Source organism: Phragmites australis, chromosome 14, assembly GCF_958298935.1.
Source record: "Phragmites australis chromosome 14, lpPhrAust1.1, whole genome shotgun sequence".
NCBI lineage: Eukaryota > Viridiplantae > Streptophyta > Magnoliopsida > Poales > Poaceae > Phragmites > Phragmites australis.
This window is the reverse complement of record NC_084934.1, coordinates 20,146,067-20,218,155: the sequence shown is the minus strand read 5'-3', so window position 1 is coordinate 20,218,155 and position 72,089 is coordinate 20,146,067. Positions and strand designations below refer to the sequence as shown.

Below are 72,089 nucleotides of genomic sequence, written 5' to 3'. Positions count from 1 at the left end.
GGGATTGAGCCTTCTTGGCGAGGTCAACCGCGCAACACGGTTGATAACCAACGGAGCTGTGGTGTAGTGATTGCAAGGGAGACGATCTGTTCGGGTCGAAGCCTTTGGATCATCAACGTCGAGTTCTCCACCCACCGACTTATCGCTACCTATCGGAAGATCAGGCCAACATTACTCATCACCAAGGATCTTAATCGTCTGGTACGCATATTGGGCGACGACCATGAACTAAGCCATCACCTGCCGCCCCAGGATCATGTTATAGGTGATCTCGAAGTCTGCTACATCAAACAGGAACTTTTTGGTTCTAAAGTGATGGGCAATTTGACCCGCCTCAAGGGCTTAGACGAGGAGCCCGAGGTAATTCCAAAGAAGGGGTAGACGGTTTCAATGCGCCTTTGGATTTGTAGGGTGTCCAGTGCATCAGCGAAGAGGAGGTTGATGGAGCTCCCTCCGTCGACTAGCACACGACCCAATCGGATGTTCTGCACGGTGGGTTCGACCACAATAGGGTAGCAACCAGATCGCTTGACACTCGTGGGGTGGTTGACCTGACTTAAGGTAAGGGGCACTTCTGATCACTTCAGGCATGGGCTTGGGTCCGGCGTCGTCGCCCACGCCTCCTAGACCACCGACTTGTATTCCTTGTTCAAGGAGTATGTTGTGGTGCCGTCGAAGATGTGGTGGACCATGTAATCGGCTTGCTGGTACCCTAGTGCTGACTGGTTGGAGTTAGCCCCATCCTCACTCGGTTGGCCCTTGGACCACGTGACCCTTATTGATGATGCCACGCTCAACCAGGTTGGGCATCGGTGCTAGCGCGTTACACTCGGTCAGGTCGTGGGCATTGGTGCGGTGGATCAGGCAATAGCCAAGGCCCTTCTTTCCCTCCTTTTTCTCAAAGCGTCGGTATGGTTCTCCGGTTTGCTCAACCACCATGGCATCAAACGGTCCTTCCTTGCATTTGTTCTTCCTCTTCTCCTTCCGGTCGACCCCTTCAGAGGGGGCGGGCAGGTCGGAGGTCAGCAGCGACCTGGCATATCTTTGACGCTCTTGGGCCTCAGCGGCCTGTGTGCACTTGTCAGCGAGCTTGAAGAGCTTGGTAGTGCTTCGAATTACCTTGGTGGCTAGCTTCTTGACCATCTTTTGGTCTCTGACCCCTCTCTTGAAGGCGATGACCATGAATTCACCCATGATCCTTGGAATGGTGTTTTGATGTTCGGTGAAGCATCGGATGAAGTCTCATAATGACTCACCTTATCGCTGCCTGACCTGGTACAAGTTGTCCTCGATCCCGGGTCTAGCATAGGTCCTCTAAAAGTTGGCAACAAATTGGTCGCACAGATCCTTCCAGGAGTGAACCGACTCGCGAGGAAGGTTCATAAGCCAGGACCATACTGAACTGATCAAGGCGGTCGGGAAGTAGCTGGTCATGACTTTCTCGTGGCCCCCCGCGGCCTGCACCATGGTGATTTAGATTTACAGGAACTCCTCGAGGTTGGTCGAGCCATCATATTTTTCGGCTAGGACCGGCTGGAACATGTTCGATCAACTCACCTCTCGCAGCCAGGCTGATAGGGTGTTGCACCCCGTCCCATAATGGGGAGTCACCCGCTAATGGGCGACAACACGTGCTCATGGAGAGAGGTGACGGTCACACGGTCCAGGAGATGGGATGGAGGAATCTAACATTTCCCTGTGTGGGGAGAGGCGAGTGGTAGTGTTGTTTGCCCTTTTTCGGCTCTCACGTGCGTGGTCCTCCTACACTCGGGTGCCCACTTGGCTCTTAATAAAGCCACGAAGGTCGCATTGGCACAGGGAGTCGTGCATGTTAGAGGGTTGGCTATCTCGACGCGGAGGGGGTCTCCGAGTGCTCCCCATTGCCGAGGGAGGACGGGATCTTTCCTACCGTGGAGCCTGCCATGATTCTTGGCGATCGTGACCCTCACTAATCCAGGCGATGGATGTGGTGTTTGCCGTTGTAGTTTGGTGTTGGACGGTCTCAACCAGGAGGGCGAGGTCACGCAACCATGATGCCACTGGTGAACCCTCTAGTATTGCTACCGGCAAGAAGCATTTGCACGGTCTACAGATTCTATGCAGGCGTCATGGCCCCATAGTCGAGCTGCGGAGCGTGGAGTGGTGACATATCACGAGGGGGGGGGGGAGGGAGCCTCTGGCATTTGTGTGGTGTGACGGCCTTGGTGACAATGCCGCCAAAGGCCGCGTTCTCTACGACAACTCCTCCATGAGACGCTGTGGTGGTTGGGGCTATGTCGAAGCGTTCTTGTGTTCGGCTCTAGTCTGGTTCCCCTCTGGACGCGTGGCCTGGGGATTATCGCCGACACTCGGAAGATGGGAGCCTCCGCTGCCCCCCCCCCCCCCCCCGGTTGCATGAACTGTCATGCAAACCTCTTGTTGAGCCTCGGAGCCTTCTGACTCCGGTTCGGTGTCCCATTCCTAGAGCATACCGGACTCTTCTGGGTCATACCTCATGACAAAAATTGCACGGCGACCGGGGTCCTCAGAGTGGGATTCAACGATTGCCGTGGACCCGGACATGGGTAGCCCAATATGATCTCTAACACCTACCAAAACGTAGAAACACACCACCTACCTGACAAACCAACTATCGAGGATTAATCCCAGACAATGATTCGGGGGTGTACCGATCGAAGGGCATGTGAATAACACTGAAGGTGTGCGTTCATCGATGTGTGTGTGTGTGTTGAACTCAAGAACACCGAGCTTATTCAGGTTCAAGCTTCCCTAAAGATAACATCGCTACGTCCTGTGTATTTTATTATAAGTGCTTGTGAATCGGTTACCCATCCTTATTTACAAACTGGATCCTCATCTCTTTATATACCAGAGAGAGAGAGAGAACTTACAAGTGAGCACCGATTAGTAGACTCATGCCTAGCTAGATATTCAACTCTTGGATCACATCCTGGAGAACCGGGTGAGTCCAACTTGCCTTGAGAGCTCTGAGTGCATGTCCCAACCGTGGAACACCTCCACACCTACCTTCACTAGTCGCCCGGCCCATCCCATCACTGTGCGCCGTAAGATTGTCTACCAAACCATTCTATCCCTGCGCCCTGCGAGTCAGTTTGCAAAACCGTCCACTTGCCTGGTTGTTCTGCAGACCCTGTCTCATCAACCATGCGGTGTTGCACCGACTCGCAAGGCCCCATCCATAGCATTAAATGCTACGGGATAGGGCAGTGTCCAACCGCACCATCCATGACTTTTTTCACAGGATGGGGTGTCTAGTGAAGGAAAATACTTGAGTAGATAGCAATAAATGGGATTAGATGGGTTAGGTAAGGACCGACCCCATGACCAGCAAGGGCTGGTCGTGGAATCTCATAATATCACAAGGAAGCTAGTCACACAAGCCTTACGCTGGTCATGCGAGCTTAGACCTGGTCGCGCGATGGACCAAGGTTCAGAAAATATCCCCTATCGGTCGGCATACCCCTAGTTAGGCCCATTAGCTAGGATGTCACCTTACTCAATACTCTGACACGAGTGTAATAGAACTGGTCACACTTTCAAGAATTGCACCCAAGGTTAAGCAGGTGGCAACGATGATGAAGCAGGTCCATTTGGCATGGGTTCCGATGAGAGACGTCCCCAACCTCATCGTTCAACTTCTTCGTCCATGCATTATGGAGTTCTGTGGCCGATTGTGGTCATGTTATATTGAGTAATTTGTAACAAACATTGCTATGTGTAATTCATGTTGTTGGACTTATTTTCATGTGGTAATGTTTAACTATGTAACAAGCTGTGTTGATGTTGTAATATTGTGCTGTTTGAAGTTCCTGTTACAACGTATACTTGTTATCGACTTGCTATTATATTCGGTTCAGTTTAATTATTTACTACTGTTACATCTTACCAGGGTGCCATGAATTTTTGGAGGACTCACCCCATTAGAGTTCCACACTGGCATGAGTGCCTGTTGTGCTTATGTGGTGAACAAGCGTGAATGTTGACATATTTCAAGGTGGATACATTTGGTAGGAGGTTCTTAGTGTGTCCCGAACTTGATCTCGATTTCAAAGTATAGTGCACTTTCCCACTCTTCCGCACCTATCAAATCCATATTGCGAATTACACTCATAACATAACCTCTACTTGTTAAACCGCCTTGCCGCTTGAAGGAATGGATCGATGTAGTTATGCCCCTATTTAATGGGAGATGGATTAGAGAGGTAGAAACAAAAAGGGAGTACGAGATCAGGATGGAGGAAGTACAGCAAAGGCAGCGGCACTTCGTGCGTAGCAACAAGAATGTTGGCAGCGAGAATAGGAACTTAAGCGGTAGGCTGAGGACCTTCAAGAGTGAGAGGAAGAATGCTGCCTCCGTGAAGACATTTTAAGGAAGCAGAAGGCCGAGCTTTAGAGGCGTGAGGAACTACTTCAGAGGCGTCAAGCTCTCCTGCATCATCAAGAAGAGGAGGAGCGCGGAGGGGCACGTGGTAGAAGGGGGGAAATCCCCGGTCCACGTAATAGAACCCATGTTTTATCACTTGCGCTATAAAATTTACATCCATGTGCCGCGAACTTTGCATTCATTTTAGAGGTATAACTTTACGAATCAAATTGCTAGCATCCAAATAATCCGCAACAATTCTAAACCCTAACACTAAAATCCATCCTTATTTCATTTAAAGAAAAAACAGGAACTTGTCGCTCGTTCAGTGGGTGACAAGACATGTCGCCCTTCAAACAGTCAACATGTAGCACGGCCTATCCACGCTAGCAGCCCATGTCGACTTGTCGCTCTTCCAATAGGCGACATGATCCTAGATTTGCAATTTTTCAAAACAACATCATATATTTACAAATATTTGATTTAAAAATATAAAATAAAAATCTCGCGATGCACGTTGATTGGGATTGTGCATCGCGTGCGCGACATAAGTGCATGAGGCTCACATGCAAGACACGGCTAACCCAGGCAGGACCGTGCGAGTCGATAGTGTTGGTTGTGGCTTGTAAAGTGCTGGGCCGCGATGTGTTGGGCACTTGGGGTCTCTTGGGTAGCATACCCTCATGCTTGGGTGGCCTACACAAGAAAAAGTATCTGTTTATGTGTACATCTATGATTGGAAGTATGAAATTAATTAATCACACAAGAACAGTTGGGTAGGTTTTCTTCGCTATCGAATTTGCCCGATGGCAGGATGCGGAGTAGTGGCAATAGAGGATTTGGGGGTTTCATGTGGAAAAGAATGGATTTGACGGGGTTTCCTAGGGAGAGGGAAGAAACTGATCGGCTCGCTTGATCGTGGGCGCGCTTCGAGCAGATGTCCAAGTTGAGCCGGGTGGGAGGGTGCGCGGAGTTGGTTGGGCTGAGCAGGTCGGGTTATGCACGTCATGTTTAGTTGGACGGGCTCGGCTATAGAATAGGCTACTTTATAGCTATATATATATATATATGTATATATGTATATATGTATATGTATATGTATATAGCTATAAAGTAGTCGTAGCTTAATTAGTCTAAATTTTGCACTTTCAAATTTAGTGTCTTATTTTGCACGTCCTCTCTAGAGTATGTCTCATGTCACTGCTGGTTCCTATAGTTTTATTAGTTCTATTGGTCATCTGTGGTTATAAATTGATAGTGATAAAATATCACTATTGGTGATAGAGCTAAACCGACACTGATAGTCTATCATTGATTGGGGTTTCTATAATAGTGCAGAGTAACAACACATGTGGTGGCTACCTCCTTGACTGTGACAAAGTGATCATTTTTATAGATGCACTCTAGGACTGGCGAGAGCACAAGGACGCTGACCAGGGAGCGCCGCCACCGCCGCTGGGAGATGTTTGAGCGAGCAGTTCTTGCTTAGCAGTTCCAGCATATTCGGCGGGCGGTAGCAATCCTGTTGCATGGCCATGCCTATCCATAGTTCAAAACTAGCATGACGCTCTGGCCATGAGCACTTCGATTGCGTGACAGAGTTTTTGACGTGCCGATCATGAGCACTTCGACTACAACGAACACAACACATGGATACTATAGAAAATGGGTGACAAAATATCATCCAACGACACAAACATTTGCGAGACCAATCAGCGCAACGAGGGAGGGATGAGGACGTGCTCTACCAGAACAGCAACCCCCCAATCAATGAACAGTCGGAGCAACCACATCAGCTCGTCGTTCGACAGCCTGGATGGCCCCTTGTCGGCAAGCCCGTCGGATTGCTGATCCTCTCCTGGAATGCTACGAGCTTGAAAGGACAATAATATCTATAGGTGAATAGGTGTTTTCTAAAGTTTGTTCTTTTTTAAATTTGATCTAAACTTATAAAAAAAATAAACTAATAAATTTTTTATAAGTGAAAAATTTAAATATGTTAAGCTCAACTAGTACATAATCATTTTAAATAAATATTACAATCTTAGAATGTGATAAAGATTATTCAAATATACCAAGATATGTAACAAAAATCTAAATTGGAAATTCTAAAATTACTATTCTTAGGATGTGATAAAGATTATTCAAATATACCAAGATATGTAACAAAAATCTAAATTGGAAATTCTAAAATTACTATTCATCAGTGTTCTTATACGGTTCATCGGATGTTATGATTTTACTGATCATCGAAACTTTCGATCAGTGCAAAATACAAGATTTAAATATTACGAAATTAACTCAATGCATATATAAATAAGCATACAAGCATTGATATCAAAGTAATGTACAAGAGTAAGGAAATACGGAGATAAATCGTTTGTTACCGAAGTCTGGATATCCACCGATATCCTATGTATCTGTTGAGAAAGCTCGATCACACTTGAGATGAGTCTTTTTCAAACCTTTTTCTCACGAGGTTGTACATATGCACTCCTCACCACAACTATGGCAAACTCTTCCTCCATTTCGGAGATGATGAGTTTCACAACTACTTCTGGGTCTCTTCATAATCTTCACTTAAGGAGATCGCTGGTACCACCACCGAGCCGTATAGAAGACGGTGGTCTTCAAAAGTAACCAACTCCTGAACTCGCACATGATCAACACCAAATGCTCAAACACATGCAACTAATGCGACACGTGCGAGTAACCCAAGCTCCACACACTCACTCTATCCTCACTAAGCCACAAAGACTTGATTTTCACAAATTCTTAGTAGAGAGAGGAGGAAAGTACTCAAAGGTGGAACACCAAGTTCTAACATCTCTCATAAGTACCACAAAGGCAGCAAAACCACTTCCAAAGCTTTTCCCTCAGAGGCAAATGGGTATTTATTTTCCACTCAGAAAAACTAGCCGTTGGACTCAGATTGCACGGATCGGACCTTCTAATCCCACAATCGGTACTTCCAATCCCAAGTATCCCAACAGTCAAATCCAGACAAAACTCACTCTTGAACCTGGTAAAAACCACACATCGGAACTTTCGATTAAAAACATTCGGACCTGAGAGCACCAGATTTCAAAAAATCAGACTTTCTGACTGACATTAGAACTTTCGATACCCGAATTGAAACTTCCAATTAAAAATCCATTCGAACCCAAGAACACCAATTTTATGAAAATTGGACTTTCCGATAGATCGGAACTTCCGATCAGCACAGCCGACACACAGAAAAATGATGATAACTTTTAATCCCGATATCCGATTTAAGAGATTTTAGACTCTATGGAAAGCTTATTCAAAGGGCTTTCATCCCTACTGAATTCATGATCTCAATCATATTGGATCAAAACTAGGAACACTCTGAAAGCCAATTCAGACACTTTCACCTATTGTACAAAGCTTAATCCCCAAGATTAAACTAGGTACCTCATGGAACATGCCAAACACCACTAAGACTTAGCAACAACCACTTTTCACCACTAAGGCTAACAACTCAAAGGGTTAAATCTAAAACACCTTTTAAATAACTCAAACTCCAAAGATGAACTCTCAACACTAACCCATCCCGCACTAAGCACATGGTTTGAGCACTTGACATAACAATTGAGCAGCACTTTCGATAGCTCCTCTTGATAGTATGACTATCGATCCTATAACCCGGTCTCTCACCAAACTCCTTGAGACTGACAAAACTAGAAAACTCATTCTAGTTATATCTTTCCCTTGAGCAATCCTATTGGACTTGACGAACACATCATTCAGGCCTTTAAGCTTCTCATAATTCTTCAAGGCTCGTCATCTTCTCTTGATGACGATGATCATCCTCATTTCTATTTTGATCCTCTCTTAATCTTCTGGAAGCTTGATGAAGTTCACTTGATTGCTTCCCATACACAAAGCATGAAAGACTTTGCTTTTCACATCATTTTTATTTGGTTCGCTATAAATGCATGAACTGTAAGCATGAATCATATAAGTTGTCTACTAAGTTTGTCTTGATCTTGCTCTTTCAACTTAGCGTATTGAATATGTCAATTCAACTCACGCTTTCTGATGGAACCTAATCCCAACTCACTCCCAAGCACAACGCACATGAGTTAGTCCATAAAATTAAATTGACAATTTTATACCTTAAGTCCCTTAATCTCTACAAGTGACTTGGCATTCACTCTTTATTGTTAATCTTTTTGAGCTTCTCCTTCATCTTATGAGCATCACTTAGAGCTCATTAATCTTGATGTATCTATCTTGATCACATGTCATTCCTCAATAAATCCATACTCAATCTTACATGCATCATCTATAGAACATCCTACTAATAATTTTCAACACAATTATTAGTCCATAGGTAAGAGCTAGATAAACCTTTATACCTCTTCCTCACTAAGGCCACTTGCTCCGTCGCAACGATCTTTGTCTTTGTCGCAATAATCAACATCGTTGTCGTCATCGAGTGCAGCAAGGCTGATGCTATTGGCATTGTCGTCGTGTTCCTCATAAGCCCTCTGAGACCGTCTTAATAGTTCAACGACCATCTCTTTCTGCTTGAAGATGGTGCCAAGGGTCTTCTTTTTCTTCTTCTTCGTCTGCAGTTGGTGTTGTTTCGAAGCACACACACAAGAACTCAAACCACTCATTGAGGCCGACTACAGGTGTGACCTCCCTCGGTTGAACCTTCTTCAGCCGAATCTCAACGAGGGAGGAGTCCACCCGGGGCATGAGCACAAAGTTCCTCTTGCTCATGTCCGTGAGTAGCCTCATGTCGGCGACCATGTGCACATTTTCCGCTAGGCGATTGTACTCGGCTATGAGCCACCATGCGAACTCCTTCTGCTCTAGCAGCGCCGCCGTCCAGAATCGATGGGGGTGGAATAGCTTGGCAATTAGAGGCGAGGAGATCCCGTATGGGATGTTGGCCACGCAGACGTCGAACTTCAGGAACTTGATCTTTATGGCACCACCCTTGATAACCTGGCAATAGAAGAAGAAAGAAAATTTGACATTTGATCAGCTAGGTTTTCTTTTTTGCAGCATTATTCGATCACTTGGGTGGTAGCAGGCCCGGCCCTGGGGGGGGGGGGGGCGAGCGGGGCAGCCGCCCCGGGCCCCCAAATCCCAGGGGCCCCTATTACTCCATTAGGGTTTTTTTAATCTGTATTCTTGATTTTTTCCCTTAGCCACTCGCCTTGCCTTGCCGCTGCACGCCTGCCGCTGCCGCCTGCGACGTGCCCGCACTGAGCCACTCCGCTGAAGCACACGCGGCGCATGCGCCCACGCTGACTCACCGAGTCGCTGTCGGCCTGTCGCCCACGCCCACGCACGCGCGGACGCGTCGACCGCCCGACAGCGCTGCGAGCCGCCTGCGACTGCGAGTTGCGATTGTGACGCTGACGGGCAGCAGAGCAGCGTGTGCTCTCATCGATCGACATTGGACCGGCCTTGCTGACGGCTGAGGCTGACCGCTGACGCATCACGCACAGCCCCGAGCCACCGACCGACCCCAGACGCTGAGACGCAGATGCCCAGACCGAGAATGCCAGACGCCAATTGCCACTGTACAAATTACAATCACATCATCCAGTTTCTGTTTCGAGATGGATTTGTTTTAGGTGTTTGTAAATTGTGAATCCGATAGTCCGTTTGTCCGTGATCAATTCTCAAAGTATGCATATCAATTGTTAATTTGTTTTAATTTTCACAGGGAAGACGCCGAGACGGTGGCTTGTCTAGTCGTCTTAGTCGACGAATTGGTGACTGGGGACAACGGTGAGACGGCAACTTGGCCTAATCATTGAGATAATAACTCGTCTTAATCGTCTAGTTGGTGATCCTTGTAGTATTTCAACCACTAATGTATTTTCTTTTTTAATTTTCAGCATGTTCTTGAATTATTTCTTCTAGAAAGTATGCATCTGGCAGCGAAAAAGGAGAAAAAGGAAACGATTAGATGAGTTGGTGGAATCACAAAAAGGTGCCATTGACAAATTTTTTAAGAGTAATAAGAGCAGTTCAAAGAACCCGGATGAGTTGGCGATAGCTGTTATGGAAGAACAACCTAATGAGAATTCAGAAGACCAATGCTCTACAGAAGAAAATATTGATACCAATGGGGATGATAACAATGTGAGTGATCATGAGCATATATTTAATTCATCTGCTAGTGTTGATGAACAACCATTTTTTTTCTATGGATATCTATGATCCTCGAAATTGGGGTAATCTTGATAATAAATCTAGGGACGTATTAGTTGAGAAGGGACCTATAAGAGAAGAAAATCTTAAATTCCCTTTAGATGGTAACTCAATGCATTTTTCGTATGCTCATTATTCTAGAACAATGAGCAATGGAGAGGTACATGACACAAAATGGTTTGTTTATTCTAAGCATGTTGACAAAGTATTTTGCTTCTGTTGTAAGATTTTCAAATCTAACAATAGCAAGAGTTCATTAGGAGATAATAGATTTAGAGATTGGAGGCATCTCAATGAAAGGCTCAAAGAACATGAAACTAGTGTCGAGCATATTACTAGCATGAGGTCTTGGAATGAATTAAGTACTAGATTGAGCAAAAATGAGACAATTGATAAAGATTTGCAACAGGAAATCACATAGGAGAAAGAACGGTTGAAGTAAGTTTTGTTTCGAATAGTTGCCATTGTTAAATATCTTGGTAAACGAAATTTGGCTTTTAGAGGATCTAGTGAGCAGCTTTACAATGATAACAATGGTAATTTCTTAGCTTGTGTTGAGATGATTGCAGAATTTGATTTGGTAATGCAAGACCACCTTAGGCGCATTCAAAACAATGAAATTCATTATCATTATCTCAGTCACAAAATTCAGAATGAGTTGATTTCTCTTTTGGCTTCCAATGTTACAAATACTATCTTAAAGATTGTCAAAGAGGCCAAATATTTCTTCATTATCCTTAACTGTACCCCTGATGTGAGTCATGAAGAACAAATGACTTTGATAGTTCGATGTGTTAATATGTCTAAGATGAAAACAAAAATTGAGGAGTACTTTCTTGGGTTTTTGAAGGTGGATGACACATCTGGTTTGGGGCTTTTTAATGTATTGCTTGAGTCTATGAAGTCATTTGATCTTAATATTGCTGATATAAGGGGTCAAGGTTATGACAACGGTTCAAATATAAAAGGAAAACACCAGGGGGTAAAAAAAGGTTGCTTGATATCAATCCAAGAGCTTTGTATATGCCATGTGCTTGCCACAGTTTTAATCTCACTCTTTGTGACATGGCAAAATTATGTGTTAAAGATATTTCATTTTTCGGTATTGTGCAACGAATATATGTATTATTTTCTGGTTCTACCAAAAGATGGAAAGTATTATTTGACCATGTTCCAAGTTTGACTGTGAAATCATTGAGCAATACCCGTTGGGATGAGTCGAATCAACAGTGTTAAAGCAATTAGATATCAAGCTTCTTATCTAAGGTCAGCTTTGTCTGAGTTACATCAAGCTTGTGATACCGAACCCAAGGACAAGAGTGATGCAAAAAATTTATTCGATGTTCTTGGTAGCTTTGAGTTTATACTTGGCATGGTTATTTAGTATGATATTTTATTTCCTGTAAATACTGTGAGCAAGAAGTTGCAATCATCATCCATATGCATCGACTCTGCCTTGCACCAAATTGAAGGTATGGTTCAATACTTTGACAAGTACAGAAATGAAGGGTATGCATCTAGTTTGAACATTGCCAAAAACCTTGCATCTGAAATGGGTGTTGAGCCATCGTTTCCAGTAAAACGTCGGGCTCTTAGGAAAAAATAATTTGATAAAATTGATTGCAATGAAGAAATACTGCAAGCCGAGAAGGCATTTGAAGTTAATACTTTTTGGTCATGGTTGATATGGCAACAACTTTATTGAAAAATAGATTTGAAGAACTCCAAGTGTTTCGAGGTATATTCGGGTTTTTACTGAGTTCAAACGCCTTGAAGTCACTGAATAATATTGAACTAATAGATTGTTGCACTAAATTTGCAAAAACTTTCTATTTGCATGGTTCATCTGATGTAGAGTTAAATGATCTAATATCTGAATTAAAGGTTATGCAATTGACTTTGCTGGATAGAACAATGTCTGCTACAGAGGTTTTTGAATTTGTTAGAGAAGTGGACTGCTATCCTAATGTTTCTATTGCTTATCGAATCTTATTTACTGTACCTGTGACTGTGGCATCGGCTGAAAAAAGCTTTTCAAAGTTGAAGTTATTGAAGAACTATTTGAGGTCAGTAATGTCTTAAGAAAGGCTAACTGGTTTGGCGACCTTATGTATTGAGAAAAATTTACTAGATGAGATTGATATTGATACCATCATTAGTGACTTCGCTTCTGTAAATGTTAGAAGAAATTTTTTCGGATGATCTCCACAGGTAAAGTTACAATCATATGCAATTTTACTTTGTAAGCTTAGCTACATTCATTGTGTCTAACATGTATAATCATATTCTTATATTTGTTTTAGATTTATGATAAGCTGGCTTCTGTTTTCAAATTGGGTGATGGAGTCGTGATTGCTAATCTTGGTGCTGATAAATACAGAGATTTGATTGAGAAATATGTCTTTATTTACCCTATCATACGGTCATATGTCTCGTATACATCTTATTTTTTCTGTTTATGTTATTGTGTACTGGGGCATACTATTTTTTTTATATGATACATACAACTGCTATTTGTTTGATATAAAAAATAACACTATTGCTTTGAGCCAATGTGATACGTAAATATTTCAAAATTTATATTTAATAGGATCTTATTTTTAATTTTGCTATGAGCCATCAAAATATCAGGATCGACCCTGGATGGCAGGCGGGAGATGGCTCATGATCTTGTGCACGAGGCTGAGGTTGCCGGCACGGGTGGTGATGGCTTGGACCATGCACGGATCGATCTTGATGATGGTGACGCTGGCGGCTAGGAAGGCTAGAAGGCGGTGGTGTGGTTGCCTATGCGGGGGCCGTCCTCGAGGACGACGTCTCCCAAGCGGATCGTGGCATTGCGGATGATCTTGTCAATGAGGCACTAGTTGGTGAGAAGGTGATGCCCCTACGTCTTGTGAAGCCAGAATGGCTCGTGCCACGGGTCTGATGCCGCAGGCGGCGGGGAGGAGGAGCAAGAATTGTCATGGCGGGCGATGTGATGGGTCAGGAGAGTGGGGATGACTCGCTTCATGTCAGCCCTATTCGTTCAGTTCACCTTGAAGCCAATAGAACCGCCTGCACGGTCACACCTGTCCCTTGCAGGGTCGCACATGCCGGATCTGTGGCAGCCAACACAGAATAGGTTTTGATTTGTATATGATAATTTTTTTCTATCCATATCTCTTGTAGATGTCGGATCTGTGGTTGCCAAAATAGAATTGGTTTCAATTTGTATATGATGTGTTTACTATACATATCTCTAGTAGATTGATCTTATTACTACAAAATCTATTTAGTAAAACATTCTTATACGGACGGATTTATAAAGCCGTCTGTACAAAGGGTACCACAGACGGCTCTAAACTAAAACCGTTTGAGAAAATGTCAACGAGCAGTTACAATAAAACGGGACGCTACAGTACAAATAGTTACAAACTACAACCGTCTGTACTAATAGAACAGATAGTTCAAGTTTAGAACTGTCTTTAATGCTCCTTTTTATATAAATGGTTCCAAATTAAAACCGTCTGTACTATTGACAATAGTAGTACAGACCGTTTCAAATTAGATCCGTCTGTAAAAAAGAAACAGTACAGACGGTTCTAAACTTAGAACCGTCTGTACTACTTAGAACTGTAAATTTAGAACCGTCTGTACTAATATTGTCCTACTCGTTTTGAGTGTATATCTTATATAAATTATTTTCATAAAATAGTTAGCAATGAACGATGGGTGAGATGGTAAGAAAGATTCGTGTAAGGTTAGAGGTTGTGGGTTCGACTCCTAGAAACATACTCGTGGTATTTCACGTGAAAAAACGTCAAACTTGTGACCACTCCTACATAATAATATAGGGGCTGGTATAGGTAGAAAAAATATATATTTTTTTAGATTTTTTAGCTTAAAAAACTTAGTACAGACAGCTCTAATAACGAGCCGTCTGTACAAATTATTTATACAAACGGTTTCAATAATGAGCCGTTTGTACAAATCCTTTATACATATAGCTCCAATAACGAGTCGTCTATAAAAATTATTTATATAGACAGTTTAAAAATTGTATATATAAATATGATTTATACAGATTCTTTTCTACATACGGTTAAAAAAAGTGTCTCGTACGGAGTTTTCGAACCGTCTGTACAAATTATTTTTCTACCAATATCTATTAGATTCATTTGCAAATTTTTTATCAAAATACTTGATTTGATTTAACTACCGAGTATATCTCTGGTTTCCGGCGATCAGGAGACTTACAAATTGTTCACGATTGAGCGTGTCGATAGTATAATCCACAATGATATTATGCTTGTACTTCTTCTGTTTCCTAGATCTATACTCCCTTAGGCGAATTTAGAGAATAGTTCCTTGTGTTTTACAGTTTTGTTTGGTGAAAACTCCCTTAGGTGAACAGTTCAGGGTGCAATTAGCAACAAGGTTGCCAGTTAAGAAATTTTGGGCTTCCTATTGCTAAGTCGACAAAACCTTTTTTCACAAACAGAGGTCCCAAAACCGTGGACCGACATTAGCAATTCTTGGAGGAAAATACACAGATCATCAAGGTCTCTAGCATCCTTATGAATAGCGGTTGTTGAAAGACCATCAATAAAAAACATTTAGATGTCGACATTAACCGGAATAACGGTGGAGGCAAGAAGAAGAAATGTTGTCCTGAATAGCTTGTGCGCAAGGGCGGACTCAAGAGAGGCCCAACGAGGACACAAGCCCCGTTTAAATTATTGTTTTCCAGTGATTTCAACGGGCTTAGGCTTTTTTTTTCAAGTTGCAAAGACTCATTCACTATGTACAAGATCAGTTACGGATAGACTTGAGTTGTAATTAAGTGTGATTAGGAATAGAGTTATAGTTAGACTACTATTTCTAGGCCTTTAAATAGAAGGCACTACCGTTGTAACCGTATATCGACTGAAATAATTGAGAAGGAGCACCCGTAGTCATGCCTCGAGAATGTAGGCATGATAGTTGAACCTCGTTAAAAAAACATCATGTCTTGTGTGTTGATCTTATTAGCTTATCGATCCTAGTGATGCTTCTGCTAAAACTCTAATAAGTTGTATTAGAGCCATCGAGAAAGATCAACAGAAGACGTGAGGAGATGTTCCACTCCGCGCAAGGCTTACGTGGGTCTGGGGAAGGACATGGCACAAGGTAGAGCATGACGGCGATCGACGACTCGATCAGTGGATTCAGACATTTCGAGCGTGGCGGCTTGAATAGTCTAATGAGCTGTATCAACGAGGATCCGTCCAGACATGGAGATTGGGTTGATGGTGGCTGCTGGCTGTTGTTTGGTAGGGGTTGGTCAGACGTGATAGCCCGGTTCAACGGTGTGGCTAGAAGACGTCGTGGACGAAGCGGAAGCTTTGACTCGTGATCTGATTAATGGGCGGTCAATCTAGATCACAACGGCTGTTGCATGCTCAAGGTGGAGCAGCGATGGCGATGGAGAAAGCCTTTGTGGATTTTGAAGGTTGATGGAGGTGTTTGAAGGTTGCGACAAATCGGGAAGGTGGTCTGTGCGTGGTGCCTAGGTGCAGCAAGAGCACACACGGGTGAAGCAAGGCGACTGCGAGAAGTCACGGGAGGTTCTGCGTGTGGCTGCAGTAGTCCATGTGCATGGCTAGGCTTCTACTAGAGGCGTGTGGAGACTTGACCAAACTGCACTTGGTTATTCAATTGAATGGCCGATTGTCTACTTAAGTTGAGAGCTAACATACACTCACCAAAAGGCACGACATATGTTAAACCTCAATTAATGTGACAACTCAATGCACAATTCAATAGAAACAAAGGCAATTCCGACAACCCCGATATGTGTATTTTGATCATTCGCAGGAAAGCCATTATCCAACACATATCTCTACCAATATGGACATCAAAACATCATGATTATACAAGTGTTAAAGTCTAAAATTTAACTGCAAGGATTGTTCAAGTGATCACAAGTTGATAAATAAACAAGAGAACTCCATATATTACCATGAGTTCTATGAGATCTCAATCTACAAAAGGGACACTATATTATTAACAAGTGACAAGGTATTATCTAGTATGGTTATACATAAATCAAAGTGGAATAACGTTTAAAAGAAACCAAAGACCGGTGACGTCATTTGCCCAAAAGGCAATCAATTGGGTTTAGAAGTAGTATAGCAACTATGCATCACCACACCGCTCTCGGTGGGGCACAAGTACCCGGCTTCTAAACTTTACCTGCAAAATAATCAACAAAGCATAATAAGTATGAAGGTACTCGTAAGACTTACTCATATGAGTATATATATTCCCAACTCCAAGGATAATGCATTTGAATAAATTAGTAAATAATAGGCCACTATCCTATTATGCAAAAAGTAATTTGAACGAGACATGGTGTGAGCAACTAACATAAGAAAACATACACTATCCTCATATGACAATATGTACATAAACATAGCCAACAAGTAAACACACTTTTCTCAACATAAGACATACAAGGATCATCTCCCAACATCCCACATACCAACATATCACAACTAAATGAAACTCTACGATGATGTCTAATGAACATTAAACTTGCTCAGATTCGAGAGCTCGATAATTCAAATTAATTTTATACCATGCAGAGGAGTACATCTTTACCCACACGACACAAGATCACCCTCCATACAACCCGTCGGTTGCATGCGATGATTCATGTGACACCCGTTCACGTACCCACCTTGAACCTTTGTTCCCATGCCCGAGTATGCGGATGCCACCTAGGTCTACTCGCGGAGTAACCTCAGATGTCTCTTACAATACCTCTCGCTCATATCACGGGCGCATGAGTCAAATGAACACGGCGACTTACGATACTTGGTTCATCTTTTCCCTATTTGTATATGTGATAGTACGAAAAAGTGTTTAAGTCAATCGTACCAATAAAAGGTGCTTAAATGATGCAAGTAGTCTATGGCACCTAGGTCCCTCTCCCAACCTGACCTTAACACTACACATATCTCATCTCATTCTCACAACTCATCATCCCAATATCATTTTCATTGAGAATAATAATTAGGCTCTATAGCTCGTAAATGATGAAACACTATATCACTTGACTTCTACCGGTGACCTAAGCATGTCTAAGCAAAGTTCGCACAAGTTTTAAGTTGGACATTAGCATATGAAACCAAGGTTACAAGGATGGAGATCATAAATAATCAAGGTAGGAGCAATTGCATCAAGATAGGTTATACCCGATTCCCAACAACAACTCACTAACCATGCATATACAACACTAGCAATAACTAGCAAAATTGACCATCAACGATTCATCAAAATATAGGAGAAGTATGAATAGATACTTGCCATGGTGCTTAGTAGGTTTGTGCTCAAATTATGTACCATGTCATAGATTTATCATCACCTAAGCAGATTTTGGATAAATTGATCGATCAATTCATGTCCAAGACATTGACTAAGAAGCTATATCTAAAGCAGAAATTGTACGAGCTGAAGATGTAGGAGGGGCCAGATATTGTTGAGCATATATATGCCTTCAATCAAGTTGTGGCTGAAAATGTGAAGGTGGATGTGAAAATGGATGATGAAGACAAGACGTTTATTCCTCTTTGTTCATTCCTAAGGTCTTACGGGCACTTGGTTACTAAATTGAAATATGAGAAAGAGGTAGTCAAAGTGGATGATATTTTTGCAGTAATGCTATAAATGTAAGGATCGGGGACACAATTGACGTATGGGAAAGAGGCACTTGGTCACAATGTTGGTGAGGGTTGTTTGAAGACGCTTTGCTGGTTAGAGGTGATCGAGGGAAGTAGACTGACAAGAGAAAGAAGAAGAAGAAGGGGCCACAATTCTATAGATGTAAGGATTGGGGACATGTCAAGCGAGATTATTTGGAACTAAATAAGGGTGTGTCAAATATTGTGGTTTCCAAGAAAGATGACTCGGAGAGCGATGATGATATTATTCTTGTACTATCAAGTTAAAATTCTTGTGGTGAAGCGTGCCTGTTAGATTTTGCAAGTTCCTATCATGCAACATATAAAAATAAGTGGTTCTTTTCATACACTGAAGGTAATTTTGGTCTTGCTAACTTGGAAGATGACACGGGTTATCATGTTATGGGAGTTGGTAATATCAAGCTGAAGATGTATGATGGACAAGAAGTGCTAGTTGAGGGTGTGCGGCATGTGCCGGGACTTAGGAGAAATCTGATCTCGCTTGGAATTCTGTTTGAAAAAGGTTGGTTGTATCAGGCAGTGCCAAATAAGAAGACCTTGAAGGTAATGTATGGTAAGAATGTGATGATAGGTGAGAAGAATAGAGCTCATCAGTACAAGCTAAAAGGTGAAGTCATGTAGGTGGGAGCTGCAAATTTTATAGAATATGTTCCTAGCGGTGAGGCATCCTCATCGGGCTGTTTGAGGTGAACAACAGACCTGGATGATTCAAGTCTGGGTACATAGGGGTTCGCACATGACAACTTCAAATTGGCGTGCATATTCGCCCAATGTGGAGTTTGTTGGAATATGTGTCGAATTTGTGTACAGGGTTAGTTACGAATAGATTTGAGTGTTAATTGGCTGAGGCTAGGAATAAAATTGTAGTTGGACTCCTATTTTCGAGCCTTTAAATAGAAGGCACCACCATTGTAACCGCAGATTGATGGAAACATTTGGGGAGGAGCGCCTGTAGTCATGCCCCGAGGATGTAGGCAAGATGGCCGAATCTCGTTAAAAAAACATCATGTCTTATGTGTTGATCTTGTACTTGGCTTGTTGATCATGGTGATGCTCCCGCTAAAACCCTAATAGTTTTATTGGTTGAAAGCTCCATTATGTGAAAAGTTCAGGGTGCAATTAGCAACAAGGCCCCGGTTAAGAAATTGTGGGCTTCCTATTGCCAAGTTGACAATAACATTTTTTGCACAAATAGAAGATCCAAAACCATGGACCGACATTAGCAATTCTTGGAAGAAAAAACACAGACCATCAAGGTCTCTAGCATCCTTAGGAACAAAGCTATGGAAAGATCATCAAGGAAAAACATTTAGATGTCGATATTCACTGGAATACTGATGAAGGCAAGCAAAAGAAATGTTGTCCTGTATAGCTTGTGTGCAAGGATGGACGCATGAGAGGTCCAACGAGGGCCAAGCCCCTACTTAAATTCTTGTTTTTCAATGAATTTCAATGGACTTAGCCTTTTTTTTCATCAATTTGCAAAGACCTAATCACTAGTATACCCCCACTCAAGTTTTGGGCTGGGTCTGCCCCTACTAGTGCAGTTCACTGACTCAAGCGTTTGACATCTCCTCATACATGGAGTTGTCGAAAGTTGAATTCACATTGAAAATTCAAACTTCATGAATCTCTAAATCTTTCACTACAAATTTTTTCCAGTTTAATTAGAGAAATATTCAACAAAAAATTCAACTCCACCCTTGAAAATTTAACATTCAGGGAAAGGAGATTCATAGCATTAGTTCAAAGCTGAAACAACCTAATTCAGCTAGCAGCTTGAAAAATTCCGTTCAAAAGACTAACGAAGTGTGGCCGTCTATCACACCCCAAACCCTAAGCATGCATAAGAATCATGCTTCATGTGGTTTGTTTTAATTTAAGTAACTAAACACGTTTCAAAAATGTTACGTTATTGATCAATGCGTGTTTCCACTATATATATGTAATGAGTATAAATTGTTTAGAAATAGTTAGAAAGACCCCAAAGTCATTTAAGAAAGAGAAGAAAAAGAAAAGGAAGAAACGGGGGAAAGAACGAAAGCTTTCAGTACATGGGCCCTTCCCGCGGTCTGACTGGGAACCCCCATGAGCGTCGAGGATTCACTTAAAGCCATCAACCAACTCTCACTTGCTCTCTCTTGTTCATTCACTCCCTCACTCCCTCCCCTTAACCAAACCAAGAGAGAGAGAGGATCACCTCGACCACCTCGATAGTCAGAGATCAATGGAGAGGACTTCTCCGAGCTCCTCGAAGGCTTCCCTGAGCTCATTCCAGCCATGTTCTTCGTTGGAGATGCTTCCACGTGACTTCTTCCACCTCAAGGCCAAACCCCACCCTAGAGCCCGCTTCGAATCGAAGCTTCCCTGGAGTTAGCCAACACCCTAGAAAGCTTTCCCACACCGAGGTGAGACTTCCCCTACCATTTTCCCATCGTTCCTAAGCTCTAACCGGTCCCCATTTTGTTTAGACTCGAGCTCCACCCTAGCCATGGACCTCATCCATGGGGTCCTCGAGTTTGACCCATGCATGTTGCCCAAATCACCAAAGAAACACCTCCCTGATCTTATAGAGTGTTTTGATACCCTTCATGGTCAAAGACATCATCGGAGCCTTCGCTGGTGATGTTGTTGAGGTGTCATCGCCAGGCCCAGCGGTTTGACCGCCGCTAAGGCCGGTCTGACCGCCAGGTTGTAACTTGGCCGGTCAAACTTTCAGTCAAACTCCATGGTCAGGAGTCAGACTGCTACTAGGGCTGGTCTGACCGCCATGGGTCCAACCTAACAGCCAGGTCAAATCAATACCGTTTTTCCTTTGTTCGACCCCCACGGTCTGACCGCCAATTACTCAGTACATTGTAACCTTATGTTGTCTTATACGAGGTTCAAGCCTCTTTTAACCCAATCGCTTAGGCATTCTTTTGCAAATATTTTCGAAACATGGTGCATTTTATCTCATTCATGATCATGCATTATAAGCATACATTTCTGTTTGTTCGTTTGTTTATTCGATGTTTTCTTAAATTGTTTAGAGAGTGATGCGTCGACAGTTCAAGCGGTCGAGACTGACCCTGAACTGGATCTATACGTGAGCGAAGCGCCGAAGTAGCAAGGCAAGCATATAAGCATATTTCACCTTGTACTTTGGATCTTGTGGTGTCTAATTTGATAAGTTATCGTCATATGCATGTTAACGAGTCATTGTCGGGATTTGTGGGTATAACCTATGTTGAGGTATTGTTTCCTACCTTAAATTATTGATGATCCCCATCCTTGTAGTCAGGATATAACAATGTTGACGTCTAACTTAAAAGTTATCCTAGATGCTTAACAATGCATAAGTCATCGGTAAAAGTCGAACAATGGTTTGACCATCGCTCGCGAGCTATAGGACTTAATTATTACTTCATAATAAAAATGATATTGGGATATATGAGTTGTGAGAATGATATGAGATGTGAGCGGTGCCAGGGGTAGTTCGGGAGAGGAACCTAAATGGTATAGACCGCTTGCATCGATTAAGCACCGACCGTTGTTTATCGTTCGCTGAAGCACTTTCCGTGCTTCCACATATTCAATAAATGTATGAATGAGCCGATTATCATACGTCGTACTAATGCTTGACTTGCGACCCTATAATGCGTAAGAGAAAAAAAAAGAAAAAGCAAGGTGGTGGGGAACCGGAGGTGTCAGAGACACGCTCGCGGTAACCCTGGTGCCATAGGGGCATGTGCAAGTAGGTAGTTCTAGGTGTGAGAAAGGTTGTCTTCAGGGACAAGTAGATGGAGCCGAGTCGTGTGGGTAAAGATGTATCCCTTTAAGGTGTAAGATTAATTCGAATTGCCGCGCTCTCGGTTATAAAAATGCTTATGTCCATCCACATCAATAGTAGAGTTTCTGATGTTGGGATGTTTGTGATATGTTAAGAAATGGCTAGTGTTGGTTATGTTTGAGAGAATATGAGCAAGTGATGGATATGTTTATGGTTATGATCTCATATTGGAAAGGTATGAGTTGTTAAGTTGTGGATGCTCACACATTTGAGTTGATAAAATACTTTTGCATATAAATTCATTTAACCTTGTGGCCTATTCTTTACTACACATCCTCAAATGAATAATCCTTGAAGTCATATTATTATATGTATATGGATTAAGTCTTGCAAGTACTTTCGTACTCATCTTGTTTTCGTTGAGTTTTGCAGATGACGAAGAAGTAGTATACAATTACTTTATGCCCGTCAATGTTGCCGCTGGGTAAGAGTAGTGCGAGCTACTCGTGTTGTTTTCGGATGGTGTCTAAGGACAAATGGCTCCACCTATCTTTTGCTAGTTATAAACTCTAATTCCGCTGTATAGTAACTCTAACTGGCAAGGGTATTTTGTCCTCCTTGCGTTCATTGTTGTATAAATTGTTGAGATTGTAATAACTTAAGGACTTATAATATATTTACATTACTCGCTCTTTATTATGCCTCGATGTAATGAAGCTTGTTGTAAATACGTGTTTTCCGATCTTGGGTATAAACATATGTCAGGACTACCAAAATTGGATTAGGGTTAATCGTTGATGGTCGTGATCGTTGTGATAAGATGTGGGATAGCACATGACAAGTCGAAAGATGGGCATGTGCTACCTCTCATATTATTAAATGATCATCCTGATGATTAATCCGAATATGATTTAGATGGTTCCTCACACCATGTAATTAGAGGTTTCACTGGGTCTGGTCCGGTCGGGTCCCCGCAGGTTTTACACTCGACGGAGGCGGGTTCGGGTGGGAAAACAACCCCGTGGGGCTATCGGGTCGGGGGCCCAACTCGAGTCGGATTCGGGTTATAATTTACACCCACGGGTGCCCCACGAATCAGAAATCTGAGGCCCATTACTCATTTACTCGGCTTATTACCACACAACACCTTTAGGCCTTTAGCCCACGTGAGTGCTGAGTGCTGCATGACTGTCTCCAGCTCTCCGCTGAGTCCGCTCAGAACCGCGTGTCCGCGGGTGACAGTGGCTCCTGTGTTACGTCGTCGCCACGCCGTCGCGCCGTGCGGAGTGACACTGTGCTGCGCTGTTGCTACACTGTCGTCACCGGTGCGACAGTGCATCGCCCACCAAAAGACGAGCCGCTACCACCGTCGAGGCAGATTTAGATCTAGATCTAGCTGCTCCCGGGTCTCGGGTCCTTGACTGAGTCAGGGCTTATTTTACACCCGCTAACTATTTTGGGGCCGAGTCAGGTTTGTGGTTTCGTGTTTCGGGTCGGATACGTTCTCGCTCCACCTAGCCTCACCCTGACCCTTTGCCACCCCTAGCTGTAATCAACAACTGGGAATTGTGTTCGTTGGTGAGTAAATGGCAAACCTTTATCGCATTTTAATCCGTTGGACACACATTGAAATTGACAAATTTGATATGATTTAAGTCAGAAAAAATGTATAGAGCTGTATCTAGGGGTGTAATTGGATCAGATACGGACGAATATAGCTCATATTGTATCATATCCCATATTTTGTTCTCAAAGCTAGAGTCAGACACGGATAGCATCGGATAATTATTTTTTTCATCATGTATTATATCATATATATTTTTTTTCTTAGAGTCGGAGTCGGAGTGGATAATGCTAAAAGCTTTCGGTTAGTTGGATAGATTAAAAATTTTCACTTCATTTGTATCACCACATAGCACATAATACAGTATAGAGTGCAATCGAAGTAAACATAGAGAGAATATTCGTTAAGATGTGAAAAAATATTTAATATTATCTATCTACAAATATGTAACAATCTACCTATATATTATCATATTTTTAAATTAAAACACGATAAATATTTTTATAACACATGACATTTAAATATTTTGAATAGGTACCAATCATTCTGTATCTTATATTTTTTTTCTTAGATTAAAATTAAACACATATATTATCAAATAGTGTTGAATGACCATAGTTGCATCCCATATTTGTTTGGTAGCCTTAGGGATGGCAACGGGGCCAATCTCCGCGGGGAATGCTTTCCCATTCCCGTCCCTATTTAGCTATCGGGGGGAAGATTTCTCCCATCCCCATCCCTCACGGGGAATTTGTGGGGATCGGATCCCTAATGGAGATATAAAATTGAATGATATTTGATTATTTTTATATATTAATAATATATATGTTGTATAAATAAGTAATTTATTGATGTATACGAGGATAATTAATACAAGATTGATTAAATATCGTAGGTTAGACAAAAAAGAATAAATGTAATTTATTATTTACTCTACGTAATATAATATTTGTACATTTATATACTAAAAAAAATATGTATATATGTGATATCAGGGATATAGCGGGGAGCGGGGACGGGAAGCGTCTTCTCGTTCCTGTCCCATATAAGTTCGTGGGGGACGAAATCTCCCCATTTCCATCCTCTAATAGAAGAATTCTCCACGAGAAATTGAGGATCGGATCCCTATTAACATCCCTAGGTAGCCTTTCTAGCGGGCGGACGGTGAAAAATAACCATCCCGTTTTCACCGTAGCTCTATCCCACAGCTGCAGTAGTGTTTCTTCTCTCGTCTCTCCCCCTCCCCACTCCCGCACCTCTCCGCACGGCACCCGAACCCTTCAACCCTTCACGCGCGCGCCCCTCCCCTCTCCGCTTCGATCCGAATGGAGGCCGGGCGTGGCGGCGGGAGGCTGCCGAAGATGGAGTCGGCGGAGATGCGGTGGGTGGTCCCGGGGGGCGCCTACGACGAGGACGAGATCGAGAGCGCAGACGACGACGACGGCGGCGGCGCCGACACCCCTGCGGCCGCCTCGGGCTCCCACAGCGGCGGGTGCTCGGACGAGGACAACTACGAGGAGGACGAGATGCTGCGCCAGCGCCTCGTGCGCACGGGCCCGCGCGCCGACTCCTTCGACGTCGAGGCGCTCGATGTCCCCGGCGTGTATCGCCACCAGGTCCGTGCTCCACCCGCCCGCCCCCGATCGTTGGTCCACCCGCCTTTCGTCTCTCTGGTGCACGCGAGATGTTTGTGGTATTGCCTAGGCGAGGCTGCGCCCGCGCGGCTTCCCGTCGCCTCCTGCGCGCGAGGTGCTTGTGGTATTGCCTGCGTGCTCGCGATCGAGCAATGTCTCGTGTTAGATGTTTCTGTTTTTGCGCTATCGCTTGCTTGCGCGAGCTTGTGCCGTGGTGTTGACGGGGACTTGATTGATTTGGAGTGGTAGGAGTAAGACCATGAATGTGCTAGGGTGCTTGCTGTGGCCTATGGGGTAGTTTGGTCTTGTGCATTTCTGTTGTTGTTTTGGTCCTTGCATGTGTGCGAGGTGTTCGCAGTTAGGGATGTGTTCCGATCCGTTTTCTACATTTTTCTGGACTGTTTTTGGATTTTTGGGACTTACGCGGAAACGGGACGAAAACAATTTTGTTGTTTTTCATATGGTTTTCGGATTTCCTGTTTTTAATCGAGAATTTTCCATTTTTCCAATTAAGACCAAACTTTGGAGATCACAATGTAGCCCATATGCCAATTCCAACCGGCCATCCCAAACATCACCCTTATCCCAAACTTCACCCAAACCCCAGTGGTCCAGTCTTAGTCGGTTGCTGACTTACCGATGTTGTTCAAGTTCCTGCTCCAGTGGCACTTCCAATCCTAGTCTTTGTATGATTGTATGTTATGTCGAGTACTCGGGTTACAACATGGTGACTGTTTTTCAGTTGAGACTTATGTCATTACGCGGTCTATTTGTGTAAGGTATGAATTACTTTTATTGGTGTGAATTAATTATGTGTTTGCTTGAAAGTCATGGTTCTACGGGTCGGTGTTCTCGGTTTGAATTATTAGTTCCCAACCGATACTGACGTGTTTCCGTTCTTATTGGTTCATTTTCGATATCTTGACATTCTCGAGTTCGTATCCGTTTCCGGCTTTTCTGTTTTTGAGAGAAAATGTGAAAATGAAAACGGTTAGGGGGGGGGGGGGGGGTTTCCCGACCGTTCGCGTCCGTTTTCATCCCTATTCGCAGTATTAGTCCAGCGATACTGTGCTATGCAAATTTCTCTTATTTACATGGGTGGATTTCTAGATTGTATGAGCCTGCTGGAGTGAGTTATATGTGGCTTTTATTTGTGCGTAAGCTAATGCATCTCTTAGTTTTTTAGGTTCCTAGGCTGTATGGATGCATGAACTCTTGATGCCTGTGGTATTGCTTAGGTAAGTGTCGCTCCTGGTTTCATGCATTGGCTGTTACATGTGGGTGAGGTGCTTCTGTTGTTTCATAGATGCAAGTGTTTGATTCATGCTATTTATCAAGTGTAATGGCTTTTCCAGAGTCTCCATTTTTTCAGTTCCGGTAGCAACAAATCTAGCCTCATTCTTCATAACATTTTAGTGTTTTTGCTTGATGTGGATGCTGGACACGTTATGACCATATTATTTACAGGATATACATATGATGCTCGTGATATGCATTTTGATGTGGTATTTTGAACACTCACGGAAGCCCCAAATCAAGTTAGCCTTATTTTGTTCATTATCTTTGGTTTCATGGATGCCTAATTGGATGCATGATTGGTTCTTGAGTCATATTTATTTAGATGAATGTTGAATGAGGTAGTTTGATCTGGTAGTTGGTTCAATGGTGGACTTTCAATTCTTGAACGGTTGGCATTTTGCCCATAGACAGTGGAGTAACGCTCTCTATATATTACCCGAGTTTATAGAAAACGTTGTCGACACTTGACTGCAAGGGCCAATATGAGTATAAATCTTCACATCTCTAGCAAAGAGCAAACTTTTAGTTAAGGATGGCAGTGGGCCGAGTCGGGTCGGGGCCCCGCGGGTTTCAGACTCTGCGAGGGTGGGTTCAGGTGTAGAAACCCCATAGGGCCATCGGGTCGGGAGCCCAACCTAAGCCAGGTTCGAGTCTTATTTTGCACCCGTGGGTGCCCCACGGGCCCCGAAATCCCGAGGCCCATTACCCCTTATGGCCCATTCCCACACCCTTACCTCTTACGACCCATTCCCACACCCCGCATGCCTTGTCGAGGTTGAGGTAGTGGAGCACGACCCTTGCGTGGACATCCCAGACGGCAATGCGGCCTTGTCGGCGTGGACATCCCAGACAGCAATGCGGCCTTGCCGGTCCCTCGCGGCAAGGCGGAGCGGGCGCCGGTCGTCGTCCATCACGTCCTTGCCCGCAGCACTAACGCGGGAGGGTGCGATGGGAGGTGCCCAGCGGACGGCGAGGGAGGGCGCGACGGCAGCGCGGGAGGACGACGGCGGCGTTGAGGGTTGATTGGAGTTGGACGCGACGGGGAAGCTTCGGTGGCCCTTCACAGAAGGTTGTGTGACAGATCTAGGAGGAGCTGCTTTTGTAACTTTTGATGAGGAAGGCGGGTTTCGGGTCCCCGATGGGTCTCAGGTCCCCAACGGGGCTGGGGCTGGGGGTCCTTTTGCACATGCTAAGAATTTTGGGGCCGGGTTGGGTATGATGTCTCGGGTTTTGGGTCGGGTGCGTTCTCGCTCCACCCCGCCTCGACCCGACCCGTTGCCACCCTTACTTTTAGTTGATATTATGGATAGCAACGTAAGGCCTTTCTTATCTTTGTGAACTACACTGAAACAGCTGGAGCTGGAGTGACCATGATGATGGCAAATGAGTTGTTGGCTGGTGTCCTCATCAAACTGTCCAACTCTAGGCTTGCGTCAGAGTTGGCTGAACTCTTTGAAGTATGGGGATGTTTGGTTATGTTGTAAAAATTCTCACCTCCTCTTATTTAAGTTGGGTGCCTTGCAAGAACTTCAAAGCATTGTTGGATAATTTGCTCAGTGTTTTGCCTGTTCGAAGCCAAAAAAAAGTCAGTCCACCTCAAGATCTCCCATAAAACATGCCTCATTTGAGAAGCCAAAATTTTGAGCCCTGCGCAAGGTTATATACTTGTATGCTGCAGACAGAAGGTTCGCTCTTCAAGTACTTTTCCTGAGAGGCTGAGGCATAGGAGCACTGACCACAATTCCATATTTTAACATGATACTAGCCTTCTATGACAGGCTAGAACCTCAATGATGCATTTAAGGAGATGGAGATATGGAGATTTTGGTTCTGTTCATTATTCCTGTTTGTTGTTAGAGGTCCAAGTCCAGTTTGGGGACTAATTAGTGGTGGAAGATGGTGAGGGGTGCACTTAGAGGTGTTCGCCTAAGTGAAACTACTAGAGTCAGTGAATGAGGACCATTTTTTATTTTCGCATGACTTGAGAGCAAGCTGAGAGATTTGCCTTTGATGAGGCACCTAATGTAAACACATCAAGCAAGGTGACGAACTCACAAGGCTTGGCCTCATACTCATGACTTGAGGGCAGAAAGGTGATGCAATGCATGCTGCGGAAGCGAACTAAAGGCACCCTTTTGGTTGCATACCGCTACTGATATAATCTCATAGCATGGTTATCTGACATGATCCAACCCGGCGGTCTGACTGAAGAAAAACTGAACTCAGTACCCTCTGCTGGGCTGAGCCACCTCACATCCATGTAGGCCCCCCTTGCCCCCTTGTTGACCTGGAGGCTGGAGAGACCTAGTTGAACTAGTTGGTTTTTAAGCGGATGGGTGAGTTGTACAAACGACTCGCACCCTTCATGCCTAAATTCCAAAACACTGCGAGCGCTGGGTTTCGAACCTGCAGTCCTGCACTGCAGCTTATCACATGCTCAGGCAAACAAACGAGAGTAGCAGCAACCTTGTTTGCTTATGTGAATTTGCATCGGCAGATGTGATCCACTAGTTCGAGCAGTGACCTGGTGAGGAGTGACTCATGACCTTGACCAGGTCGAGGTCCAGGAAGGATCTGATAAGTGGTAACACTTCTCATTGGTCTTATTGTCTGGTTCTTGAAGTTCTTTAACGTGGCTGCATCTCTTTGGATGCAAGGATTCTGCAACACAGTGTCCTGCATCCTCACCTTGTAAGTCATATTACATTAACTCAAGCCAGAGGGTTAAGGGGTGCTTTTACAGACTATGTCCCCTTGGTCCTGGAAATTTTGATGACAATATTTATAGTCTCGCTTCCTCTAAAAAATATACATTTAATAGTCTCAGTTAATATTGAAATGGAATAACACAACCAGTTAGTGTTTGGACAAAAAGTTTTTCCGTCATCCCATTTTGAGACTCACGTAAACGTGAACCCGTTTTGATTAAGATGCCATAAAAATAACAATAGAGATCACGCCGTTTTCAACTTTTTCTCTACAAAAGAACACTCGCAAGTTTGACTCAACCATCTATTTTTCTTTCAATGCTGACAGGTCACAATGTCATTTTCAGTTTTTTCCCTATTGAATTTTTTTGTCATGTTAAATTGACCTAGTAGCAACTTTAATTTGGCATTTGCTACTCCAGCTGGTATGTTTACTATACATACATCATGCATGCATAGTATGACTGCAAATTCCAATTCTATTTTACATGCACGAGTATCTTAATTCTGCTGATACCTGAGTGTTCTCTTCCTTTCAGGAATTTACCTTAGGCAGGAGTATTGTGCTAACTCTTCAGACGCTAGGCGTTGTCTTTGGGGATGTTGGTACAAGCCCGCTGTATACCTTTGATATAATGCTCAACAAATACCCTATTACTTCAAAGGAGGATGTGCTTGGAGCACTCTCACTTGTAATATACACTCTCATTCTAATACCATTTCTGAAGTATACTCTGATTGTTTTGCGGGGAAACGATGATGGAGAAGGTATGCTTCTCTCTATGTACTAGGGTACTAGAAGTAAATTAGCAAAATATTTCTTCTTTTTAAGCTTTATATTTAATATTTATGTTCTGATTCTTTGGCAGGAGGGATGTTTGCTTTATACTCACTAATATGCAGAAATGCAAAGGCAAGTCTGCTTCCTAACCAACTACCTTCTGATACCCGTATATCAAGTTTCCATCTGAAGGTGCCTTCGGTAGAACTTGAGAGGTCTTTGAAGATCAAGGAGCGTCTTGAGACTTCATCTATGCTAAGGAAACTGCTTTTGATGCTTGTTCTATTTGGTACTTCTATGGTCATAGCAGATGGTGTTGTCACACCGGCAATGTCAGGTTCATGTCTTTCTGATGCATTGTTCATTGTATTTTACACTTTACCTAGTTGGGTGATCTGCATGTTTGCTTTCCTAGTAATGTCATGCTACACCAGTTTCCTCCTCTCCTAGAAATAACTCCATTTTGTTTCTCATATTGAAATCCGCAGTGATGTCTGCCGTTAATGGCTTGAAGGTTGGAATATCTAGTGTTAATGAAGGTGACATCGAATTGTTAGTTTATTGATTCTTGACAATATATGGTGAAGAAAAGAACTATTTTTTCTATTAATGTTTAATCATGCTCAATGCTTACCGTTTATTATAAACTTTTGGCAGGTGAAGTAGTCATGATAACTGTTGCATTTCTTATTGTTCTGTTCAGTCTACAATGTTTTGGAACGAGCAAAGTGGGGCTTGCTGTTGGGCCTGCGTTGTTCATATGGTTTTGCTGCCTTGCTGGGATAGGAATTTATAACATCAGGACATTTGGTTCAGAAGTATTACATGCATTCAATCCTGTGTATGTATACTATTATTTTGAAAGAAATTCCACTCAAGCTTGGATGTCCCTTGGAGGCTGCCTTTTATGCGCAACAGGTATATGTTTTGACCATATTGCTTGATACTGTTTGTAATATACTCTTGAATACGAAAGGAGAACATAACTTTGTATTTTGTAAGTCTGCTTTAGTTATGTTAACCTTGAATGGAATAGTAGATTTCCCTGCTGCTACTGTTGGAACCCATGAAGCAAACGATTGACCCATGACCCAGCAAATCATCCAAAGAAACACAAAATTCCAAAAAGTTCAAATTAACAACTAATAACAATGATTCAATTCATTATTCATCAATTGACGTCGACATATAAGAAGATTCTCTCTTATGGATTTCCTGAAAGCTAATATAAAAGATGAGCATAGTAAAAGTGAAATATTTTATATGATAAGATATTAACATGACTAATAATTTTTACAGGATCTGAAGCAATGTTTGCTGATTTATGCTACTTCTCTGTTAGATCTGTTCAGGTACTCCCCCCCCCCCCCCCCCCCCCAATCATTTAAGGATCAATGTTTTCCTTCAATGGACATAGTTGATGGTAACTTACTATTGCTCATATGTTACAGCTTACCTTTGCGTGTCTTGTTCTTCCATGTCTTCTACTGGGATATCTAGGGCAAGCTGCATTTCTTATGGAAAATTTAACTGAAAATCAGCATGTCTTCTTTTTGTCTATCCCAAGTAAGGCAAACTGGTTTCTCTAATTGCTATGTGCCGTTTCACTATGATGAAACAAAATTCTGATATCATAATAAAATCGAACTTCATTTAACTAGATGTTTTTAGACCCTTTCTGATAGATATTTTCAATCCATGTTGCAGGTCAGGCATTTTGGCCAGTGGTATTCATAGCTACTCTTGCAGCACTAATTGCTAGTCGTGCAATGACAACTGCTATATTCTCAACTATAAAGCAGGCAACAGCTCTTGGCTGCTTTCCACGCCTCAAAATTATTCACACCTCTAGAAAGTTCATGGGTCAAATATACATCCCGGTGATGAACTGGTTTTTGCTGGTTTCTTGTCTGGCATTTGTTACGGTATTTGGGAGCATAAACGAGATTGGCAATGCATATGGTACGTGATATGAGCCATAAACATGATTGGCAGTGCATTCACAATGCAATCTATTTACAAGTGTGGATCTGATAAGTTTACACAAGAGACAGAGAGAAATTTAAGAATTTGAATTGATTCAAATGCATTTCATAGGACCGTGGCCAGATAAGGGATAAAATGATAGATGGAGAAGTCAATTCCCCTCATTGAACATGCTCTCAGCTACTCCCTCCATTTCTTTTATAAGGCGCACACACATTCCAATATTCAAACTTTTAAATCTTTGACCAAGTAGTCTAACACTGTAGATTTGATGATACAAAATTGGTGCCATTAGATTATATTTGAAAGTAGTTACTTATGATCATAATTTTATTGTCATGAGCAATATATTAATAAAAGAAATTCACGGTCAAAGTTTAGTTTTGGAGACCACATCGAGTCAAACCGCGCCCTTATAATCTTGAGATTTCCTAGACTGGATCTGGTGAACATGGGTCTATCGTGTAGCAATTGCAGGTGATTTTTTGAAAACAGTGATTTGCTGAATATTTATATTTATCAGCATTTGTTGCCATCCCCCCCCCCCCCAACCAAGACTGGTGTTTTTGTCTATATTGAGTACAAGTTATTGCTTGGAAGGAAAAAGTACAAATTCAATGATTCTTAAGAAAAAGAAACCTCCTATATTTAAGAATGATCCTGTTATGTATGTGGTTGCTTTCTAACACCTTAATATCAGTATATGTACAAACCCACGGTTTTTAACATGATGAACTTGCTGCTAAATTGCCTTATTTCTTCAGTCCAATCACTGCCGCCTGAGAATCTTTCTAATGCTTGGTCTTGATTGCAGGCATAGCTGAACTTGGGGTCATGATGATGACTACTGTCCTGATAACCATTATAATGCTTCTGATATGGCAGGTCAACATCATTGTAGTTCTATGCTTTCTCACCCTCTTCCTGGGGCTCGAGTTATTTTTCTTTTCCTCAGTTTTGGGAAGTGGAGCAGATGGAAGTTGGGTTCTTTTGGTATTTGCAGCTGTACTGTATTTGGTAATGCACATATGGAACTATGGAACCAAGTTGAAGTACGAAACTGAGGTCAAGCAAAAACTTTCGATGGATTTGTTGATGCAACTAGGCTGCAATCTTGGTACAGTGAGAGCACCTGGAATCGGATTGCTTTACAATGAACTGGTGAGGGGAGTTCCTGCAATCTTTGGTCACTTCCTCACCACACTGCCAGCCATTCATTCAATGATCATTTTTGTCTGCATCAAATGGGTCCCAGTTCCTGTTGTGCCTCAGAATGAGAGGTTTCTCTTTCGTCGGGTCTACCCAGAGAGCTACCATATGTTCCGCTGCATTGCTAGGTATGAACTTCATTTTTCTGAGTTCCTGAAATAAATGTAAACTATGTTTACCTCCCAAAATGATGTTATGCTGGTCTTGAAGTTTCTTGCTATGCTCCATTGAAACTTTGAGACAAAACTCAATGCATCTACGCATGTTTGATGCCATGGCCACTCTCTGTTTGTGTTTCATGTAATGCCTAATCTGGATTTAGAATCTGCTAGAAAGCAACTGAGTCTGTCAGTAACAAAGATACTATTCTGCCGGCGCCAGTTACGGATCAGATCAGTACGACACCCCGGGCATTGTTACTGCATAGGCAGGGCCACAGGACAGGTGCTCTTTTGGGAGTGTGCTGTACTTTACTGCCCCCTCAAAGTTGTGAAGTGTTGAGTTAGGTTTTATACCATAGTGAATAAAAATGCATTTCTTTTAATTGCTGAAATTAGGTGATTCATGGATGTAGTTTGGAACCTTTTAACTCGAGTTTTATCCGCTGATCTTTGCTTGCACTATTATCCTGTTAAGAGTTCTGCTCATCAAATAAGAGTTTTTGTGTCTTCTATTTTTTTGCCTCTTCGGGCACTAGATATCTGCAAGAAATTAGTTCAAACTCGTTTTGTTAAGTTCTGCTCATACTTATTTTTTTTGGCCATTTTTAACTCTTACAATGGTTGCTACCCTTGTATGGGTAGAGCTGCAATTGATGTCTCAGTTATTCCCTTAGTCAGCGTGTGCCCAAGGAATTGTTCTAGTTGGTCCCTTTTTTTTTTCTTGAATGCGCAGAAGAGTTACGTGGCAGAGAGTTACGTGCCATTTCATTAACACACACAAAAAGAAGGGTCTAAAGATAAGAAAAAGACCAAAGTACAACACAAAAAACACACACAAAAAGAAACGAACAATACCCTAAGAACAGGGACAAAAGAAAACAGAGAAACAAGAACAAACACAAAGAAAAGGGCTCAAAAGAGAGCCAAAAAAAACACACCCAACAAAACCTATGAACCAGCCAAGAGAACTTGGAGCTCCTTAGCACCGGTAGCGCACCAGAGCAGCCCTTGCATAGCCACAACTTGTTCCACCAAAGCAACAGCCGGAGATGAACAATTGAATACACAATCATTTCATAGTTTCCAAATTTCCCAAGCCACAAGAATGATTAGGGAATTTAGACCCTTCCTTAAGATGCTTATCGGCTTGCTTCAGCGCGTAACACCACCAGCTAGCAAATGCAGACCAGCCTGGTTGAGGAGCAAGAGCTGGCAAACCGACCCGAGAGAGAACACCGAACCAAACTTGCCTAGAGAACACACGAGATCAGGAGGTGCTAGATAGTCTCATCGCCTTGATCACAAAGGGGACAAGAAGCAGGATGGGGAAGGCTACGCTTGGCCAGTCTATCTGCAGTCCAACAACGGTTGAGAATTGTGAGCCAAAGGAAGACTCTGGGGGATCGTATTTTGCTTTTCCTGGACCTCTGGTCAGAACATCAAACCTCATGCACAAATCATGTAATCCATGAATAGCCAAAAAAGAAATTGGAACGTGTTAAATTGGAACATCAGAGGGTTAAATGCAGAATCCAAGTGGTTAGCCTTGAAAGAGAATTGAGGAAAGTGCCTGCTCCATCTTCTGTATTCAAGAAACTAAAATGGATTGGATTGATATCTCAATCCTTAAGAAGTTTGCCCCCAAAAGATTCAATAAATTTGTCTTTGTTCCCTCAATTGGTGCTTCAGGTGGCCTCCTTGTAGCCTAGATTGGGGCTCACATTATTGGAAGCATCATCTTCGCTGCTCCTTTCGCTCTAACAGTGACTTTCACCTCAACTTTCAATAGTGAAAATTGGTTTCTCATAAACATATATGTTTCCTGCAGTGCCCTTGAGAGAGCAGAATTTCTCACATATTTGAATGGGCTTGATATAGCGGATGAGGAAAACTGGCTACTTATAGGCGATGTCAATCTCTACAGATCCCTAGATGACCGAAATAAGCCCCGGAGGCTGGTGGTGGTGGTGGGTAACATTGAAGCTTTCAACGAAGTTATTGGCAATTTGGGTCTGTTGGAAATCCCTTTGAAAGGGAGAAAGTTCACTTATAGTAACATGTAGCATGACCCTTTCTTGGAGGAGCTCGATTGGCGCTTCACATCCACCAACTGGATTATTGACTTTCCACACACCCCTCATTCCTCTCTCAAAGACCACCTCGGATCATGTTCCCTACTTTGTGCAGATTGGAACAAATATCCCAAGAGCCCAGATTTTCAGGTTTGAAAATTTCTGGGCAGATCAGCTGGGCTACATAGACTGTTGCCAATGTCTGGATGGCTCCTATTAGAGAAACTAACAGCGCAAAGAAGATCTCAGTCAAGTTTAAACTGTTGAGGAGGGTCCTTAAGAGATGGAGTAAAAGCCTATCTCAGTTAAACCTTCTGATCTCTGAGTGCAACTGTACTCTTATGGTGTTAGACAAAATTGAAGAGACCAGACCATTTTTCATCCAAGAGAGAAAATTTAGATTGATCCTCAAAAGACATATCCTAAAACTCCATTGCAAAAATGAATATTGGAGGAAAAGATGTATCATCAGATGGGTTAAGTGTGGTGATGAAAGAACTAAATTTTTCCACGCTGCAGCTACTGAACGGTTCAGGAAGAATGCAATTACATTTCTTGAATCCCAAGAGGGCAGGTTTGTCTGTAACCATGAAAAGAAGGCTGTCGTATTATATAATGCTTTCAAGTCAAGAATGGGTTCCTCAAATAGTCCAAGTATATGGTTCAATCTAAATGATCTTGTCCAGTCCTATGATCACTTTGACAGCCTCTTTAATCCCTTTCCAAGCTGGAAATTGATTTGGTCATTAAGAAAATGTCTTCTAATAAATCACCAGGACCAGATGGCTTCAGTGGCCTTTTCTTCAAGAAATGTTAGCCCATTATCAAGGAGGACGTTTATCTGCTCTGTGAGGAATTCTACCATGCCTCCATAGACCTGCAGGCCATAAATAACTCTTTCATCATTCTTATCCCAAAAACCAACAGCTTGGTAGCAATGAAAGACTATAGGCCTATCTCTTTGCTCAACATCAGTCTCAAGTTGATCACGAAGCTCATATAATCCATAAGAACCAATATTGTTTTATCAAGTCAAGAACCATCCAAAACTGTTTGGCCTGGGTTTATGAATACTTGCATCGATGCCATTACTCAAAAAAGGAGATTGTCATTTTGAAACTTGACTTCAAAAAGGCCTTTGACACTATAGAGCACACCGTCATCCTTCTCATGCTTGCGCAGCTTGGCTTCAGCTCACGGTGGATCAATTGGATGGAGAATATCATGAGCACTGGATCCTCTGTCGTTCTTCTCAATGGTGCACCAGGGAAACCTTTTAGATGTAGAAGAGGGGTAAGGCTAGGAGACCCTCTCCCACTCTTATTTTTTATGCTCGCAACAGACCGCCTGCAATGTATTTTCAATAAAGATGACTCCAATGGTACTCTCTCTATGCCTATTTGGATGGCAGTTGATCAAGATTTCCTAATTATTCAGCATGCAATATATTGTCAATAAAGATCACTCCAATGGTACTCTCTCTATGCCTATTCGGATGGCAGTGGATAAAGATTTCCCAATTATTCAGTATGCAATGATACTTTGTTGTTCTTAAATGGCTCTCAAAAGGAGCTTTTCTACTTGAAGGCTATCCTGAATTCCTTCACTGCCTCCACCGGACTCAAGGTAACTTTGATAAATCCTGCGTAGTTCCTATCAATATTGATCACGAAAAAGCTTCTCAATTGGCTGATGCTTTTGGCTGCTCCATTGGCAAGCACCTCTTTACCTACCTTGGCTTGCCTCTCGAGACCACCTGTCCGAAAATTAAGGATCATTCTCCTCTTATGAACAATGTGTAAAGAAGGTTATCGGCTGTTTCAAACTTTCTTACGATGGCGGGCAGATTGGAAATGGTGAATTCGGTCTTATCAGCCCTTCCAACCTACTCCATGTGCACCCTCAAATTACCTTTTGGAGTCATTCAAAGTATAGACAGAGCTAGAAGATAATGTTTTTGGTGTGGTTCCGATATTAACACCTCTAAGAAACCCCTGGTTGCCTGGTAAAAGGTATGTAGGCCAAAAAGAAACGGAGGATTGGGAGTGATCAATCTCCAATTGCAGAAGGAACATTCTAAAAAGGAAGCGACTTAAGATTGAGAGCAATAACTACAATTGTGTTCTATGCTCTCGTAACATTGAAGAAACTGTCTTCCATCTCTTCTTCGCTTGCCCCTTTACGGCCAACTGCTGGTCCTCTATCCAGATGCATTGGGATCTCAATCTTCAATTCCTCATGATGATGCAGAAGGCTGCAAAAGACTCACAAAAGCCTTTCTTTATGGAGATATTCATTATCACTACCTGGAGCATTTGGAAGCAGAGAAACAATCTCATTTTCAGAAATATTAGGCCTTCCCTCCCTGGATGGAAGGATTGCTTCAATTCTGAATTTCTTTTATAGTTAAATAGGGTTCATGTGCCTTCTAAACCGTTGGTGTCCCTTTGGCTTTCCTCTCTTGTATAGTTCCCTCTTCTTTCCCTCTTGTTTTCTTATCTTGTACTATTTTCCTTTAAAAAAACAATTATGCATGGTATTAAAGTAAGGAGATGTGGAGCAATCTCACTAAGGAACCGACCATGAAGCCAACGGTCCAGCCAAAAACAGGTATTAGAGCCATCTCCAATTAAGGTCACCATGCAACAGAGAATAATGCTCTAGAATTTGGATGAACCTGAACTTGTAGTCCAGCCCAAGGTCTAGAGGGTTTTGTTTTATGAAGCCAGAGCCATCGTATGCGAAGAGCCCAACCAAGAGTTGAAAGGTCCTGAATGCCAAGACCACAATGCATAAGAGGCCGACAAACATGTTTCCAAGAAACTAAACAATTTCCACCATTAGCATGTTCTTGACCTTGCCAAAGAAAACCCCGTCGCAACGTATCAATTGCTTTAAGAACCCATCTAGGTAAATCTATAGCAATCATCTGATAAACAGGGGTAGCCGACAAAACGGAGCGAACCATAGTTAAGCGCGGCAACTCGGTTCATCAAAGAGGCTTTCCAACTAGGGAGATGGTTGGCTACTTTATCAACAAGAGGGTAAAGCTCCGCTTTAAATGCTTAACCTGACAAGGCAAGAAGCTTTGGACAATAACCAACTCCAAATCCTTACAATGAATAGGAGTTACATAACATTTAAGAAGGTTAGTCTTAAGACCTGAGATGTCCCCAAAAATCTGAAGAATTCCTTTTATCAACTCTAAGTCCTCAGCAACTGACTTGAGGAAAAGCATAACACCATCGGCATATAATGAGACTCGATGCTGCAGACCACGGGCAGACAAAGGTTTCAAAAGGCCATTATAAGAGGTACGAGAAATTAGAGAGTTCAGCACATCCATAACCAAAAGAAAGAGCATGGGAGATAGCGGACCCCCCTGCCTAAGGCCACGATGGTGTCTCTTATGATGGTATGGTGTCTCTTATAGTTGGTCCCATTTATCATGTTCCATTTAGCAATTGCTAATTGTTATTACAGTTATATGGTAATTTATTAGCACTGTTTAGTCATTGGTTATGATTATTGGCATGGATGTTAATGATGTATGGCTGCAGGTATGGGTACAAGGATGTGCGCAAGGAGAACCCCCAAGCATTCGAACAGCTTCTGATAGAAAGCCTTGAGAAGTATATACGCCGAGATGCTCAAGAACGCTCCCTAGAGAGCGATCATAATGATGACACAGACTCTGAAGAGGAGGTCGCGTCTGCGTCATCTAGAGTTATAGTTGGTCCAAACGGTAGCATCTACTCTCTTGGTGTTCCACTACTTGCTGAGTCTGCCAGTGCTGGTAACTCAACCCTGGGATCAGGCATGTCATTTGATGGATCTCTGGATGAGGCAATGGACGGAAGGCGAAGCCTAGACAACGAACTCTCTTTCATTCACAAGGCCAAGGAGTCAGGCGTGGTGTACCTTCTTGGACACGGCGACATAAGAGCTCGGAAGGAGTCGTTCTTTGTCAAGAAGCTCGTGATAAACTATTTCTACGCGTTCTTGAGGAAGAACTGCAGGAGGGGCATAGCAACATTGAGTATACCGCACACAAGGCTGATGCTGGTGGCGATGCAATACATGGTTTAGGGTTTTCTACACCCCCTTTTTTCCCCTTCGATGGACATGATACTAACTCGCGGCTGTAGATACCGAGGTGCGAGATGCCTTTCAAGCTGCTTTATTTTGATAGAAATCAGAGCTAGCAAATGTGCTGTTGACCAAAAGATGATCAAAACCTACCTGGTTTTGCAAAAAATATGATCTTAACAAAAAAAATATCCTTTCCCTGTCAAGATATATATACTGTTGTGTGGACAAGCCTTTTCAGTCACCCCATATAACTTATACACGCATCCTGCTCTGATCTGCCTGGTGGTTTTTGCTTGTCTGTTTGTGCTGATAAGAATGAACAGGCACTGCTATTGATTGCCCAGCTGCACCAATCAGGAGTAAGGTCGGCTCCCTGCACGGCCGCGTACCTGCTGCAGATCGACTGGGGTAAGATCCATGCTCTTCAATACCGATCACTACGCGTGCTGGCCAAACAGCTTAATCGATCGCCCAGTGCCGTAGTCTTCTCTGGCAGCAGGTACCGACTGGAGCCTGATGAGGAGCGTAGTCGGTGGACAGCAAGAGCAGATAGTAGCCTCTTATGTTGCACCAGGGTCTGTTTGGTAAAGTTTTTAGAGTAGTTTTTTTAAAAAAATTAGAGAGTTCTGTTAAACAACAGTTTTTAATTTTTAATTTACTTTTCTGAGTGAAATATGTGAAAATAATTCTCTTAAATGAACTGAAATTGAGAGCTGAAAAAAGCAGTCTCTTAATTCACTTTCTGAACAGAATAATTTTTTATATATATTTTGTTTTAAAGAATCATTTTTAGTTGTAGAATTACTCTTCTATAGAATTATTTTTCACAGAAAATTTAGATTAGAGCTGTACCAAAGGACCATAGTCGTTGTCAATTTTCGCGTGTCGAATACATACGTGTTGTGTGATTTTGCTGCTGCAGCAGAGGCCTGCCGGGATCGCAATCAGCGAAACGGACGGACGGACGGGTGGCAGCGTCGGGAGGTGTCCCGAGAATCTCCGAAAAATACGAGAGTTGAATGCAACAGATTGTAGTGGGCTGAGTGTGTCACCTGTGTCATGGCTCTGGGGATGGATTGACATGTCGGCTACTGGGGACATGCCCGTGCTTCTCTAAATATTTTTAAAAAGGGCAGCTGCTGCTTCTTATTCATTTTCCATTTCCTCTTGTCTGGATGGAACGATGGATTGGAATGACAATCAAGGGTGGTGGAGCGGCGACTAGGGTGATTAACTTTTTTTTTCCCTGAGTGGATGGTGATTAAGCATGGCATTCCTTTGGGCCCAACGTTGCTTACGGTGTATTGGTATGGGAGGGGCACGCGTGATGCGGCCATGTGGCCCACGGGTGAGTGAAGGGAAGGGGGAGGAGAGGAGGAACATGTGGGGTGCATAGAGCCAAGGAATCAGTACTCTTGTTCCCCACTCGTGTTGGATGAAGAAACTCAGCTCCATATTTTTGACTGAAATACTACAAGATGAGCGTCCTAAATAGTATCTGGAGATGAGAGTAGCGTTGGTCTGTTTTGGAGCAAAGGAATTCTATGGAAATTAGTTCAATGTTCCAAAATCAATTTTTTCGTATTTATAAAAAGATGTGGCGGTCCTTGTGCTCCCAAAATCAAATATACACAACCCCTACATATTCTCGAGAAAATACGGTACATTTGCATAGTGGTGGAACCAACAATCAACCAAGGGGACTTATCTTCTTCTTCCTCCTTTAACCCCTTTCTTCTTCTTCCTCATCTTCCTTCTATCATAGAATTAAGCTAATTACTAAAATTAATTACGAATAATCTTATATTAAACTTACATCGTCTACTCCTCCTCTCCTTCTCTTAAAAAAAAGGAAAGGGGGCTGAGGGAGGCTCTATGGTGCACTGGGCAATAGGGGCCTCTCCTTGCTACACAGTTGAATCCGCCCCTACTGCACTGCACTAGTGAGGACTAGGAACCACTCCCCCCCCCACCCCACACACACCCCATTAGCATGCTCCATCCATTCCCTACCATCACACCTTCCGAGTCCCTCATTATCTAAATGATGTCCAGATAGCTTCCTCCACTCCTCGTTTTGACAAACAATGAACCACCACATCAAGTATCTTGTCGCCCAGGTGAGTAGCTCTTTGGATATGCTTAGATATTATGTATGCTTTGTTAAAATTATATCGACGCGGAAATATGAATAACTGGTGAGCGCAAAGACGCCTTCATTTTGGTGCTTGAAGTGAAGTAAGACATAAAATTTTCTCGTTAATGGAGAGAAACAAAGGATTACAAGTTACTTTGGTGAGGCTAGACTATAATTGTACCGACTATCTGGTATGGATATTCAAGCTGTTAGAACTTTTTGTTTCAACCATAGGTATTTGAGATGTATAACAAATACAGCTACATACCTACAGCCGTACGTTGTACTACTATTTAGCTACGTGTTAATAGATCTTAGTACTTTTATTGCTAAATTTTACAACCTTTTTTCCAAATTAAATATTATGTCTAATATGTAGTTTGAATATTTAAAAATGACATATGAGTAATCTCCGTAAGAATACTTTATAGTATTACACTTCTATAAGTAACCTTTGAGAATAGATGAAAGCAAAAAATATTTAGCGGGCAAAGTTGCATTACAACTACAATGCAAAGTTAAGCATCATTTTTCAGCTAGAAGGGGTATACTTTTGCAGGAGCTGGTATAATCCTATATTTTTAAAAAGATTAAATTGCACAAAACTATAAGTATTGTGTCATTTGTAACACAACACTACAAGTATTGTAAATAGTAACACAAAATTACAAGTATTGTGCACTAATTTCACACAAAACCCGATTTTAATTAGATTCACCCAAAAAATGATCTTCTATTCTCCAAAAATCATCAAAACTTTTATACGTGTTCCATAATTCATATGCTACCTATTTTAATTGGACTCACCAAAAAGCCTGTGTAGAATTTAAACTAAAATTCTAAAAAAAAACTACTTTTATAACTCATAACAATTGTTAGGGTATTAAATAAAATCCCAAAAATATGATAAAATTCAATAATATTCTTCTTATACGATGAAATAATTTTTTCAAAATTATTTGCAGCCCTAGATTATATGGTGAAAAAGTGAGTTACTTTGTAAGTATATAAATGTAGCATTACAAAGGAACTCATTTTTTCACCATATAACCTAGGGCTCAATATATTTTTAGAAATTATTCCATCATATAAGAAGAATATTAATGAATTTTTCTATATTTTTAGGATTTTATTTGAGGTCATAACAATTGTTAGGAGTTATAAAAGTAACCTTTTTAGAGAATTTAGTTTAATTTATACACAGGATTTTTAGGTGGCTCCAATTAAAATGGGTTACACATAAATTATAGAACACGTGCAAAAAGTTCTAGGATTTTTTAAGAAACATAAGCCCATTTTTTAGGTGAATCTAATTAAAATCAGGTTTTATGTGAAATTAGTACACAATACTTGTAGTTTTGTGTTACTATACATAATACTTGTAGTTTTGTGTTACAAATAGCATAATACATATAGTGTTGTGCAATTCAATCTTTTAAAAAAATAAGGAACTGGTCTTTATTTAAAGGCTATTTGCCGGCGCCAGGGCTGATATGCTAGCTCAACCCAACTTGCCAATTGGCCCCTTGCCTGTTCCCCTGTGTAATCCCAAAATCTCAACGAATTTGACTTGTTTACCACTAGATAAGCCACTGCTCTCGCGTAAAAACTGCATAGCTAACGGCTATCATGATTGATGAACACACAAGGAAAGTGCTACAGCCTGCAGTACCATGGACATTTTTAACCACAAGCAGAGGGCGACGCACACGGCCACACGGGAGGGTGATGTTCAAATTTTACCGTTCGGGCCTTTGGGCCTACGCCTGCCTACCTTCCTGCTGGCCGAAGCATGAGCAGTGGCAGATTAAGAAAAATAATCGAGTCTCGGACTAGCCTATTAGAAATTTGAATGTTCTACCTATTAAGCTGCTGTATATGATACTGAAAACAAAAATTTGACCAGTACATTTGCACTGTTGAGATGTAGAGATAATGTGAATGAGCTGAGAAGTCAGGTGCCGTACAAAGGCGTTGCGGGTACTGGGTACAGATGCATGCATGCCGGGCAGGGCAGGGCCCCAGTTGGAAGCTGCTGCACTCATTTTCTGAGGTCCCTTCCCAGTCGTGTCTCGTCTCCAACTCCCATCATTCGCGGCAAGAAAAAACAGCGCGCGGCCTACCTCGCATGCACCCAACTCGATCGTGGCTCGCAGCAGTAAAACGTGGGCACGGATCTGATCTTACCAGGTTTTGGCAGCATATATCGCAGTGCCAGGCAAGATAGCTGCACCGGCCGGTCGGCCGGCAGCTAGCAGAGCAGGCACTGTGGTCTCAGCTAGCTAGCCAGGTGTAGCTACAGCTCAATGGCGCGCGCCAACTACGAACAAAACGAGTGCACAGTGCAGGGAAGTCGGTGAATACTGATGCAGGGAATCCGATACTATGCAAATAAACAAAAAAATAACACTGCCTTTCCAGTCTAGCATGTGCGTTCGTTGTATCACCGCACGCTGCCCCGTGTAAACGTAAGCGAGATGTTACGCGTGCGTAAGGTGAAGCTTTGAACGGGTATGCGAGGTAGATTGGGTACGGTTGCCATGCATGCATGATGCAAGCACACAAATGATCAGGGATGATATGATCGAGATGAAAGCCCGGTGGACTTGCAACTGGGGGAGCTGCCGTGGTGGCCGCCGATGCCGATGATAGCAGGTGCCACACTGGCCTGGCCTGACACGGCCTAATGAGAGAGCTGCTGCTGCTATGCCACGTCAAGTCACTCCATCAAATTCAGAGCTCCAATTATTCCACCGTACTCCGCCGGGATTGCATCACCGTTGTGCCAATCAACAATTTACTTCTCGCCCAGTGGCAGCAGCGTTGCTTTTTTTTCTTCCTGCGGCCGCCTCCTTTGTAGCTCTCCCTGTGTCGCGTGCAGTATGCATCGCCTGAACCATATCTTACTCATCAGTGCGTACCACGACGTACTACCACTTTTTCAGGCACACACCCTAATTGCTCGATCGTTCAGTTGATGTGTTATTAATGATCAACTGTAGCAGCGGGTAATGATTTCGGATCCGATCCTCTGCATTAATGATAGATTAATACAGAGGATCACTGTTTGCACAGTAAAACGAGTCTCACGCTACAGTGCATATTCGCTAATCACATTTTCTGTAGCAACAGTAATCAGGTTTATTGGACGGCGTCCTGGCATTGCAGCATATACTGTAGCGACACTGTAGCATCCGAATATGATGCATCCACAGCGAAATCAACGGACATACCATCCGTAATGCATTTTACTGTAGCTCCCTAATACATTTACTGTACCTACAGTAGCCTCTCTGCAGTGATTAGTAGCAATTGCAGATGATCCTAATCGGATGATTTCAGTGAGGACATTTTTTGTTTTCAGAGAGAAAAAGAAAAGATTTAGAAGTATGTTTGTATAGTATCTACAGGAATAGTGCCCTGAAAGGTGATAAGAATAGTGTTTCGAGCTTCATTCTGTTGATTATGACTATCATAATTTGACGAGATGGTTCACAAGGAATGCCACTCTTTAAACGAAAAAATGCAATTAACTGTGACAAGAAACAAAAACACTGGCGTGTCGGAAAAAGATGCCGCACATGATAAACGACAATTTTCTTGTGCGTTGTGGTGCACTTTTTGTGTACGGCATGTTGGTATATATTTCGTATACGTGAGCGAAAGGAGCATATATAAGAATTTTACAACGCATAGAAATAGAATAATTTAGAAAACATAAGTCGCATATTAATTAGTACTAAGTACGTACATCTAACTTTTATGACTACTGCGATCAACGTTTTGTTTATATATAGTATTGCGTCGACTACAACATACTAGTAGATATCCTTTTAGAAGGCAATCAAGTTATTTAAACTTTGACCACAATGATATGCAGAAATTAACATTTTGCTTTTTCACATGAAAATCAGATTAAGTAAATGAATGCACCAATGATATTCATAATATCACACGCACAAATAATCCGACAAACTACACTCATATTATTGGAGCTATATGCCTTACACTCTTGTTTTGTCAACGTGACATTGATAGATGGCATTAGTCACAGGCTCCTATTGGCTATGAAATTTATTACTTGGAGCTTATTATATAGGGCACGTGTAGTCGCAATAAATAGTTTTCTTTCAATTCACTGTGAAAATGAAAAAAATGGGGGAGATGTGCTCACAGGAATGGGTTATCTGTAAAATGACGCTCACGGAGCATTAACTTAATCATATATATCTCGCCATTGGTACACAATCCAATGGTCTAAAGCGGAACTTTTGGGATTTTAACAAAGAGGCACTTGCACTGGATATTACGTTTCAATGAATACGCATGGATGCATGATATATATTTACCCATGCGAACGGAAATGAAAGAGCAGACATAAGTCGAAAGAATATGTATCTACTTATGAAAACTAATTTTGGGACTTTCCTAGATATTTTTTCTCCGATATATGTAGTTGCCTAACAAACTATCCACTGCATAAGAATCACTTCTACAGGAGAGAAATAACGTCAGAAAAACACTGTGTGGAGATGTTGTCAACCATTTTCTACATCAGAAGCAGATGTACTACACAAATTAAATTGGTATATATTGACCAGCATGATGCAGAATTGATGTGTACAAATTGGTCTAGTACTATTACTTTATTTGAGTACACTGAATGGGTTTTATATGTACTACTTTAGTTATATTGTAGCTTAAGATAGTGATGGTTATTAATTAGGTCCTTGACTGCCGTAGCAGAAAGATTAAATGTATTTACTCATTTGTCTTTGCAGTACAAGCAAAAGCATTCGGACAGTACCACGTACTGCTGGTTAATGAGCTAAGTGGGCATGATGCAACACACGTATTCTAGAGACTTGCAGAACCTGTAGCATTTAGGGATCACTGTGCATTTATATATATATATATATATATATATATATATATATATATATATATATATATATATATATATATATTCTCGAAGCAAATAATGCATCTATCAAGTTAATTAAATTCAGCATGCTTGTATATGCACCAAATATATATCCAAAGCAAAATGAGACAAATGCATGCTAGTTAGAAACTAAGATAACCGGCATATCAAAATATTGTTTAAACATGATCTATTTGAGTTTTTTTTTTTGGCGGGATATGCATATGAGTATATATGACTATTGTACAATCAACACTGCTATCGTTTCTAGTCTCCAGGAGCCGAAATATTTACAGTCCTAGTGTAACAAATTATTCTTTTTTATCAAGTAGCATAAGCTGGTACATCACAGTCTAACAAGAGCATAACAGAAATGCTAAGTAATTTTCCTTAAAGAACGCAAAAGGAAATAAAGCAGGTTGGGGGTATCCATGGGAACTGCTCTAGAAAAGAAAAGAGAGAGCCATGGAACATTAACAAGCGTAATTGTTTGCTGACTGCATGGCATTCTGAGTTCTGACACAAAGATATATATAGAGATTTTCAAGCAGTGTGTGTTCCCTTTCTAACTATTAGTATAACAAAGCATCATATAAACTTTCTGCTTGATTTAATGTCTAATTAATATTTTTGTGCTGAAAAATTATTTCAAAAAGCTAGCCTTGAACCTGTTCTATATGAATAAGCTTGAAAACTAAAATCCAGTCTTTAGAAATCCTCAAAACCATCAATTAAGCTAACTAGTGAATCTACGACGGGAAAATATACTGCTTAGTATCATTTAGTGAAACAAAAAGAAAGTTCATAGGCTTTGTGTTACTTTTCATGTAGTAATTTCAAAAAGGAGAAAATATGTGTCAACATCAACTTGCCATTTGTACCTAGTTTCTAACTAGCAAATTCATTGTCGAAGAACACTAGCCAAATCGGTAAAGAAGCAAAAAAAGGACACGGAAAAGAATACAAATGTTACACAATAAACTATCTTGATAAATATTTTTTTGAAAAGAACGATAAACCACTACTGGTGGAAACGCGGCACATCAAACACGTACTGAGTTCTTCCCCATTTCAGGCTCTAGGACATAAACTGAATTCCATTTATCCCTTATTATCTTCCTTCTCTTTTTTCGGTGATGCTTATAGTATATTTATCGTGTGAAAAATGCTAGTAGCTAACATAAAAAAGATGCAGCTCAAAGTTGCTACAAGACACGCAGGTAAGAACAAACGAAGCAGCCATATTTTTATGTCTTGATCTCCAGCAGAACGAGGGCAAAAAAGATTCTGATCACACAACCATGATAACTCTAACTTGGGTGCACTGCCACTGGAATCCTATGATCTTGTAAGAAAAAAGAAAGGAGCACAGAATTCAAAGATCAAATCATGCACTCACACTCGCACTTGAAAAAGAGAGCTAGAAAAGATAAAGTTGCCTGCCAAGCATCACAAAAAGTGAGACATCGATGCATCCATGCACTAAAAGTGATGAAGTAATTAGCACAGCATGCAGTAGTAGTACCACTGTTGAGAGAAGCGTATCTATGTACCGTCATGAGAACTGCAGATGTTTTAATTTCTCATAACTCACAAAGTCATCATAATTCATCCATACAAGCAAAGTTTGAACAAAACCCCCAAAAGAAAGAAAAATTCCACTCTAGAAGAATAAAGGAAACAAAGAAGTTGATGAACCCTCAACAACCCTTATGCATGAGAACTCAAAAACAGTTCTCTAGTTCAGCTGCAAAGGAGTAGAAAAAGTACTAGTATTAACTTGTACATCTAGAGAGCTTTTCCCAAATCCATGGTAGAGAGAGAGAGAGAAACCAATTAAACACACTGAATAAAATGCCGAGATGAGAGAGAGAGGCCCATGGCTTGCACCACCATGCTAGCTGCTGCTCTCATGGGCTAAGCTTAGCTACTGTGTGTATCCCCCACACCATATGCCCTATGTACAAAACACCCAAGGAAGGAGAAGCTAGCCAAGAAGTAGCAAATCAAGAAGTGGCAACACTGCACTTACACTTCTTGGCTTCTTCGCTTCCCCTGGTCTCATGAACTTCTCCTCCTCCTTCATCTTCTTCTAAATCCATGCATGCTAGTCGTCATCTTGATCATCGATCGACAGGAAAGAACATGGATGATGGACCCGAAGCGATGTTTGTCTCAGCGAAGAAAATCCTCTAGAATTTGATCTGTCTAATTTCCTGCCATATGAGGCCGGTGAGAAGATCTCTCTTCATCCACAGTGCGCGCGCTCTCTCTCTCTCTCATCTCAGCTTTCCCCCACAAATTACATGTTATTTCAGTCAAGAAAAAAAATTTACCAGAAAAATTAAGGTGAAAAAAGATAAAGTTAACGAGCCAGCAGGAGAGCCAGGCGACTAGAAGAGCGTGGCAATGGAGGATCCGCAGTTGGCGATGTCCGGCCACGCTGCGGCGGCGCCGCCAATGCCGCCGTTGCCCCAGTACATGAACGAGGAGGGCGCGGCGGGCGCAGTGGAGGTGGAGCTAACCGCGGGGTTCATGGACGTGGCCGCGGCCATGAGTGCGTCCGACGCGATGGTGTTGGCTTCGATGTTGGACGACGACGGCGTCGGCAGCTCCCAGCTGCCCCTCTGTTCCCCGGCCGCCGCCTTCTGCTGGTGCTCCCCGGCGCCGGCGGCCTCCGCCTTAACGTGCAGCTCCTCCAGACCCGGCACGATGGAGCTGGACAGCAGCGGCGCGTAGAAGCTGTGCATGATCCCACCGCCACCAGCCCCGGCCTCCTGCATCCAAGGCTTGAGCTGGATCTGCGCACCCGCGCCACCGCCACCGTAGCCGAGGCCTAGCATGTGGTCCACCTGCGTCTGCTGCTGCTGCTGCTGCTGCTGCATCTCGTAGGCCGTGGCGTCGGAGACCACCGACTGCATGGCCGCCTGGAAGAGGCCGAGGTGGTCGCCACCGGAGCCGTTGCCAAGAAGCAGCGACGCCAGCGAGGTCCCCTCGGGCAGGCCCAACGCGGACGTCAGCGACGTCAGCGAGCTCGGCGGCGGAGGCGGAAGCGACAGCGTCGACGCCGCCGAGGAGGACGTGGTAGCCGCAGCGCCAGTGGAAGCGCCGTTCCTCCCTCCGGCGCCACCGACAGCGCTGCTCCTGGAGCGCTTGTTCTTGCGGCAGCCCCCGCCGACGGGGACGTTGCGTAGCGTGCCACCGCGCGTCCAATAGCGCTTGCACGCCTTGCAGAAGTGCCGCGGCTGCGACAGCGAGTAGTTGTTGTAGTAGCAGAACTTGGTGTTGGCCGAGTCGCACCGCGGGCACCGCAGCGCCTCCGCTCGCGGGTCCGCCACCGGCGCCCCGGCCGCGGCGCTTCCGCTCCTCCCGACCGCCGGCTGTTGCACCGCCGTCGCACCCCCCGCGCCAGCCATCTCTGCCACGCACAGATCAACGCAGCTGAGCTGAAACGGCCGATGGATCGGTCGGTCGATCGAGCTAGCCCGGTGATCTGTGCAGAGAGAGAGAGGGAGAAAGGAAGTAGCGAGAGGAGAGAGAGAGAGGGAGGGAGAGATGGGTGGAAGGAAGTGAGGAGGAGAAGGGTGGGCGTGGTTTTCAGGGGGGAGGTTCGCTGACAAGAGCTACAAAACAAAGCGGGCGTGCGGTATTATTCAGCGCTGATGGCGATACTAACGCCCTTGCAATACCGCCGCAGCGCAGCACGACACAACAACCGCTTCGACTGCTCGGAACGGCACGAAGTGAGCAGAGAGAAAGGGGATGCACGCAGTCTAACCTAGTTTTGTAGGACAAGGAAGGTGACTATAAAAGATGAATAAGAGTTTTATCAAATTCTCAGATGATATATTTTAATATTTTATTTAACGTATCTTAAATTAAAATACAGAGAAATAAGAATAAATCATACCTAAAATCTAAAAAAAACATAGATTCAATGAATGAATTTGAATTCTAGGTCCTATAAAAACAATTCCAAATATCATAGCTCAAACAAACTTATAACTAAAAGAAGAAACAATTAGATCTAAAGAATTAGACACTGGGTGAAGAAATTCTCCAATGTGATAGATCTAAAGATAAGAGATGGTTCAAGATCAACTTATAGATGATTTTTATTCCTCTAACAATAAGAAGAATAACTTTAACATGATGCAAAGATTTAGCTCTCTAACAAAACCGAAAATGACAACAAAATCGTAAAACTTGCAATCATGCGAGGGAGTCACGAGGAAAACTAGAAAGAGATGAACACAAATGTAAGAGGAAACAAAATATTCATTATTTACAGTGTAACACCCTATTTTCAATAGATTATAAAGTGTTTTTGGATACATACCTCTCATCTAAATCATAGACTAAGCTCTCATCTCTCTCTTTTAGAGCTCTAGTACACCACTCTTAAATGGCTAGCTCAAGAAGGCTCTCACAGTCCTCCCCCTATATTTATATATCTTGAGAACTTTCGTAGATACCAAGTTCCCTAGGTTTCTTGCTCCCCAAGTAACCTACCTCTTGCTTCTCAAGTAATATTTCTGATGATGACACGTATACTCTGTCTTACGATCTCGATCACCCGCAAGTCTTTCCTATTCTCAATCCCTCAGATCGTCTTGTCACTTGCACCAGCATCTCTCTCTCTTGACTTTATCAACACACCGTCTTCATCTGTCTTCTCACGCTTTACTTGCTCTCCACGTGTACAACAAGAATTACCCTTGACTCCGTCCGGCTCTCCTTGATTGTCCGGCACCAAGTACCTCACTTAGCCCCGATCATCCCGTCGTCAATCACTAAGTTGCATCTATCTCCTACACGTCATAAGACAAGCACACAAATTTCTCCAACTCCATTTCCCTCAATCTCCAGTTAGTCATAATCAAAATTCTCTATCGAAAGCTCATCAACAAAATCGTGAATACCGATGTCCCAGAGTTAGCAGTAGTACAAGCAACAGAAAATCCGACGTGTACAACTAAATTTCTCTCATTGAACCGAAGGAACATTTCTAGAAAATGTTCCTGCAAAGCATCAGGCGTCCATAATTTCAATCATTGGATCACACGTCGTATATAATTCCTTCTTCCATTGAACCAAAGAAACACTTATGGAAAAAACTTCGGTGAAGCATCCGGTGTGCACAACTTCAATCACCGGACCATCCGATGTGTAAAACACTAGAACCCTGACTTCGAGGATTCTTCGCATGCACAATTTCTCCATCGCCGTATCATCCGGTGTATACAAATGCCTCTGCGTTGGATCATTCGTCGTGTACATATTTCTTAGGACTTGTCCAATTCAATCAAATCTTTATCTCAGCTTCGGTGACTTCTTCATGTGTTGCATCCATGAGACCTACTAAATTATATACTTGACAAATATATTAGTCCTATGAACTATGTTGTTAATGACTCATCATATATAAACCAAGACACATATCAACTTGGTTTCTCAATTTACCCATTGATGAGTCCACTGACAACATACATGCAAACTAAAGAATAAATTGAAGCAAAATGACCAATTGTCAAATCTAAGTGATCAAAAGGCAAAGAAAAGCAAGAACAAAATCACTTAGCATAAGATGGATTTACAAAAGTCCGAAACCAAAGCCAAAACACTCTCCCCCTTGTTAACTTTGGATTCATCAAGAATTCAAAAGATTTTTTTTTATCTCTCTTTTGTTATTGTCAATTTTATTTATTTTTTGTTATAACTAGCATCATAAATCATCCATATATGAAGCAATAACTTGACTAAGCCATGCTATCAAAAATAATTACACCAACTCATCTACACATGTAAAAATATAGTGTAAGCATAACTCATCAAGTATACTTAACAATTTATTTGCAAGGCATTGTCTCCCAAACTTAACTACTTCAATCTTAGAAAATATTGAGACTTTAACACTTCATTATGAACTGATTCATTGTTTGAAAACATATAAGATATAATTCATTTGCAAGAAATTATATGCACCATCCGCTTACTTTGCAACCATGCCAAGCCTATATCAAAAAAATAATTTGAAGCTTCAGGTCAATGATTTCGGTTATACACAAATTCTTCCAATTTCATATCAAAGTGCAATGGTAAGAAATATTGTAAAGAAGAAATGAGACAATGCATATTTTCTTCTATCAACTATTTTTCAGCATTTAGCATATAACTTTGATAATTCACATTTAACACTTTTAGAAAAGATCAAAACAGTCAAGAAAGTTTAACCATGATAAGATTTAATTCAAAATTTTATTTTGATTAAATAGTCATGACTAAAACTACACAATTACATGTATAGATATGAAAGTGAAACAACCTTGTAGCATAAAACATGCATTCAAATGTCATACATGTATAATGTACGATGCTCGTTATAATTTATTTTATTTTATTTTATTAGTATTCAAGAACTCTCTCACACATAATGCTATAGTAATGACACACTCCAAGCTCTCCCATCAGAAAGGCAAACCTAGTTGCATCTAGAGGTTTGGTAAAGATATTTGCAAGCTGATTTTGTGTATCTATATAACACAGGTCAATGTCTCCCTTCTTATTATGGTCTAAAAAAAGAAATATCATATCTATGTCTTTGATTCTGGAGTGCTGGACTGGGTTATTGGCTAAGCTTATGGCACTGGTGTTGTCACACAAAAGTGGCACACTCTTGAAATCTAACCCAAAATCCCGTTGAGTGACAACCATCCATAAGATTTGAGAACAACAACTAGCGGCATCAACATATTCAGCCTCAACAGTGGACTAGACAACACTAAACTGTTTGCAAGAAGGCCAACAAACAAGAGAGGTACTCAAGAAATGACAACTACCTGAGGTGACCTTTCTATCAATCCTACAACCAGCAAAGTCTGCATCCGAGAGGCCTCGAAGAGAGAGCAAAGAAGATCCAGAAAACCAAAGACCATATTCAAGGGTGTGCTTGAGATACCTCAAGATGCACTTCACCGCTTGGCGATGAGATGTCCTTCGTAATGCTTGGAAACGAGCACACAGGCAGACGACAAAGTGAATATCGGGTTTTGTCGCTGTTATGTACAAGAGGGAGCCAATTATGCTTCTGTACTCTCGCTGATCTACTACCTCACCATCTTCATCTGAATCAAGTGAGGTCAAGGTAGCCATCAGTGTTGCCAAAGGTTTTGCATCGCTGATGTCCTTCATCAGTAGATCCTTTGTGTACTTCATCTGGTGGATGAATGTATCTTACTTACATTACTTGATTTGAAGCCCAAGGAAGAAGTTGAGCTCACCCATCATCGACATCTTGATTTCACTACTTATAGTTTCTGCAAACTTGTCCATAAGAGTACGATATGAGCCACAAAAATGATATCATCCATGTATATCTGAACAAGTAGGAAGTTATTGTCATGCTTAAAAGTGAACAATGTTTTATCCACCAACCCCATCACATACCCATGGTCTAACAAGAAAGACTTAAACCTATCATACCAAGTCTTAGGCGTCTGCTTAAGTCTTCTGAAGCTTGTATACTCTATATGGGTATTTAGGATGCTCAAAACCAAAGGGTTGCTTGACATAGACCTCTTCCTCTATAAACCCATTTAGGAAGACACTTTTGACATCCATTTGATATAACTTGAAACCCTTAGATGTCAAAATGCAAGGAGAATACTAATGGCTTCTAATCCAGCTACTGGTGCAAAGGTCTCTCCAAAGTCTATCCCCTATATCTGTGTGAAACCTTGCGCCATAAGTCGAGCTTAGTTTCTTACTACAGACCCATCATCCCCCGGTTTGTTCTTGAAAACCCATTTTGTGCCTATGGTATGGATATTTAGGGGTGGCTCTAAAAGGACCCAAACTTCATTTCTCTCAAAGGTTTCAAGTTCTTCATACATGGCATTGACCTAATTTGAATCAGAAAGCACGTGTCCAACATCATGGGGCTAAAAGAAAGTAACAAATACAGAATCTGTGAAATGAACATGTTGAGTGGATTTAGAGCTTGTTATCCTTTCATTGAGATTACCAATAATCATTTGTGGAGATGTCTCTGCTGAATGTGTTTAGGAGCCTCGCGTTGTGAGAAGATCTCCCCCTCAAATACTGCTAGTGTAGACTCGAAAGTCACTGAAGTGGAAGTAGAGGCTACATGACCCTCTGTCGGTATCGAAGAGGTAGGAACCAGCTCAGAAGCAGGTGTGACAGCAGAAAGTAGTGGATTATTCTCATCGTCACCGAGAGATGAAAGGTTACCATTTACAAAGATACTTTCACTCATCTCTTGATCACCTGCACACTCAAGAACAGAGCTAGCATAAGGGGTTGATTCGTTAAAGGCCACATCACATGATTTTATGATAGTATGAGTATCAAGATTATAAACCTTGTAAGCATAGCCATGGACTGAATAACTCAAGAAAATCTCATCGAAATAACGCGACTCGAACTTATCAAAATTGCCACGCTTTAGGATGAAGCAATGATAACCAAATACTCTTGAGTGTAAAACCTTCGGCTTCCTCCCAAAGCATAACTCGTAACAAGTCACATTTAAAATTGAGTGCAAGAAAATCCGATTTGAGATATAGCAAGCTGTGCTAATTGCCTCTACCCAGTACCTCCTAGTAGTCCTATGCTCATCAAGCATCGTCCTAGCCATCTCAATCAAGGTTCGGTTTTTCCTTTCAACCACACCATTCTGCTGAGAAACACATGGGGCGGAAAATTGATGCTCAATGCCATATTCAAGACATAAAACATCAAAAAGAAAGTTCTTAAACTCAGTTTTATTATCACTACGGATTGCTATTAATGCACTAGAGAGTTCCTTAAATAGTCTAAAAGCTAAGTTTCGAAAGTGTGAATACACCTCATCCTTACTTGCAAAAAAGAATACCCAAGAATAGTAAGAGTAGTCATCAACAATGATAAGTACATACCACTTTCCACCAGCCGAACGGACTCATGATGGACCAATAGTATCCATATGAAGAAATTCTCCCTGTTGTTCAGTCATCACCAGATTAACTGGTGGGTGAGAGGAGCAACGGTCTTGCCGTGTCAACAAGGGGCGCAAACAAGGTTTTTCTCAAACTTGAGCTTGGGAAATCATCGGATCAAGCCAAAAGCACTCAACCTTGGAGAAATTTTAAAATCATGTACACTAGCCTCCTATGCCACATCCAAAGCTTAGAAAAAGGTTGCGCAATCAAACATCTAGAAGAACCAAAAAAATAATAAAAAAATCAGCTCAAAAAACTCTCCCAACTCGAGAAATCTGACAAACAAAAGCGCCTGAGGAATCAAGAACTCAAGAAGCATCATGCTTGAAATGCACTTTCAAGTCCTCATCTAACAACTGAGATATATAAAGTAAATTGTACCCCAGATGTTCCACCAAAGTCACATCTTTAAAAGTAAACTCTCACTTACCTTTACTATATCTTTAGTCTTTACTCTTCCTTTTCGATCATCCTCGAATGTGATATACTCATGCCTCTTTGTCAGGGTAAGGCTAGAGAACCATGATACATCCTCGGTCATATGGCATGAACAACCGGAATCAATAAGCCACTTGTTCTCTAGGCCTCCACTTACCACCTACACAAAATAAGAAGAGCTCGAGTACTTAGTGCTGGGGTAAGTAAGAGATTTCTTGGGAATACTGCATCGAGTCACTTAGGGAGAAAGAGTAAAAGCGGGTGTATGTAAATCAGATTTAGCACACTGGGGGTGGGTACCAAGATGAGGAAAATGTGGGTTGCCAAAATGCTGTGACTCAAAACCTCTGACACACAGACTAAAATCATATGAACCATGATTGGTCTACGTCGGGCACCACCTCTAGAACGAAACTGAAAAGTGTTGAAAACTTGTGAGTGAGGGCGAGGAAAAGGATCATGTACATCAAAAGAAGGATGGTACATGTCCCGAGTGCTCCACTCCCACTCACGATGCTCATTTCTCCTGTGGCAAAAACAGAACTCAACTAGGTGACCCTCTCTCTCTGTCAGTAAGTGCAAACATAGCGGCTCTCAGGAACTGACCTGCTGATCACTCTAGAATCTCTCATGGGGGATTTCTCAAGCTAAGGAGCTTTCATAGGTTGTGTTTGTGGAAACTCTTTCTTCATAGGTTGTAGTATGAGATTTTTCTTTTCTGGCACAAGCTTGTGGCATTGATCTTGACTTTTTCAGTCTCAAGGGTACTAGATGTGGTGAAAATAGTCTTGCCAAGCTTGTTGTAAGCCACTCTCTCAAAACCCAAACCTAGAGCTAATCATGTCTTATCCACACACATCTTGGTCTTGGCCAAAATTAAATCCATCTTACCCTTACTTTCTAAGCACTTTTCCACAAGAGGAAAGAGATACTCATTTTCAACCATGAGGTTCAGATCTTGCTCTCTTACTCAACTGAGTTTATCCTTAAAGAAGATGCATGTAGACCAATTCTGCTGCATATCCTTGGAACTCTTTAATGCATTTGCCTTTCATTTTTGCAAGCACCTAAAAGAGTAGGTCTAGACTCCTGCTCAAGAAGCTTCTTCTCAGTAGTATCAAGCCGACTGGCAACTTGAGCATGTAAAGTTTGAAGCTCAGCAATCTCAGTCATGACTACAACACAACTTTCACACTCCTCTTCCTCATTGTTAGCCCTAGACCTAAGCAACTCAAGCTCAGACAATGAACATTCTAGCTTAGACTTGAGTTTCTTAACCTCTTTAGCCGCACTACGAACAAACCTATCTTGACTAACCATAGCATCAATTAAACGATCTACCTCAATAGAAAGTTGATCATAAGATGGTTGTACCTCATTAGGCTTGAGATCGTCGTTCTAACCCATCATGAAGCATAGGCCGGTGAAGTCATTATTCTTCTTCTTATTCTTCACAGGCTGTTCCTTTTCTTCCGAGCTCTCATCCTTACTTGAGGAAGTTTTAATGTTGCTGAGCGCCACCACAAAGGCTCGTGAAGCCGCCTTGACCACCTTCTTGGTCATCTTGTTGCGATTCTTGTAGAAGGGCTTCTTGTTCTTCAGGTGCTTGTCGAGGTCATGGTTGCGGTCTTCCTTTTTCTTAATCTTATAGCAGTCCGCCTTGAAATGAGTGGTGTCACCACACTCATAGCAAGCACGAGGACTGCCTCTCCTTCAATCTTGATGGTTGTTGTAGAAGCAGATAAATTTCTTCATGATCAATGCAAGATCTTTACCATCAAGTCCATCCACATGCTCTTTTGTAATAGAGACCATGGAAGACAAAGCAAAGCCACCAAATGAAGAGTTAGCATAGGAAAAACCACCTCTCGCCTGACTACCACTACTAGACCTTGAAACCAATGCCATGTTCTGAGATAGGAGATTTCTAGATCTATTCTAGCTATCTTGGCTATCTCTGTGGACTTAAGGTTGCTAAAAAGCTCATCACAAGTTAGGGTATCGTAGCTAGATGACTCCTCAATGTTAGAGATCTTCACCTCCTAAATGCTATGTTCAAGAGCATAGAGAAGCTTGATCGTCCTCTCATGATCAGAATAAGGCAAAACTTTGATGGATCTAAAATTGATCACAATCCCATCGAACCTCGCAAACATGGCATCTAAAGACTCTCCAGGACCTTGCACAAACATCTGATACTCCTGATTGTAAGTGCTCTGATGTATAGCCTTAATTTGGCTTATACCTCATGAAAAACACTATGAGTGGACCAAATCTCTCTAGCAATGTGAACACTACAACAAAAATGACATTATATGGCAAACCTTTATCATCACAATATGGTCATTTTTTGGCGTAAACTATTTTTTGTGACGAAAAATCCATCGTCATGTACATTGTCATAGAAGCTGTGTCATAACATGTATTCTTGTGACGAAAATTTTGTCGACCATCATAAAGTTGGCAGGGGCTGCCCGGTCGGGCAACTCATATTCTATGACGAAACAAAATCATCACACATAAAACCATTTTACGACAAAAAATTGGTCATGCATTCTTCAGTTTGCTATCATGGTTGATCATTATACATACTGTATGAAATGAAATTTATGATGAAACATAATTATAGTAGATCGGTTCACAGAAGGTAACCTAATATATCACTGCATTTATAACTAAAAAAATTCCCAATTATACTTACATAAGTATTTCATACATGTGTTAATTTACAAAAAATCCGTAAGTAAAATGTCCTACACATGTACAATGGCTTATAAAAAATGTCAACACAAAAGCCAAATGCCTAAATAGTTTTCCAGTCTGCATTTAGATTGATAGTTCACTAATCCTGGAAAGAGCAAGGGAAAGTTTTAGTCCACATAAGTTTGTGAAGATATTAGCAATTGTATATACTACATATATATGAAAAAACATTATAAAATCCTAAAAATAAAAATGAAATTGTTTATAGCATTTGAAGACTGAAATTTCAATAAGACAACATTGAAAACATTGCAATGTGCTCAAAAATCCATAAGTTCATAATAGCACAAAAATCCATAAGATAATCAATCACATACATATCATAAGAAATCAAGGTAGCATAATGTTTCACTCCTAGCATTAATCAAAGGGCCGCTTAATTTGGAAGAAAAAATGTGATCTAACAAAGAGAGGTAGAAAGTTCCTGAAAATAGAGTTTCTCACATAAAAAGTGTTATGTCTAACACATGGTTACCCAATGGTTGAGGTGAAGTGCTTGAAATTGTGGTAGAACATTTCATTTTAGCCAATTAACATGGTACATCTGAATATGCACAAATGAGAGTTAAATGTCATAGAATGTAGATAACAGGACACGCCAACCCCTGTCAAATTTCACATGGTATATACAACTTAATATATAAAATATGAAGTTTGAACAAAATTACCAAAGGAACATAAAACTAATTTGACACTCATTAGTATAGTAGCCCCTATGCAACCTTTTTACAGTACATGGAAGAGCTCTGGTCAAAATAATATAACTTTATTAATCCTAAAGTTGTTTCACTGAGCACATGCATTGCACATCTCTCTTAAGATATTATCAAACACTCAACATGCAACAATATAATATGTATGTAGCCAAACTGAAAAAATATAGTCCAGATTATCTTCACTTTTATACGAGAAAAAGCATCTCATGTTGTGCTAAGAATTGCTCATTTTTGTAAACAGATGAAGTCTGGAATCTCTACTATTCTAGCATCTACAAGGTGCTGCTGAGTTCAGTTCATAAGGTGTTATCATTCATTAAATTTTGATTACTAACATACATTGTCTCTGTTTTTTTCTCCAAGTAAACTGACAAGGGAATTATTGAACACTTGAGCTTCTATAAAAGAATATTTGATGCTTCAACAATGATGTAAATCTAGACCAATACAACTCAAAACAAACCTAAAATCCCATCAAATAGCAGCCTGATTCCCTGATTTCACATATTTAAGCCGAAAAAAGGGAAAAGTAATATTAATTGCCTCCATAGCAGAATCGCCTGCTAAATATTTTCCTTCCTAGCCTACTGGAGCAAACTAATAAGATGGAAGTATTATTTGCACAAATGCAAACATGCATAGGCACAGTCTAAGAGAAGATCTGACCTATCATCCAGAAGCGCAACAACGTCTGAAGAAGAAGAGCCCGTCGGTTAGGGTTTGGCGGCGCAAGCGATGTAGAAGGCAGCGACCTTGAGGATGTCCAACGGAGGTAGTAGATGAATCAAGAAGCCCGGAGAGGCTGTTGGCAGCGATCGATGTCACCGGAGGGAGTAGATCGAGCTAGCATCCTCCTGGTTCGATAGGTGTTGGCGGCCCAGGATGTGGTGTTGTGAGCGCGTGAGAGAGAGAGAGAGAGAGAGAGAGAGAGAGAGAGAGAGAGATAGTGGGTGAGAGAGAGAGAGAGAGAGAGCAGAGTAGAGGGAGAAGCATTATAGGTGGCCATCGGTGGTGGAGACCGGCGAATGCGGCAAGCCTATGATGGTGCAGACTGGCGGATGCAGTGAGCCTAGCGACAGGAACCTAGGTGGAGCACGGGAGAGAGGGAGGGAGAGAGAAAGCACATTGGAGATTTCTGATTTGGGGAAAGATGGAGACAAATGGGAAAGAGGGGGGGGGGGAGTATATGAGGTTGCATTTTAGTGTGTGTGAAATTGTGCTATTTTGCACTTTGCCCCTTCCCTACCCAAGTGATAAGTTTGTATGATGAATTTTAGTGACGCTGTCACAAATAACTAAACAATCACTGATGAATGTGTGAAATTGTCAAGAATGTCTTACCTTTTAATGACAAGCGAAATAATCTTCATACATGTTTGCCATTTTGTGACAATTTTTTTATGATGGTATTTCCCAAAATGTCATAAAAGTAGCTGCCCGAATTGCACTACCCAACCTCTATGACAAAATCTATGAACTCATCACAAATGATGCACTATGCATGACATTTTGGCTCTCTGTCATAATGATTTTTTCATAAAAGACCAGATTTATTGTAGTGGAAGGTGCTAAACTCTATCAAACTCGTTACGACTTAGATTGCTAAACAAAATATTTCTAGCTTTGTTTTTGGCCTCATATTGATTAGTCTGGGCCTGAGAAGTACGAATAATAAGATTTTCATAGTTGGAGTTAACAGTATCTCATATAGCACCTCCTTAACTTAAGATATAAGCCTCCATATGCACCTTCCAATATGAATAGTCACGACCCTCAAAGAATAGTATTTTTCCATTTCTTTCCATTGTCATCTATGGATCACAAAGCTGGTTCAGGTCAACTAGTGATCAAACTCGGCTCTGATACCAATTGTAAGATCGAGAAAGACGACTAGAAGAGGGTGAATAGGAGCCTCACCAAATTCCTGGATGGCCTATCCTAATCTTTCACCCAACATGCCTTAAATCAAAATGCGGAAGCTAGAAACCGAGAGAAACAAGAATAAATCACACTTAAAATCTTTGTAAAGAACATAGCTCCAATGGATGGATCTAAACCCTATGTTTAGTAGAAAACCATCCTAAGTATCATAGCTCAAACAAACTTGCAACTGGAAGAAGAAACACTTAGATCCAATGAACTAGGCACCGAGTAAAGAAATTCTCCAAGGTGATGAATCCAGAGGTACGGGATGGTTCAAGATCAACTTATAGATGATTCTTATCCCCCTAGCAATAAAAAAATTAACTTCAACACGATGCAAAAATTCAGTTTTCCAACAAAAATGAAAATCGCAACAAAACCGAAAAACTTGCAATCATGCAAGGGAGCCATGATAGAAACTAGAAGGAAATGAACACAAGCATAAGAGAAAACACAATATTCATTACTTACAGAGGAACACTCTATTTTCGGTGGATTAGAAAATATTTTTGAATACACAGCTCTCACCTAAACCATAGACTAAGCTCTCATCTTTCTCTTCTAGAACCCTAGCACACCACTCTCAAATGGCTGGCTCAAGGAGGCTCCCATAGCCCTTCCCCTCACCCGCCCTATATTTATATGCCTTAGGACCTTCCTTGGATGTCAAGTTTTCTAGATTTCTTGTCTCCCAAGTAATCTAAATTTCGTACTGCCCAAGTAACCTAGCTTTCTTGCTTTTCATGTAACCTTCCTAATGACGACACGTATACTTCATCTTAGATCTCGACAACGGCAAGTCTCTCCCGCTTTCGATCTCTTGTGTCGCCTTATCACTTGCATCGGTATCATTTTTTCTTGACTTTATCAACACAGTCTTCATCCATCTTCTCACACTTTGGTTGCTCTCCACATGTACAACTAGGATCACCCTTGACTCCGCGTGACCCTCCTTGATGTCCGGCACCAAGCACCCCACTTAGCCTTGATCATCCTACCGTTGACCGTCAAGTTGCATCCATCACCTACACATCATAAGACAAACACACAAGTTTCTCCAACTCTATTTTTCTCAATCTCTAGTTAGTCATAATCAAAATTCTTCGTCAAAAGCTCATAAAAACAAAATCTTGAACACCGGATGTTCTGGCGTTAGCAGTAGTACAAGCACCGGACCATCCGGCGTGTACAATCGAACCGAAGGAACATTTCTAGAAAATGCTCCGGCAAAGCATCCAACGTTTATAATTTCAATCACTCGACCATCCGGCTTGTATAATTCTATTTTCCATTGAACCGAAGAAACACTTCTGAAAAAATGCTTTGGTGAAGCATCCGGTGTGCACAACTTCAATCATTGGACCATCCGACATGTAGAACACTTGAATCCCGACTTTTGGGATGCTCTGTCATGCACAATTTCTTCATCGCCGGATCATTCAGCATGTACAAATAGACTCTGTGATGGATCATCTGGTGTGTATATATTTCTTGAGACTTATCCAATTCAATCTAATTTTTATCATGACTTCGATGATTTCTTCATATCTTACATCTATAAGACCTACTAAAATATATACTTAACAAACATATTAAACCTATAAACTATATTATCAATAACCTACAACATATAAACCAAACTACATATTCGCTCAGTTTCTCAAGTTTTATAGCCGACGAGGACAGCGGGGTAGCAGGGCTGCACGCGCTCACCCAAGTGACAAGGCTTGATCGTAGTGGCCGTACTTGGTGGTGTATATATGTATGGAATGTTGGGGTGGCTAGTGTATGTGTGAGGGGTGGCGCCTGCCTGGTGTGTTTGTTTGCTTTAATACACGTGCTTTCAGCTTTATTTGGCTTAGTACGTCAAGAGAATTGATGCTATTTAGGAGTATACATTCTTAATTAGTACACTTATATAACTTTGCTGGGAATTAATGCATGAGGATAGTGCACCTGGATGTGATTAATTAAATCTGTCTATTCAAAAAATGGAGCAAAGGGTTGTGAACTACTCAGAACAGCCGAAGAAATATAGTGTGTGGCCAGATTTGAAAATGCGGTTAAATTCACTGAGTTTACCTTCACCTCACTTACTGTCGTAGTCTTTCTTCTCTTTTTTATCGATCAATGGGTTATGTTTTGGATTTTCTTTTGTCTCTAGTTTTTCCGATTTAGGGAGTGTGGAGGTGCCTTAAATCCCACGGCATAAATTTCTTTTATAGCATTTCTGTTAAAACAATACGTAAGTTTATAAAACTATTACGACGAAATTTTGTCATCGCATAAAACTACTACACCAGTACATGATGAAAACCCACAACAAACTTCTATTCGAAGCCTACCATGCATGCATGCATACATACACACACTTAAAATTTGGTCACAAACTTTTGTCAACGCATAAAATTTGAAAGATTAAAATATAGCATGAATTAAACGACGGATTACATATAGATCAGATGGTTTCACAAGGATGGAACGAGTCATGGGTACAATCTCAATATAGTATGATCTAGCGGCGCATCGAATCGGAGACCTTGAGCGGTCAAAAGGAGATCGAGAAAGGAATTGATGCTCGTCGTCAACTAACTACTGCCGATCCAGCTCTCTCATCGATCATCGTTTTGCTTACACATCTATTCACGTACGTACCATTCCAGGCTGAACATACACTGCGTACATTTCTTAATTAACCAACCAGCACATACATCTTGATTAGAAAGCTGTCAATTCAATCTCAGATGTTACACACATATAATTGTCCTTTTCGTGCATGCATGATCTACAATCCTAATTGGACCCCACACTACACTATGATACTCTCTCTCTCTATTTTTATATAGTAAAGCATCAGCTCGTACAGTAGGAGTACTACATCCATGGTCCATGGATAGTTAGATCCAGGCAGCGAGGTAGCTTAAGCTGCGAGATGAGCAAAAGAATCCATTACATATATTAAAAGGTAAAATTTGGAGGGATTTTAGGGATTAAACTACTGTAGGTACTGTTTACGTAAGTCCCACGTATATGTATATATATACATGTATATACATATATATATGTATATGTAAACAATGTATATATATATGTATACGTATGTATATATCTTTTGAAATTCTAGAAAATTATAAAAGGAATAATAGTTATATTGATAAATTAGTTGAAATAATCCAAAATGTATAAAAAATATCTAAAACTCAAAAAAAAAAAAATTTAGTTAGGTTCATATTAGTGCCGTCAACGTGTTAAAATTATGTACATGTATAAAAGTACAACTATTTTCTCATAATTAAATCAATATGTTAAATAATAATAAATTCATAAATAAATATTAAGATATTAAAATTAGTAAATATAATTTTTTAATCTTCTTTTATTGTATTCTATGTAAAAAAAAAGGAGTAGATGCGATATAACCGCGTCAATCCGCTTTTTGTTAGTGGGCACGCAGTGCGGTGGGAATCCCGAGACCCCCGGGCCGAAGTTTTTCGCGGCGCCCGAGAAGAACAATTCCCTACTGTTGCAGTCACTTCTCACTCTCTCTCTGTCTCTTTTTTTTTTCTCCTGTGCATGTCGTCCTTGTTCTTATTTCACGCAGTAGCTGTGTTGTACTATAGAGTCTGTTTTATCTCATTGTTTTTGCTGCATGCGAGGGCCCTGATAAGAGAGACAGTGCTGAAGCAAGCAGTGGAAATGTGAATTCCCGGGAGGGAAAACGGCAACGCGTCGCCGTCCACGTCGGTGGATTGACATGTCGGGCCTGCGTGTCGGCGGGGCCGACGCGAGCGAGAGCCACTGTACTGGACTGATCAAGCATAGCCGTCCGATCGCTGCACTGATATATCCCCAGTTGTTTTTTTCGTTGTGTCCGTTCCTACACGTTGCACTGATCTTTGTTTTGCAGGGGCCCGGAGGAACTCTTGTACGGTTATATACTTTCGATATAACGATAAAAATTAATAAAATCTTTTATTTATAAAAAAGTGTAGCATTACTCGTCTTGGTAGGCAAGGCAACCAAATCCGTTGTTCGTGTAGCGTGCACGACGTACAATCTAAACCCACAGAAAATTTACGCAGATTTTTTAGCTATGGAAGACGTACACGAGTGAGTCCTCACGTAAGCACAGTCCTGGCCGGCCGGGCCCCTGCCTTCAAACACCCTTACCGCGCGCGATCTGTGCGCGCCATGCATGGAACGATCACGAAGCGAGCGAGTCCGCGTATTTCGGCGTAGTCCCAGCGCCCCGAGTGGGTTCCAGCGAGCTGAGTGAGCTCGAGAGCGAGGGGGGGGGGGGGGGGGGCAGGCCGGCCGTTAGGCCTACGCGGTGGTGCCGTGGTGATGGTGGTGCATGCAGCAGGCGTGCGTTGGTCGGGTCGTCTGCGCGCGCCAGCCAGCTCTGGCAAGCACGCACGACAGACAGGTAGCGCATGTGGACGGACAGCTCACTCCATCGGCTCCCGCTCGGCTCGCTTCTGCCGCGCGCTCCACTGCACCGCACACTCGCACAGCTGCCTAGCCCCGTGCATGCATGCGCCGCTTTCTCTCTACTCGGTACACGCATGCAGCTCGACCGCGGCCTGCAGCTCCCTCTACCTCGCTGCTGCATGCATGCATGCCATCCTACTGCCTGCAAGAGAGATGAGAGTGTGTGTGCGCGACACAGTGAGAGAGATTGTAAAGAGGAGGGGCTGGGGGCACAGTGAGTTTGGTATCTACCAGTTTTGTCGCTGACAGGCTGCAACGAGGCCGCCCGGGACCAACCAACCGAACCTCCTCTCTCTCTTTCTCTCTCCTGCCGTCCGGCCTGTTGACGCACCAGGTGCGTGGAAGCCTTGTTGCGTATATTGACCAGAGAGAGACAGAGAGAGATGGTATGATGTGTACTACTGTTACTGTGCATATGAGAACGGGTACTGTGCGCATGCAGTGTGCGGTGGTTGGTGCTCGGTACGACCGGTGTAGTCATGTAACGCAGAGGCAGATACAGAGGAGCGAGGTAGAAAGAGCTCATCACACGATCAGGGTTCGCCGCTGACAAAATAGTAAGATCCGTCGCTTGCTCGCGCGAGAGGCCCCGCCGGCCTAACTACTAGCTCAGCTACGGGGCTACCTACCAACCACTCGCTCGGCTCTCCCTTCGATCGTTTGATTTGTTCTCTTGCAGGTGCTCTGCATGCAAGGGTCGTATCTCACTATCTCAGTCGGATCCGGAACACGTAAGGCAGTAACCAGTCAATTTCGGAATTTTACCACGCTCACCTCACCACATTTTTCTTCCTAAGTTTCTTTCATTTTAAGTTTCGTTGTGTCAAGTAGTATTGCATTTCCTTGATGGCCTTTATGCTGAATAATCCATACACGGTGATAACTTATTGACCCATAGTACAATCCCAGTCCATTTGCTAGTAATGCATAGTCAGTCTACGATCGACATAACCTCTCACACGCATACTGCTCTTTGGCAATTGACAGCTTTACCCCTGCTCTCTCCCAAGCGTTATCATACCACCTACAACCTCCGTTCTTAAATAGATATTGTTTTAGAAATTTGATTTTTTTTTCTTAAATAGATGTTATTTTAGATTTTCAAGGTGGTATTTTATTAGAGTGTCCATATTAAAGGTTATTAGAAAGTGAAGTTTTAATTCAATAAGTGTGGTGAATTAGTGACTCATATGCTATTGATTGAATATTAAAAAAATTTAGAGAGATAAAAATATCATATATAATTTTTTTTATTATAATCTTATTCTGTGTATCGAAAATTAAAATAATATCTATTCCCATAAAGCTGCTGAAGCAGGCATGTCATACGATCGCTTAATGGTTCCAAAAAGAAGCTCGACCTCTGTGGATCGATAGACAAAAAGAAAAACACGAGATCGGAATTGCTTAGCGACGTAGAGAGATAAAGCTGTGGATGGATGGCGAATGTGTAGCATCCCGAGGCGATCGATTGCCACTAACCAGCAGCAATCATTTGTTCCACTACGAAGAGAGAGAGAGAGATGCCCAGAGAGGCAGCCGATCGACAAGGAAATCAAGGTCTCGCTTCCTAGTCCTCCTAGGAGAGCAGAGGCGCCGGCCGGAATAAAGCCGCCGGGACTCGCGGACAAGCCGGAAACCAACACAAAAACGCGCGCTGCACGCACCGCCACCAGCCCGGCCGCCCAATCGACGAGCGCAAGTAGCGTATGCAGGGCGCCGTGCGGCCGGCGGCACGGGGCTGCGGCAGTGCAGGCTCGGTACGTACACGCACGGGGCGATGCGAAGGTGGTCTAGCTCACGATGATGCGATTGCTGGCCAGGCCGCGCGCGCCCCTGCCCTGCATGCCCGGCCAATCCGGGACGTGTCGGGCGGGGACTACTCTTCTCAACCCCGAACCGGCCGATTTTGCGCTGGAAGTGCCGTGGACGGTGTTGATTAGTCTGTGGTAAGTGTACATGCTCGACTGGATGGAACGGATACGTACTAAGCGTCTGATTATTTTAGTTTACAGATTGTGAAATTTAGTTTTTAATAATTTAGTCTTTAAATTGTAACAATCCACCAATCTATCTTTCATCAACTTATACAGATCATGCAATTTAGCTTTTACAATTCACAATCTACAAACTATTTTTCACAATCTTCGATTGAAATAAACATACTTTAATATTGGTCCAACTGTGTACATCTCGACAGAATTTCCTCACCGCTCGCTTGTCACTCCTTAGTGACCACTAGGCACCACTAGGCATGAAATTTGTTTTTGTCGAGCTGGCATATACAATTATATCTGTGCCGAAAAAATGATGACACACATGCGCGCGCACTACTTTCTTGTCGTGTAGTTTCACCGTCTTTTGTCCTGTTGACACTATTGATGGTGATTTGTCTTAGAGGCAATCATATACATCTCTATTGTTATAATAAGTGTGATCATATATGTTTTGACTATTGGATCCATCATGAACACTATACTTTATATACGTTTGGATGCCTCATATGCTTTAAGTATTACGAGCAAATATAAATCTAACTTAGTTGAGCTTACTAAGGTAGTAGTTAAGAATATTCTCAAGTGTATTTGAAAAACTAAGAAAATGTTCCTGATCTAAGGATATGAGGAAGAGCACGATGTGAATTGTTACACCCAATGTCAGCTTTCAAATTGACAAGGATGATTTCAAATCGTAGTCTAGTTTTGTATTTTTCCTCAATGGAGGCTCGATGAGTTGGATGAGTTCCAAGCAAGAAACAGTTATCGATTCTACGACGAAGGTCAAGTATATAATATCCTTTGAAGCTGCGAAGGAAACTGTTTGGATCAGAAAATTTATTTCTAAGTAATGTGTGGTCCCTAGTGTGTTCAGTATAATAGATCTCTATTATGATAATAGTGTAGCCATTGCACAGGCCAACGGGTCTAGATTACACCAGAAGTCCAAGCATATATTATAATACTATTACCTCATTTGAGATATTATAAATAGAGGTGTCGTGAGCATATGCAAGGTGTATACGGATTTGAATATTGTTGATCCGTTGACGAAGTCACTCCCGCAGCCCAAGCATGAGGTGCGCACGAAATGTATGTGTATTTGATACTTGCATGATTGACACTAGTATAAGTGGGTGATTGTTGGTGATATGTCATAGAGTCAATCATAGAGATAATTGTATTATTACTTTTGAATAATATGTTATTATTTTTTATAGATAATTATCATTTACACTTATAAGCAAGTACATGCCTCTCTCATGAAGCTCTTTGTTTATATTATGATGTATTCTAAATGATTTCTAGTCTCATATCATAATGATGATTAAAGGATCGACTCATATATGGACCCATGTTACGAAACATGATGTTGGATTGATCCACTTGAGACACTACTAGATTGTTATGAGATATGCCATCAGTTGTAATCTCGGATTGTGTATTTGCGGGATCTTTAAACCTGAGATCATCATTGATCCCCATAATGTGTAATAGCATGCTTAGGGCTAGGTAGTTATAATGACAGTTTTCGGGTATGCTATGAAACATGTTGTGAGGTGTGAGCGATCAAGATGGAAATTTCCCTTCTAGATAATGGGGGATATATCTCTGGGCCCTTGATGTGGTTGAATTAAGAAAGTGTATGGTTATACCAATGTGATTGAATGGCTAATCATGAGTTAGTAATCCACTAAAAGATTGAAAGAATGGTCGAGCTATCACAAGGATGACATACATCTTGCCTCGAGCTTGACGGATCTCATGAGGTAAAGAGATCAGTGTATATGTATATCAAAGTTTAGTGGATATGATATTTGTGTATGTTCATGAGTCAATATGTCTTGCTAGATATTGCTATTGACATGTAATATGGAAAAGGTTTCCGAGTTGCGTCTGTTTACTCATGAGCATATCGGGTCATACACTTAATTGGTTAGAACACTAGTTTAGATTGGATCCATACGTGAGCTACATAGGTAATGATACGTGAGGATTTAGAGTCCTAAAGAGCCTCCAATGTTTCAGCCCATTTGCGAGCTCTATATAAGTGGAGGCGTGGGGCTGTGAGCAAGTAGATCCTTCCACCCTGAAACCATGGCTGCCACCTCCACCCAATCTCCCCACGAAACCCTAGTTGGGTGCACGGTGCTAGCACACTAGCGCACAACTATGGAGACGCTGCTGCTATTGTTGTAGTTCTAATCAATGGCAAGAATATGAGTAGACATTTGGTTTGTGAAGAGATCGTCTAATTTCTCTACACTGACACGTGTGACATTAGACTAGGTTGCTTCAACTCTTCTTCTGTTACGTTATATGTCTAATGATAACGGTCTATGATCCCTACTAGTATAATTTTCTGATTGAGCATGGTAGAAAAATTTGATTTACGCTATAGCCTACCGTTCAGTAGTAACTACACAGCCACAGCCGCAGCCATACACCCACACCTTATCATCGCCCGGTCAATAGGGCTGAGCCGTCCATCTCTCAAACCGGACACACGACACGTATCCTAGACGCGCGGGCGCTCACGAAATACTCACGCACGCATATATCGCCGCGACCCGGACCGTCGTGTGCCGCCACTAGCGTGACGACGGAGCACATGCATGGACTCTAGCTATCTAGCCACAGCATCCGCCGTGTCTTTGCTCGGAAGAAAAGAATCGGAGCGGTAGAGGACGGGATAGTCCGAAAGGGAGGCCTGCCGTGCCGGGGTCGTCTCAGAAATTGCCTCGATACCAACATGTATGTTGTGTTGTATGCACACGGACAGAGGTGCTGCGCGAAGTGAGGCCCACCGGCGACTTCGAGCATCTTCGCGCGATTGATCCGCGGGCTGGTCAAAACCGTGTGGATGGATTGCACGATCGCTAGTGGTCTCCACGGCGCCACCACACACCTCCACTCACGCCCCCGCCGTATGCATGCGTTGCACTACACGTACTGGCCTGCTAGCTGCCACAGGATATTAGAGAGAGAGAGAGAGAGAGAGAGAGAGAGAGAGAGAGAGAGGAATTAGATCGATGGATTCTGAGGGAGAGAGAGATTCTCTTATTAGCTAAACCCGTGCTCGTGAAGGAAAGGATCAGGAGGACGTATGCGTACATCAGTACTTTAGTTTCTCTCTCTTGACAAGTAATAAACAATCCACAGAGAGATGAGGAGGAGCGAGGAGAGAGAGGGACGGGAATCAAAGGATTATATTGGACGACCGGTCGGCCGGGCCATAGGGAAAACAACAGGCAATGTTCCAAACGGACAATGCGACGACAACGATCTCAGTCTCCAACTCGACGCTGCAGTATTCTATCTCCTATGGCCATATACATCCCTGCACCCCTCTGGCCCTCTCCTTCCCCATCAATTCCTTCCACCCCTTTTCACTCCATGCATATTCTACTGCCACCCCATACACGCGCGCACACATACATACATGCATGTTCTCAGTTATAGCCACACAAATCTAGACACTACACACCAAGCTCCGGTTTCTTGCATTTTTTACAAGGATCGCGTGGCTGGGTGTGCATGCATGGCGGCGCATACGTCCGGCGAACGCATTTTCGCTGCGACGACGGTGTGTGTCACCACGCAAAATGGCCGTGCCATGCACCGAGGCTGCATGCACTTTTACCGCTACTGTGTGGATGTATAATATGTGTATACAACTAGCATCGACAACTAGCCGTCGCTCGCAACAGTTTCAGCATACAGTGACAAGGACCAGTGCACCCACCCTATGGTTAATTTGGTACAAGCTAGCTTGGATAGGGGTGTACGTACATATGTACGTATACGTGGGGTGGGGTGGACTGTGCATGCACGTACTTCTTGTTCTCTATCCCATCTCTTTTACTTGTCAAAACCGAATTTTCAGAACTTTAGCCACATATTTAAGTTACAACGTTTCCACAAGCAATACGATGAAGACATGTTGTAGACTTTGTAAAAAAACAATATCCATAGTGGTGAATATGGGTTTGTTTAGCAGAGCTTTTAACTTTAGTACTTCTTAGAACTAAGTATCACTAGCTTAGAAATTCTAAGAGTTAGAGCTAGATTTCACGGTGCAATGCAGAATAAACTCAATTCATCGGTATCA

General features: G+C 42.1%; 2 protein-coding genes and 1 pseudogene across 5 annotated transcripts; 1 reads left to right on the top strand and 2 right to left on the bottom strand.

The window, feature by feature from the left end:
• Positions 1-7,394: 7,394 nt before the first annotated feature.
• LOC133890303 (ribosomal RNA small subunit methyltransferase, mitochondrial-like) lies at positions 7,395-13,598 on the bottom strand (annotated as a pseudogene).
• Positions 13,599-24,831: 11,233 nt separating this feature from the next.
• Positions 24,832-40,206, top strand: LOC133890530 (probable potassium transporter 14). Of its 4 annotated transcripts, none has more exons than XR_009904054.1 (11): positions 24,832-25,264; positions 29,829-30,057; positions 30,159-30,407; positions 30,559-30,609; positions 30,728-30,988; positions 31,370-31,422; positions 31,522-31,636; positions 31,778-32,032; positions 32,871-33,393; positions 39,059-39,654; positions 39,905-40,206. XR_009904054.1 is itself a non-coding variant. In XM_062330929.1 (11 exons), the coding sequence occupies exons 3-11, from the start codon at positions 29,925-29,927 to the stop codon at positions 39,585-39,587; spliced, it is 2,169 nt and encodes a 722-aa protein (XP_062186913.1). In that variant the 5' UTR covers positions 25,134-25,264; positions 26,469-26,520; positions 29,829-29,924; the 3' UTR covers positions 39,588-39,864. The 4 variants fall into 4 exon arrangements, 3 of the variants coding, with proteins under 3 accessions (XP_062186911.1, XP_062186912.1, XP_062186913.1); XM_062330929.1 differs by lacking the exon at positions 39,905-40,206 and adding an exon at positions 26,469-26,520 and having other exon boundaries at positions 25,134-25,264; positions 39,059-39,864; XM_062330927.1 differs by lacking the exon at positions 39,905-40,206 and having other exon boundaries at positions 39,059-39,864.
• A 7,995-nt stretch (positions 40,207-48,201) lies between these two features.
• On the bottom strand, positions 48,202-50,391 carry LOC133890955 (dof zinc finger protein DOF5.3-like). The gene has a single exon (XM_062331617.1). The coding sequence runs from the start codon at positions 50,065-50,067 to the stop codon at positions 49,045-49,047; it is 1,023 nt and encodes a 340-aa protein (XP_062187601.1). The 5' UTR covers positions 50,068-50,391; the 3' UTR covers positions 48,202-49,044.
• Positions 50,392-72,089: the final 21,698 nt, after the last annotated feature.

What these genes read in the sequence shown, in the direction of transcription:
- LOC133890530 (XM_062330927.1), top strand. Translation starts at nt 24,974, where the DNA reads ATGGAGGCCGGGCGTGGCGGCGGGAGGCTGCCGAAGATGGAGTCGGCG. An exon ending in AATATCTAGTGTTAATGAAG is followed by an intron (nt 30,610 to 30,727) that starts GTGACATCGAAT and finishes AACTTTTGGCAG; the next exon opens with GTGAAGTAGTCATGATAACT. An exon ending in CTTCTTTTTGTCTATCCCAA is followed by an intron (nt 31,637 to 31,777) that starts GTAAGGCAAACT and finishes TCCATGTTGCAG; the next exon opens with GTCAGGCATTTTGGCCAGTG.
- LOC133890955 (XM_062331617.1), bottom strand. Translation starts at nt 50,067, where the DNA reads ATGGCTGGCGCGGGGGGTGCGACGGCGGTGCAACAGCCGGCGGTCGGG.